Below are 72,089 nucleotides of genomic sequence, written 5' to 3' on the forward strand. Positions count from 1 at the left end.
AATGCATTCACATTTCTCTCATCTTAAAATAACCCAAACAAGGTGTGCACAGTTGGAAATTATTATAGTTATTTCAATACTCAGTGCAAAATTCATACGCAGTTTCATCTTTAAAACTGTTACACGTCCAAAAACATAGAGCTGTTGTAACTATCTGAATCATTGGACAAACTGGGAACCTAGCTACAGATGCAGCATAACCCAAAAAATGATTCTTTTGCTTTAGCAGTGGCAGTTTTGCTCAACAGCTCTACATAATTCATGTTATTATTGATAAAGAACTTTTGATATAATTTACTGTAGAAATGCAGCATTACATCAGCTCTTCCCAGGCTACGAACAGGAGCTTCAGAACAAAACACTACACTTGGACATTGGCGTAAAACTAAGTCACATCACTTAACTATTAGGCCTAACTGCCCCATTAGAATGCAAACAAGTATTAAGACTCAAAAGCAGAACACAGCTGCCAGTCCGTTACTTTAAGTAGGCTGGATATAACACTACTATTTTCTTGAAAAACAGTACGATTTTGTTTTCTAGCACTAAGGTCCTTCACAATTTGCTGAAGTGTTTTGACTAACAGGGTATTAAGGATAAAGCTCATCTGTTAGATAGGGCATATTGGTACAACAGACACAAATACACAGAATAAAATTAAAACCAGTATTCCAAACTTTGCAATATTTTCTGTAGTCTCAAAGCTAAGAGACTGTGGTAAATTGAAGCTTTAGATATTTATACAACCTCTGCCTACAAAATAAGCTCCTACTGATTCTACAAGCACCCTGACATTACGTACTACATATCGTATGGAATTAAAACAAGGACCCAACTGTTAAACATGACAATGGTATTAAAAAGCAGAAAAATTATCATTTATATCAACCTGTTTTCACATTTTCATACTGTAACATGAGATCAACTTTGTAATTTCTTACTCTGTTAATGCCTCTTTAAGCTTAAGATGTTTAACTACTTGGGATAGTCCTGCCTGTAAGACATCTTTATGGTTTGACAGGATTTTATTCACTTGAAAAGTGAAAAGACTGCACAAGGCTTAGTAATGGTCTGAAAGAATTCAAATACAGGAAGATATATTCTGCACAATATAAAAGCACCTGAAGCACTGAAGGATTCTTGAACATTAGAAGAGTTTGGTTCTCTTTCTCTTACATAAAAAGTAAGTGGAGTTGGCTTAAAGGAGCGAAATCCTGGTTTCTGTAGGTTCTCCAAGTAACCATTTAATCTCTTCAGAGAGTTTTCATTTACTTCCTGTTTAAAAAAAGAAAAAGTCAAGAAAAAACAAATTACAAGTTAAGAATTTCGCCATTTTTCATCTAAACCTTTTCAATCTTATATGCAAAATTTTTTTACAAACTGACAGCTGCTCTTAACAAGTAGTGATATTGTTAATTTTCTCAGCATGAATAATTATCTTGCATGGATAAATTGTATGATGTATATATTCACATTCTTGTACATTCTAAAACACCACTTCTAAGGCTTTCAAGCTTAAAGAAATACATTGATTCAAATACAATGCACAGCATTTTGAAGTTATAAAGCAAGTAATATGCATTAGAGATTCATCAGGGAAGATTCGGTACTTTATAACAATTAAGCAGAAAATATGACTAATAAATAATGGATATTTAAGGGAGCTATTCTTGTTAAAAATAAAGAAAGTGCATCTTTTTGTTCTCTGGTAACAACCATAATCCATTCTAATACTACTTTTGTTTCTCTGACAGCAGAAAAACTAGAAAATCTCCATCCCTGACACACAACACATTTACAAAGAAAGCATACTGAGAGATTTTTACCCTCTCTTTGGGATGCTGGCCAAAGAAATCTGGATGTACAGCAAAATAGAAAGGTCTGAGAGCATTGATGGCATCAGCTCCTGACAAACTTCTTGACTGAACGCCCTGTAGCAATATCTTCTCCAGACATAACCTAATAAAGTAATAAAATGTTACTGTATGATGCAACCAATCAAGTGACAAAATGACATAAATTATGTCAGAATGTGACAGAATGGAGTGAACATTCACAGTTGCAAGTATAATAATTTAAAACAGGTATCAGAAGTCTGAGTCCTGGATTTTTCCCCTTGGGACTCATAAAGCTGTATTTATATAGAGCAAACCCAACAGGTTTGAGGGATGGTGGACACTAATGGCTGATTAAAGACAAGTAAATAAGTACAATAACTTTTCGCGCTACTTTCTCAAAGCAGGCTCAAGTTAAAATTCCTCAGTCAAGTAGTTCAAATGATGAAGACTGCCTTTAGTGGTATTTTTTTGTACCTACTACTGAAGCTGCTATTAAAAGCCAACCCCTACTTACTTTTGAACCTTCAAATTAAAAAGCCAAACCCAGTATTTTTCAAGCAGTGCCACAAGAATAGTAAGTTTTACCCAGGAACAATAGTCACAATTCAATCAAAATGAGTTCTGCATTAGACTGAGGTCTACATACTTGTGCCCATTTGAAAAAAGCCTGCTTTCCCAAACATACTTTTTTATAGAAGACATCAAATACAGACAGTGCTCTTTTTGCCCTTTGATCTTCACTGAAATAGAAAAAACAAAGAAATTTCAGGTGAAACAATATTCTTTTCCTACCACTAAGAGCAGAAAGAAAAGTTAAGCTGAAAAAGTTACAGAAGTTTAGAAAGTAAAAAGACTGAATACCTCCAATGATGCATAAATTAAACAAGAGCTCTGCAATGAACATGCTTGTGTAACAGAATACTGAAATGGAAGGAAAACCAAATTCTGAATCAAAGCAATACAATGCTGTTTCACCCCTGTAGTATCATTCAAACTGCAAGCCCCAAACAATATATGGCAGATTGGAGGTAAAGCTGCTTCCAATTCACATAAAACTAGTAACTTCATTGATTGTAGTAAACAAGATTGTTCAAAGAGTTATTTGTTCATCATTCTAGACCTAATAATCATTGTGGACTCACAAACATGTGAGACAGCTTCTTGACTGCTTTCACTAATTCAAAAAACCCAAACAACTAATCCAGAAAGTCCCCAAATTTGTGCTGAGACAATAAGCAGTATTTTTCATGTTGGCAAATGGTAGAGTAAATGACAACAGTTGAGTTGTCAAGCAGATGCAGTGACCCTTACTTTACCTTTTTTTCTGTCAACCTTTCCAGCTCTTCAATTAAAAAAACATGAAAGCAGTTAAAGCTAATGTTTTCTGCCTAAGAGGTGGGCAAATATTGAATCAGTAGGTCTTAAAAGTCAGCTTGCTGAAAACAGATGTTTTAATAGAAAAGTGGGATGGAAAACCAGTAATGTACGAAGACTGATGGAATTTCAAACCATTACAACTAAAACTGCTTTTCATGCACATGAATTAAACGGAAGATTAAAAAAAAGATAAGACCATACTACTGGCAAGAATTTCTACCTTCTTGCTGGCTGCATCTCAAAGGCTAAGACTAATCATCACTACATCCCTTAGTCCTACTTCAAATAGTAAGAGATGAGTAAGTACCACAGTAGTATCAGGTTTTTATGGAGAGCAAAAGCTCTTGGTGGCAAGAACATGCCAGAGTTGCTCAGTGACACAGGGAAAGACCCGCTAATCTGACCTGGCAAGAATGGAAGCACAGCACACTTTGGTCATATGCTTTACCATTTTGCACCCAGAAACACCAAAATAAATTGTCTTGCTGAGAAAGAAATAGCAGAAATTTTGGTGGGATTTTTTTCTTTTTTGTGTGTGTGTGTGTGTGAGAACACGAAGTGGTAAAAACGAAAAAAAATAATCTTTCCAACAAAGTGGAAAAAAAGTAAACCAACCTGCTATCCCTCTGATAGCAGCTTTGACTAAGTTGCCATGCCCATGCAAGAAACCCCCATGTACCTAGACTCAGCTGCTAGGAAGAAGTAAGGAGCTCAGTTCTCCCTTCACCTTATTTGTACACTATTTCCCACACCCACTCTCAAGCTACGTTGCATGCCATTGCTAGTGATCAGGAAAAGTGTTCCAACATACCTGGAAACTATTAATCATACTTCCAAATTTATTAATCATGAACTTCCACCTGGTATTCTACAAGGAAAATGGCCAAGTATGGCTAACTTCAGCTGCCATGTTTTGTATCTAAACAACACTGTCATGCTAGTAGGAAGGCTCAGGATTCCAGCCAGAAGTCTATTTTGAACTTGCTTAAAAGAGAAACGCTCAAAGGCCAAAATTAGCCTGTGTGACAGAAGGAAGAATCCATTCACTGAAGGTGAAAGACAGAACTTGGAGACATCCTTCAAGTGAAGTGACAAAATAAGTGAATTAAAAGGAACTCAGAGAAAGAAAATGCAAGAAGGATGCTTATGGCTTCACTCACAAGGAACAAGGATTTTTCCAAGAGCTTCATTTAGATCTGAAGAGCAGAGGTCACAACCACTTTGAGGATAGCTGTCCCCACTTCATGAAAGATAAGAAACACAACCTCCACTAGAACACATTATGCAATCGTACTCTAGGACTGATTTAATTTATTGATTAAATAATTCCCTTCAGATTTCTTTCTACTTTTTTTTCCACATGTCTCTGAAGTTTAACTTTTTGGCTTACAGCTTTGGCACTGAAAAGCTTTGTTAGATTAAGCTCATTATTACAGATACATCCATTCATTTCTAAACACTGAGCTTTAATAACTCAATAATGCAGTAATATATTGGGTATCAGTCATATTTCGACTACCACTTTCTCATAATTAAGCTATTTTTAAACCCTTGTTTTTTAAGAGCCTTTCTGATGTCTTACTCAAGGACAGGCATATGGCTTTTGGGGATTTTCAACTTTGTTGAAAGCTTCAGGCTGCAAAGAAGAGAAAGCCAAAGAAATAAGCCAAATTGAACAAAAGTACCAAATCAGTTTTACATACATGCAAGTCATAAGCAAACACTTAAACATATGGTAAAGGCAAATTAGGTCAGCAACATCCCATACCTTCTCCTCACGGCTCTCAAGCAGCAAAACATTGCAGCAACTCAACGGTCAATCCAACTTTCAGCCATCCACTACCTCACTTGGGAAAAAAAAAAAAGAAACCCCCCCCAGCTGTTTAGTAATGGACATGAGTATTTCCCCCTATTACTTATCAGTGCATTCTCTAAATCCTAGGTGGTAACTTAAAAGTCACAATGCAAATATTTTGTCTTGAAGTATAGAAACAAAAAAACCAGAAGCTTTCTTTAATCACTAATACATACCAGCCTGTGGAATTCAATGTACCTTTTTACTGTGCTAAGTTCAAAATTTTCAAACAAATTATAATACTTTAAAATTTATATCCCATATTTATATGATTTTACGGGGGCACAATAGAAAACCAATGAGAAATGCACTGTCATGCAACAATGCCTGGAAATCTTTATTAGAAGTTTGCTGACTTTCATAAATATGAATTAGCAATTTTTACCAGCAACTTCTGTAAATTCAACTGTAATTGAGAGCTTTCCAATAGGAGATAAACCACTTTGTGTATCAGAGTGTCAACACATACCTAGTTATTAGGGATTATGAAGGCAGCTCCCTATTGCCAATGTTTTCTCATACATCTTTGTGCACTTTTAATGTGTTCCCCCTAACTGTGCCATTTTAAAGCACCTGGGATGAGTAGTTATCAGAGAAATACCCTCCCTCTTCCAATTCTACATGGTAGTTCCTATGACTGTTTTGGAAGTGCATCTTACTAACACAAATATACTTAACTAATAGCATAAATTGTCTACCAAATATTTTACTAGAGGTGAGTAGGGTGAGAAAAAGATACGATGAGTTAAAACATCCCCAAAATACTTTATAATTGCTGTCTTCTGATTTTCAGCTAGGTGGGAGGACAGTAATAATTTCATATTTAGTGTCCTTAACAACAATCCTAATCATAAACTAACTTCAATACATTAAGAAACTCTCTGGTAATAAAACAGATCTGTCTATAATTTTAGCTTCAGGGATTTGCACAGAAGATGGAAAAAACCCAGCAATCTCATTAACCTGTGATGACACTTTGTATAACGCCACAAAAGTATCGTTGCTTTTTGTTTTAAATGCTCTATTAAGCACTCAGAAATTGTTGCATCCCTTAGTTAACAAAGAGACCCTCCTAGTTTTGAGCCGGCTTCACCTGCACCCCAGCTCATACGAAGATACTAATTATGCTGTGCTCATTTTGCAAAAGCCTTTGAAAACACGACACTACGCACTACTACCTCATCACTCCAACCGAGATAACCTAGTTCAGGTGTTTGCCTACGCCTGACCCTTAAAGGCAGCATGAAGAAAACAGTATGAAACTAATACCAAAAAGACAGCGTTCAGAAAACAAGCTCGGGTGAAACGGATTCACCCGCTGCTTGAAGAAAAGCAAGCTGAAGCGACCCAACACCCCCAGTTTTAACTATTTAAACAGCACTGGCTTTAAAACGCGCTGAAGGGGGGGTTTCCTACAGCCGCTTAACGGCACACCAGCCAGCGACGCCTGCCGCGCCCCCCCCCCCCCCGCCGCTATATTAAAAGACTCGGAAGGAGCCGCCTCACCCGCTCGCCGCAGCTCTCGGTCTGGGCCCGACGCCAAGCACCGTGGGCCGTGCTCAGCGCCCCGGCAGGTGCCTCGGCACCCGGCTACGTGACAACGACGCGCGGCCGCGCCGAGGCCCCGACACCGGAGCGGCCGCGCCAGGCCCGGGCCGACCACCCGCAGGGCTGGCGCTGACCGCGGCCGGCCGTGCGTGCCGCCGCGCACGTACCGCTACGCGCGCTTCGCAGCTGCCCGGCTCCGCCAGGGCGGCAGCGGGCGCAGCCCCTCGCCAGGCCCCCCGCGCCCACCCCGCCGGAGGGGCTGCGGGGAAGCGGCGGAGCCCGGCCTGCTTTTAGCACAGCCCCTGCGCCCCCCGCCACCCACCCCGGCTCGGCCTCGCGTCGTCCTCCGGCCGCCGAAGTTGGCGACGGACGAGGCACCCCCCGAGGAACAGAGCAGTGGGCTGCGCTGCCTCTCCCCTAGCCGGTGCCGGCCCGCACGGCGGGGCCCAGGGACCCCCAGCCCCTCTTACCGCCGCGGCCGGACAGCATCCCCCGGCGCTCGACCCCCATCGCCCGGCGCAGCCGCCCCCGCCGGCGCTAGGCGGGGGAGGGACTGGGGCCGGAGCACTAATTCCCTCCAGAAGGCGGCCCCGCCCCACTGCCCGCCCCGCCCCCGCGGCTCACGTGGCCTCCGCGAGCCCCTCCCACTCCGCACCGCGCAGGCGCAGCCTCAGGGTGGCCGCGGTGTGTGTGTGTGTGTGTGTGTGTGTGTGTGTGTGTGTGTGTGTGTGTGTGTGTGTGTGTGTGTGTGTGTGTGTGTGTGTGTGTGTGTGTGTGTGTGTCTGTGTGTCTGTGTGTCTGTGTGTCTGTGTGTCTGTGTGTGTCTGTGTCTGTGTGTCTGTGTCTGTGTGTGTCTGTGTCTGTGTGTCTGTGTCTGTGTGTCTGTGTCTGTGTGTCTGTGTGTGTGTCCGGGGCGCTAATGGCGGTGTGCGCTGCCGTGGGGCTGGGTGTTGCTTCTGGTCGTAGAGCGTGTCCACAGGGGCTGTGGAGGGGGGGATCCCAGGCACAATAAATCGCCGCTGTTTTTTCGTGCGGGTTCTCCGAATAGTGCGCTTTGCACTATTTGTTCTGCAGAAGGAAAACAGCAGAGGGGCTAAGAACCAACCGTGGGCAGCCCCGAGGGGAAAAGCAAGCGTGATTGCTCTGTGATTAGTAATGCTCGATGCACAAATCCGTTTTTTTTCCAAGGTAGCTGGTATCAAGCAGCAGCTAATGGAGACGTGCAGCCTCAGAGTAAAAAGTCTACTGATCTGGCGAGTTTCAGAACAAAGGGAGTTTTAACTCCAAGGGACTGGAGTTACCTGCATACAGTGCATTGCACTTCCATGCAGAAAAGGTTAAAAAGCAAACTGACAAGGCTTAGGAACTATCTGTAGTTCAGTGAAACTTTAAACCAAGTTGACGCTTTCACAACCCGTGGGGTATTTGTGTGATTTCTATGATGGGAAGCATGGGTTTTGCTTTGATAGAAGCCATCAGTTATGCAAGTACACTGGTTGCATGATTATAAAGATGGAAAAATAAATTTGATTCAACAGAAAGTATGATCTTCATTTCACCTGGGATTTAACTCTGTGAGGAATAAAGTAAATTGTGAGAGCTCAGCAGCAGATGCCACCACCAAACAGAGCCAGAGCACCACTCCTGGCCCCAGTTCAGTGTGTTTTGAATACCTCATGTCCCCTAACAGAAGAATTTTAAGCATCACAAATTGCTGCAAGTGGGCAAGAGCCATTTCCTCTTTGCTCCTTTGTTTCTGCTCTGCACTGTGGTCTGCAGATGGGCAGTTTCTCCAGTCCCATCACACGCAATAGCACAGAGACTCTGAGGCCAACAATGTCAGCACACATTTTTGGTACTACTCATCATACTAGTAATTTTAGAAAATGGTTTTGCAGAAGGGGTTAAGGCTGAAAAATGCAGACCTGGGATCTGCAAAAATAAAAACCCTGTGAAGATTCATCTGAAGACTGAGAAAGGACAAAAATGCAAACTACTGGTTGGTCTTAATGTGCCTGCACTTCACTGAGCTGAGGAGTATGGCATGAAGATTTTGGTAATTAAAAGTTTGATTACTACACCAAGGACATACAAGTTTACTATTCCGCTTCTGTGAGACTCTCACTGACATCTATTAGAATTCTCCCATGAACAGAGCCCAGCCCACAGGCCTTGCTGTCACCTTGGCCCGGGTCTGTAGTTCAAACTGGAAGCTGGCCATGTCCACAGCTGGGAATTTCTGCCCAATTCATTCATGAGCATTTGCCAAATTATGTGCTATGGTGTAGTGAAAAACTGCATAGTCTGACTGATTTCACACGTTCTTAAACCCCTCATGCAGCATATCATAGTCTAGATTCCTGCGGGAGTTACATGATACTAAATTCCCCATGTCTGCTTTGCCATTTGCCTGTCCTCCTGCATACCCAAGCATATTAATTACAGGGATCTGAATGGAATTAAATAATTGAGAGACAAGGCTCACAGATATTGTGGATACTTTATAGAAAAAAAATTTATTAACATCTTAACAATTGAAAAATGACCCCCACAACTGCTCTTTATAAAACACTGTGAAACTATCAAGCTGCTGTTTCCAGCTTCTCACCTCTGTCCCTGATGAGGGTTAAGAAACGCTCAAAACTATCAATGCTTTGAAATAAAACTGTGGTAAGTCTTCCAAACAAAATTATTCTGTTTTAGTTACAAGAACCTGTCCATTCCTAACAGAAGTTAATCTTTCCAAGAGCATACCTTGTAATCAGTGAAAACTGAAGAAAGATTTTCAAATAGGGAACTTTCATGCATCTAACAACATACTGAAGGAGCACAGTGTTGTCTAGACCTAGCTACTGAGAGCAGTACAGGAAAGTTTTCTGCACATTTTTCTCTCTCTCTACAGACAGGTAAACATTTTACCTTCTACATGAAAAACTAAACATATCTTCTGAATGGCAGGGTCTGCAAAATTGCAGTCTCTGTTGTAGTTTATTTTTCAGAGCATATTTTTTCATCTTTCCAGGCTTATTTCCATTCCACACTGGAGTTTTGTCCTGCTTATCACATGGAATTTCTGTCACCAAAACGGTACTGAGAAGGTTGCTTTCTGGCATTTTGATACACATCAACACGAGGAGATCTGTATGGTATTTCAAATGGACTCAGCACAAAAATGCAAAATATGGGACTTAACAGTACAGCAGTTGTTTAAATTGCCTGCTGTTTTATCATGGTGATAGGGAGAACCACTATGTTGACAGAAACACCAGATGCACCAGTTGTAACAAAACATCTCAGCAACATTGTGGGGAGCTTGCTTTCCTTGTTAATATAACAGGGCTGAGACTGCATCCTATCAGCTGAAGATGATATTTGGGAGATGGAGCCAAAACATTGCACAAATTTTGGCAAGTCCAAGTTGAGCTAGAAGGTCAATGATTAACCTCTGTCTGAAAAATAAAGCAATACTTTTTTTTTTTTTTTTCTGGGGATGATCTAAGTGAAAATTCAAGGTGGCTTATAATGGAGAAAATAAAGCTGTCTCTAGAACATCCCAAACTTTGAAGCCATACAGATGACTAAGAGAATTTTGCTTTTCTGCATTTCTTAAACAGTATTAGCCACATCTGGTACTGCTTACAGAAGTGTGGGATTTAGCTGAAGTTTAGAAAGCCTCTGTCTAATTCCAAGGGAGATTAAGCTACAAAGGATTTTACAGAAAGTAATTAGCAAAAATGACTTAATTTCTCACTGCCAGTTAGTCAAAATCTCCCAAAATTGAGCTTGCCACTAATACTGGAGTGGCTGGAGGAACACTGGCTTAGATCCCTCCTCTGAAACCTCATCACTTCTTATCCAGTATTTCAGCTACTGGGAAACAAAAGCAGCAAAGTGCTGCTGAATTTGACCAGGTGGATAGCCTTGCAAATGGCAGAGCCATCCTGGTGGAACCCAACGTCTGCTTGAAGTAGTGCCAACTGTTCTTCAAGAGAAATGTTGATGTAAAGGGCTTTTAGTAGATAAATGCCATCCAATTGTCAATATTGAATCTTCCATTTTTTTTAGAAGGAAAGCAGGTGAGATCCCTACAGAAGAATGATAGCCTGTGAAAACACAAGAGCATTTTTCTGTACAGCTGGCACAGCAGGAAGGCAGTGATCATGGCAGTCATCATATTCAATCCTCTCTCTTCCAGTAGTGACTTCCAGACAGGATGAGCAGTGGTATCAAAAAGTGTCTGGACCTGACCATGAAGCCAGCTGCTGATCAGATTAATCAGATTAATGGCATGAACCTCAAGACTAGAGTGGCAACCCCCCCCAAACAAAAAAACCCCAAACGACTAACAAACCCCTCCATGAAAATCCTCCACAAACATCTCAGTGCTAAGATCATAATGGCTTTCATGATTCAGAGATGCAAGGGACACTTGCAATAAATAATGCTGCTGGAACTGGGAAGAGACTCAGGCTGCCCCAAAAAAGCGAAAGATTTTCCCAGACTGTGAGCTTACGCCACCATCTTGATCTCTCTTATGATGGAACAGTTGTAAAAACCCCAAGAATTTCTATACCCAAGAGAGCAGAAATTTTTAGCACAAAAAGCTCCAAAGATGGAGAGCAGGACCAAAAGAGCTGTGTTATTGGCATGCTTGTGAAGGTTGGTACAGGAGATCTAAACTAACACTACAGAAGTGGGGAGCTCAGACAAGTATGAACTTAGACACAGGTCCCATTGATTTGCTACAGAAGTTTTCTGATACGAAACATTTACTTCTTTTTACAGGCTGTAGATCAGTAGCTGAAGTGTGACTTAAGCAATTAATGCTCCAAATCTCATTCAGGATTTGCAGGTGGAAACAAAAAAAAAAAAAAATTCCCTTAAAACCAACCTCGATTGAAGCCTCCATCTCATCATGCAGTTGTGAGAAACTAAACAAGTGAGCAAAAGCACGACAAAAGCACTTCCCTCTACGAGAACAATCAAAAGAGAAAGCAGGTTTTCCTTTTCAGTGGAAGAATGCATATATACAAATGGGAAGCCATATACAAGTTATTATGAAGACACAACTAAACCTTCAGGTGTGAGCAACTTACGTAGACTCTCAGTTCTGTGAAGGAAGTATCCTAAGGCATGTCTCAAGTGATTTAGAAGTTACTTTATTCTCCAGTGCTTTTTACTGGGGTTTTGGAGTAAGGAAAATAACCTCTAAGGGACACGGAGATGGGACAGTATACTGTGAAGAAGGCAAAAAGAAACTCATACTGCTTTTACAGAACATGAAGCAATGTGAAAAACATCTTACGAACAGTAGATACACTCAGTCAATGCACTTACATATGCTATCACCTGATGGGAGAAGTGGATTTTCTATAAAAGGATAGAGTGTAGCTTTTGAGGCTGCAGTTTCCTCATTATCTAATGATGCCATTACAAAACATCTATGTAAGTCAGTGTGACAGTCTATATAGTCAGGGAAAAAAAAATACTGTTTCTGTGCTACTATCTGCATTATCATCAACATAAATATTTAAAAACATGACTTGGTTTCAAGCCTTGCTGTGAATCAGTAAGGCACAGTCTGAACACAGGGGAAACTGCCTTTATTAATTTCTGTTATTTTCAACAATGATTGATTTAACCATTAAAACCCAAAAGTCTTGACTATTTAATAACTACTGAAACAGCCAGACCTTCCCAGCCCATTTCATATTCTCCTGAAGCCATTTTAGAGCAGATGTAAGCTCCAAGCTGTAAACTTCTTCCATATTAACATTCATTGTCATATGCTTAAGAAAAAGCTTTGGATCAGATACACGAGCAGCCTGGATCAGTCTCTCCACTGCTGCCTGGTAGTCACTGCTATTCTGAACTGTCTGATGTGCACATCTGTAAGTGAATTTTCACAAACACAAAGTTAGGTACCATACAGGCCTTGTGTCACTTGCCTGATGCTTTATACTGGCAACAAGATTACAAAAACATTAATGTCTAAGGTTCACTTCACTTAGAACAGACTATGTCCATTTCTAGGCAAATTTTAGCTGATTATTCTAAATAATTAAAAAGTTAGGAAAAGTGTATTTTAAACATGTTCTACAATAATGAAAGGTAATGGGATTTAATGCTAGTGCAAAGTAGGTCTACAATAGTCACAGCATGTTTCATGAAGAAATGTTTGAGCTGGAAAATTCAGTAAAGGAATGTGAACCATTTTATAAACTGGATATAGCAAGAATTCATGCACATGCTTGAATCCAAAAGGATTACTTATTTTTGATGTGTAATCATGTTTGGAATTAAGGATGTGCCCAAGTCACATGCCTACATTTTTGCAAAAGCAGAACTTACCCTTTAAACAAACAAGCAGAGGTACAATAGCATACACATGAAATTGAGGTAAAAATTTTTTTGTTTATCAAAAGAACAAAATAAAAAGAGATGTATTCTCTGGGAAGGAAGAGGGGGTTCTCAAGTTTGAGATGCCCCTGCTCACATTTCTTAACAAATGTAGCTTTTCTATACAGTATCACGTTTTGATGATGAGCCAGTCAATCTCAGAGAAAAAGGGCTCTTGAAAACTCAAAGTCTGGGTATAATCTAGTGACATTGGTTGGTGGTTTATGGGCAAAAGGAAAAACCAACAAAACATATTTTTATCTGAAGGTATGAAGTCTCACAGAAAGGGGGAAAAACTAAAAAAACCCAAAATATCCACTATAAAGAGAATCAAGTAAAATGGCTTCACCCACTTCCCAAAAAACAGCCAAGAAATTTCAAGAGTTGCTATTTGAAAGGAGTAATATTTTGACAGTGCCATTCTGCTGCACTGCTTAACCACAACACAAAGATCTATATACCAAGATATCAAGCTATCCTGGTTTTGAAAATAAAGTACACTCTTAGTGGGATAGACATACTCAGGGAACACAGGCCAGTATCACTCTGGAACAATTACTTCTCTGCTACACATATGTAAAAACTAGTAACAATAATAACACCACCTCCCCATCCCCTTTACTGTTCTATAGCCAGTTTAGAAACAAGGATTAAAACCAAGTTTAAACCTGAGCATTGCCTTTCCCATACACTGGAAAATAAGCTCTCTCATTAGTTACATGATCATATGGATAAAAACCATCAAAAGGACATAAATGTGACAACAAACCTTTTCAGTATTATTTGAAGAGTCTGACTAGTAGCCATTGGACTTTGAATATCACTGGCATTTGAAACAAGAAATATTTCAATGGCCAACAGCATCTCGACCTCTGATAGGTAAGATGGAATCGTCAGAAGTTTGTGATACAAATGTCCCTGCAGTGGTGGTGGGTAGCAACCCAATGATAAAGCACCTGAGAGTAAATGCAAAAATGCATGGAATTAGGATTACAATACTGAACATAGATCTGTTTTCTTCAGTATGTGGCTAAGAATGTGGACACTCCCCGCCCCCAACCTCATAATGGATTTTACTGTTTGTTTTACCTGTGAAATGGCCTGATTGAGAAGACAGCAAGTAGTATTCACTTATAATATTCACTGTGATAAAATGCTATTTTTATCAATTAATGTTATCAGTGATGATTAAAAACGTCTGTCAGAAATCTGGAGACTCCAAGTGCGTAATAACTCAAGCACAATTTAGGACAGGTCAGACAGAAGCTTTATTAACTATGATCACAGTGAGAAAACGTTTGAAGAGCATCTCCCCCATTACTCCCGTCTTCTGCCAAGTGACTCCAGAGACCTAACCTATGTAGCACTTCAGGAAAAAAAAACAAACCCCAACCAACTGCCATCCACAAAACCCCCAAAGAAAAGGAAAAACAATACTTTCAATGTTAACAATGCTAAGTATCCCAGGAGGGCTGGACTCCTTGAGCAGCCTGCTAACCACCACAATTCCAAGGCAAAATGAAACAGTAAATAATGTGACAATACGGAGAGATGGCTCTTGGTAGACCCTATCAGAGTGGCACACCCAGTATAATCGTAGCACAGAAATGGGGAGTTGAAAACAATCACAGACTTTTAGTGGAAAGGGATTTTCTTTTAGTTAGGATAAATTTGACAGACCTCTCAGATCACAAATAATTTTACCACCACAGCTCTAAAGAGAAGTATAAAGGAATCTGATTTGCCTAGATGACAAAAGTGAAGATGATGCACTTCCTAACAATTTCAAGGTTCACTTTTTTCTTTTTTAAATTCTGAAATGAAATGTAGAAATTTAATTTTATCAGAATTACATTTATTTCATGCCAGGTAGTATGCACTGATTTGCATTTTCAACAGTTATTTCCCAAGAAAAATTTTCGTTACAAATAAATTCCTGATTGTAACACAGAAAGTACCTTTTTCTTATGAAGTATACTCTTGCCCATTTCCCCCCAACATACTGAGCAAAGGATATTGTTTAAGAAGCAACTTACTTTTGTAATAGGTCCTAGCTTTAGACCACAAAGAACTTCTTCCCAAAGCTGTAATTAATTGTCTAAGTAAAAAGAAATCAACAGCTATGTTTTTTGCAAGCATGAAGTCTACTGCAGAAGATGAGACCCCAAGGTTCTTGCTCTCAAAACAGGCACTTATAAGCTTGTTAAAAAGGCAGCTGTACTGAGAAACATCTACAGTATCTGAAATGAAATGGAGATTATGAATTATGTCAAATGCAAATCTAATTGAAGAAACATTTCTCATGAGTACCTAAGTCAAGACTCTTGCTTCTATCTGTAAAATGGAACAAGGTTGAGGTAACCTATGATAATGCTTTACTCATCAAAAGTCTTTTCATAAAGTCCATTCACATTGTGGAAGAGAAGTGCTAAGGTCCAAGTAATAACCTGCTGCCAAGACCAACAGGATCAGATAAAAATATATTCACTTGCCAAGCCTATAAATACAGTCTTCACCTAATCTCAGACTTAAAATTTGCACCAACAGAAACAGCTTTGGTGCTTCAAATTCTGCTTCTCTTACTCTGCATTGTTCACTTCCCCTCATCTGTCCCCTTCCTGGCAGGACTGAGGAGCCTTGCACTCAGCTCATGCCTCAAACACCTAGATCCTTTTAGGATTCTCTGAGTAGACAGCTTTCCAACTAAGCTCTCCTAATATACCTAAAAGCACACACTAGCAATAGCACTGAGACCTGCTCACAGGAATCAGCTCAGGTTTCTTTAGTGGAGCCTTAAGTAACTACACATCTCACCTTGAAGTTCACATCAAAAACTTGTTAGATAAATTGAGCCCAGAATAGCACTCAGTCCTTAACATGGTACGTAAACAAAGCTTAGGCTAGCTAGCCAAGTTATAGAAAAAACAATGCATTCATCGCCTCAATGATATCCCTGTTTTATCTTATTGTATAGACTGTGTATGATCCTTAAAAATTTAGTGGGTCTTTCCTTTTACCTTGTGTAACTAAGACAACTGGAAAAAGTGTTCAGGTGTATAAACTCTGTGTGTGTGCATGTACATGCATTTGTGCGTGTGCAGCAAGAGGTGCAAAATACCATACATATTTTAACTGACACTACACGCTTTGGGAAGAGGGGGAAAGGGGGGTCGTCATCTAAAACTATCTAAAACTGACTTACTTGTCCAACAAATTTTAGCCTGAAAACAAACAGAACAGTACAGAATCATCCGTTGAATTTTTAGCTCTTAACACAGTACCTTTTTCTTTACTTACCAGAATGATTTTGAAAACCTGGTAAGTTCTGCAGAACTTCCAATGCCTGCCTGTATAAACTCTTCCTCAAGTATTTGTGCACTAGTGTACATAACAGATTATGTCGACTGAGGATGTCCATTTTATCACAGGGCCACAACGGTGTATTTGTGATCCACTCTGACTCTGTGGCAAACGATGCAGTGTTAATTCTATGAACTGAAACTGTTGGATGGTGAGACTTTTGGCCATTAAGAATATACTGTAAACTGCAGCAGAAAACAAGTTGCAGAATTTCACAGAAAATGCAGTTCTAGTTGTGTTCCTTATCACTAGAACTTCTCAGATGGATTCTTTGACCCTTTAATTATACATAACCCCTTTTATTAAATATCACAAAATTAAAATGGACTGCCAGTGGCATGTGTGTATATAAGTATCTATATATCTGTGTATGTATATAAAACTGAACAGCAAATTTAGATCATCAATATTACTTTACAGAACACCTTTTACTCCTTTGTATTTCCTATTCTTGTTTATATTTCGTGTTTCATCCCTTTTCAGCAAATCAGAATTCCAAGAAGCCTGTAATTATTCATCATTTAATTGCAGAAATATTGCACTATTGTAAAGCTATTTTACTAAACGGGATCTGTGAGGTGTAAAGGAACACTGCACTGACCCAATCCTAAACATTTTTTGACACTGAATGTCACCTGGCTCAAAGGCAATCTACTTGGGGCAGGGTCACTTTCCAAGCTGCAGCCCTCCCTTACTACAGTAGGCTTTTGAGTAGAATGGTGTTGATGGCAGACTACTGTTACAACTTCTCTGAAAAAGATTTAGTGTTAGTTATAATATTTTTATACATATTAAGAAGAAAACTAAGCAGTTAAGATGGATCACATTTTATTTTTGTTGTCCCAGTATTATTAACTTTAAAAAAAACCCCACAGAACAGCTTACAATTTTTATCTGAAATCTGTCCTAGGAGACTGTTCAAATTTAAGTCAAAATTCAGTTTAAGACAAACTTACCTCTCAATACCCATGTTGCTCCATCCAAACTTCCTGTTTTAAGATAAATTTCTGCAGCTTTATTAACAATTTGGCATCTTGATGCTAACTTCTCTGCACCTATGAGTCCTTTCAAGACTGTAAAATGTATCTGTAGCTCATGCAACTTATCGAGAACCTTCCTTCCCTAGCAGAAGAGGGAGAAGGGAAAGGGGGAGGCTCAGAGGAAGCAATGATATCAGTGGATGCAGTGTATATTTACATGAAATACAGCAGAGTTAATTTGGTGATACAGATTTACAGGCATCAGTTTAGTTATCCAAACGAAAGTCAAAACCTGAACCCGAACAATCAAGCTTCTAGGCTGCAAGACAAAGTTCTGATGGGCTCCCTAGAAGGCTAATGCTCAGAAAGACACAATGAAATGCTTTGATCCAGCTGGACAATTAAGAACTATTAAGATGGTGGGGAGGCAGGTAGAACATCCAACCATTCAACTAAAGAAATACTGTTTAACATATAAAGACTCATGACTTTCTAGATGAAAATCTAGAAATGACTCATTCTTTTTCTTCCAGTCAGGTTCCTATAGTCCAGTATACCTTTATCCACTGGAGTACTTTGTGATAAGAATACATTACACTTATCCCAATCCTTCCAGTGAAAATTCTGTCTGCTTCATTATGTTGTGAATTTTTTGCTACTAAAAAGAAAAACAACACCACATTAAAAAAATGGTACATGCAAATGCAGTTTTAAAGACATTGCACACTTGAGAAACACTATAATTGTGAAAATATTAAACATATTTGCCATTAAAAGTAGTAACGTCCTAAGTCTCAACACGAAAAGTAGGGTAAATAATTACAGTTTATTCAGACACTATTTCACAGTAATTCATCTATGAGATGCTTGGACATGTAATGGCATAATTTAGTAATATCATAATTTGTACAGTAAGCTTTGCGTTTTCTGGGATCATGAAGAAATGCTGGCAATTAAAGAACTGACTAATTACAGGTTTTTCCAACCATGTTACACAACCACTTTGGAAGCACTGCTGGCATTCTACAGCAGTGGTCTCCAAAGCAGGGCATGAGCACAACAATCTGCCTGGGTGTGGGAAGAAAATTTTTGTACCATTAAAAAATAAAAATATTTTAAAAAGTACCATTTTATTTCATATTATCTCTTATTTTTAATTTCTATTTTTGTGTATATTTTGTAACATACTTAATACACTGTGATACAACTGAAAGCTCTGATAGCCATTCTATAATATCAAAGTCTGTGGTCAGAAAGGTCATGTTATGTATCTGGAATAAATATTCATCTTGCTTTAGTAGTTAATACAGATTGAAAAAGATCTGAGACATTAATTATAAAATGCTTTAATCCCAATGACACTTTGGTGAGCCTCAGTTTTCTGGAAACTCCTTAGGAAGAAGGATACAGTTATGTAAATGAAGGAGCATAGGGTGGAAAGGGATGAGAAAACCTGCAAGAACTCTAAGAAAACTAGATGGTGGTGTGTTCCCAGCCCTCACATAAATGCTTGGTTCTTTAGAGAATAATTCTGAAAATCTGTATCAAAAAAAATTAAAAAAAGAAAAAAATACAAACGATACATCTGATGTAACCCTGTTCACTGTATTGCGAAATACACTAATACAGCCTTATTTACAGCTCTAAAGTTTATTTATGCTATTAAGAGTGTGACACTTCACATGACAATACTTAAATACATTTGCCTTTGTCCTCAGAAAACGACATTATTAAAAGCCCACCAATTTTGGTCCTATGAGAAGACCACTAATACTAGTTTCTCTTCTTGATTTCACAAAGCTCAAATACTCTTCATTCAGAACTTCCTTTAAGTGTAAGCACTATGGATTTTACTTCTACTAGAAAATTGCTTCTATTGAGCATTCTGGCTGGTTGTATTTGCTCCTCAAGAAATTCTTAATATTGTAACATATAAAATTAACTAATAATCAGAAAACAGTTTATGAATTTGGTTATTACTTTAAAAACTCTACAAAGAATAGGGATGACCAAAACGTATTTCCTGCATCTTAATTTTACCTGCATCAGCAAAGTCACAAAAAGGAACTTCTGGTTGGTCTGTCTCAGAGTCTTTGGTTAGTATCTCAGCAATACATAAAGACAATTTCTGAAGATCATCAGAATGTTCACAGCCAGTTCTCGCATTAACAAACAAAGCTCCCAGCTTGACCCAATCTTTTTTTAGCTTGCAATGCTGCAAAGGCGGCAAGGGGTAAATATAAGAGCCTGCTTCCAGAACACTGAACAGAGAACATACTGAAATATGAGAGACACACCTGGGATAGACTTAAAGCAGAAAAAAGATGCTGATGAAATGCTACTGCCAAGAACCTCCATGTTCAATATGGCACAGTTACATGTTTCCTATCTAGCACGGACTGGTAATCATGTCTGTCCCTCTGGAAATTAAAATTCTTTTTCCATTTATGTCACAGCCCCAATTGGGGAAGCTCATAACTTATTCATCCATTTACAAACTGTCATTCATCCAGTATTTTACTGTTTTTTGGGGTTTTTTTTCACAATGCATGCCAAGTTGACGGTTATGTTCTGTATGAATTAAGTCTTTTGCTTGTCAGATCATTTCACAATTGTGGTGTTAAAGGAGTAAAAAAAAAATAAATCGGTCCTCGTTGTTCCCTTCTTAAATTTTCATCTCAGGATCTGTGCAGTAAATGTGGTAATGTGTAAACTTGTAATATGTAAAGTATTATAATTGTGCAGTATACGTAATCTGAGCTTGAAAATGAAAGATGCAAGCCCCCAAGAATTTTTAATGACACTGTCTTGTTCTTTAAAATACCTGCTTAGTATTTGCAATTACAGCCTTTCACAATTGTGCCTTTTAAAACTAGATATGAATTCTGTCTAGTAAATCATATATTCAGTATTTGTTTGGTGAGGAATGATGTACTACTTCCAATTACAAACAAAACAAATATAAGGCATAGGAAACAATTGTTTAAAGTTATAAAATCTTTGAATTAGATACAAAACTAAGATAAAAACTGCAAGTATGTAAACTAGAATACCGGCATCACAAAAAAGCCACAGTTTTTCCCCTGCATGTTAATCTTCCCAAACATGGCTTTGCATAAAAATACTTTATTAAAATCTCAAGATAGTTAATAATAAAGCCCACTCATTTAAAATGACGTAGAAATTGCTATTTTTGTAGGTTTTAAAGAAGACATGTTTAAGCATTCCAACAAGCCTGAAGAATGCATGCACTGTACCTGAATTTCAGCCACTGCCAAGTTGAAGTCAAAAACCCAGTTCTTTTCAAAATGTCTTTCCTGAAATCTTCTGTAAGAAAAAAATATTAATACTTAATTTCAACACATCCTCTTGAACAAAACTATTCACTAGCAGGAGGCTATGAGCAATTTACCATATACGAACTAAAAACTGATGTGAATTTTGATCCTACTTACCACACACTATGCAAACTGAACACTGAAAACAGACATTTGCAATCATGCAAAGGAAGCCAGTCTCAGTAGAAAGGTTAACTGAGAAGGTATGAATAAGACTTTCACTCCACTAAGTAAATGCAGAATTGGATTGTACGTATTTCTGACATATAGGTAAAAAAAATTAATTACATGAAAGAAAATGCTATTCATCTTCAAATACCTGGAAGCATGATACTTTATTCTGCTGCCACCACTGAATGAATACACCTACCTGGTGCAACGCTATCATGTAGAGATATATAACCTACATATGAATGAGCTGACACACGTAGCTAAAGCAGCACAGCTTCTCAGTCTTCATAGATACAGGCTGTTTCTCAGTTTGTGCTGAAAACACGCACATACTGAGGCAACCTGGAAGGGGGTCATTCCTCTGTGAATGAAATTCTTGATCCAAAAAGTGATAGAAATTACCTCCAATGTGTGTGGTAAGTTGCATGGTGAGATCCGTGTCTGAAACTATGGCAAAAGTATGAAAAGCACCAAATAATTTCTACAATGCTTTTCACATGAAACAATGATGGCTTGTTTTCACAGAGTAGATGCTGCATATTTGGTTTCCTCTAAGAATCAGAGGTTGCTTTATGAATCTCAAATTTAGTTTCTCAGCTTGTGTGTGAGTGTATGATGCAGATAATGAGAAAAAGACAATCTTGTGCAGGTGATGGGGAGACATCAACATTAACAGTTTTGGAAGAGATTTGGGCTGTGATTTCACATTTTGCCCAGCATCATCCAGCAGTACTTAAAAAATGACCCTCCTCCTTAGGAATGTTGGACAAGTGTTTATGTAGTTGCAGAGAAAATGAAACTAGAAAACTACTTCAGGTTATAATTAATCCTCTTATTGCCTAAAAGGGTTGTTTATTGTAGAAGTAGTGCTTGCTTATGTAGGCCTAAATGATATATTAAACCATGATGTCTCTAATTTGACTGCAGTTATATAAACCTACAGCACAGCTGGAAAAAGATTATACACTGATTATCAGTATGGAAAAAAACTAATCATAACTGTGATCGTAATATAAGTTTTAACTTAATAATCCTTGATCTTTGAAGCACAATAAACTGACAGTACTTTAAAATACAATTACACATGATATGATAGTATTTTCATCCGAAACAATAATTTTGCATTTTCTAATTGCCTTTTAAAGGCATACATGAGTTTATAAAAATAGAACCTAAAGAAGGAACTAGACAGATATAAAGTAGCTCCTTAAAGACATACCTGGCTTTTATGTTCAAAACGGTATTTAGCTCCTGACTGGAAACTCTCAATTGGTGAAGAAACTTAATAATACAGTCAAAATGTGCAGACTCAAGGAACATACCAGCATCAATGAGCTGTAATAGCAAACAGGGGGAAGAAAAGTAGGCATACAAAGAACTGTGATCACTTACATATTTCCAGAGGCAAGTGGCAAATAACAGTGGGAAAAACATGACTGAATCTCAGTCAAAAAATAAGGGAGAAATAGAAGCATGCACCACAAATTCAGCTAGTCATAACATAATTAAAAAAAAAAAAAGTACTGAAATAATATTGAAGTGATATGGCTGAATTTTAAAACAGGCAAAGTTATTTCAGAAATTCCAACAAGTAGCAGCAATACAAGCAAAGTCATACCTTACAAAAGGTACTGATTAACGTAGGCACTGCGTCTCTTATATTCAAAGAAGCCACATGCTCAAAAACTTTCAGAAGAACATCTACAGCTGGCTAATTTAGACAGAAGAGCACAATCAGTTTTGCAACTCTGTTCAGTCAGAAAGCTTAGAGTTTTTATAATTTTTTTAATTGCTCTTTTTACCCTCCCCAAGAGTATCAGAGTAAAATCAGACTTATTATTACAAGTGGCACAGTACTCAAAAAACTAAGAAACGATGGATCAGGGGTTTAAAAAAAATGTATTTTTTTATATTACATATGTATACAATATAAATATTTTTACATATTTGTGTAAGGTCACCTACCAGTGTACTGATTTGTACAGTTACATTCAATATCTGAAATACTTCATGCAACAAACATTTCTTGAGTAGAGAAAGCAGAAGATCATTCAGCACTTGAGAAGCAAAATACACTCCAGGAGTAACTTCTCTGTAATATTTCACAAATATTTGGACTGAAAAAGCAAATTAAATTGATTTAATTTTGGGGTAAACTGATGCTAACTATTCAAACAAGTTATTTCCTTAAATTTTAAATGCAGTGTAACAACCCTTTATTATATAGGATACTATGGGACAGGGATAGGGAGAAAAATGGGTGAAAGAATCCAGTTTGAATACAGTGTTAACCTTGCCAGACCCAGACTGACAATTCTGAAACATCTCATGTCACTGAGTTGAACACCATAAGCCCTTTAAGTTTCAAGAAAGCTCAGTTAATTTGGTGCAGCATGAGAAAAATGCACAAGAGCAGGTTAGATCTGGTAAGTGCATCAAGATAGTAAGGCCTTTCCAGACATGAAGTTTTAGAAAGTGAAGTGCAGTGTCATCAGAGTGGATGGTCTTACAATCTGTTCCAGTCCTAGCTTTGGTAGAGACGTACTGTGTAGCCTGCTGGTACCCAGTGTTATCTGCATTTGCAATGCTCAAGTATTTCAGCATGGAAACATACTATACAGGGTGCGACTGGATCCCATGTTCACATTGTGCTATGCTCTAACAAGCTTTCATAAACTTAGAACTGCTTAGGCCAGACACAAAAGAAACGACAGACCAGACTGAAATTCAGTCCTTTGTGACTGAACTCAAAAGCTCAAATGGATCTGGATCAACTACAGTCTCTAAAATGTGTTAATCATAGTTGTTTGCGTGTAAGGCAATGTGAAAGGACTAAACTAAAGCTGTTCGGGTGCGCTTCATTTCAAGAGCTTAATTTCAAAGTTTCTGGATTTGTAATGTTTTGCCAGGGTGTTCAAAGGCACCTTAACAAAGCTTTGTTCTGTTAAACCTCCCCCCTTCCCCAGTTACTCATTTCTGCTCTCAAGTCTAGTTCCATTTAGGCTAAATTAATTTTCTGTGGATGTAAGATTTATAATGACCTCACAAGATAACTGTGTATCTAAATACCTAGCTTCAATGAGCAAGTGGAACAAGAGAACATGTGGACTGAATATATTCCTTCAAAATCACCATTTCTTACTCTCTGTTGAGAGCCTATTTAGTTTGCTTTAAATAAGCTAATTATTAAAGATATATCAAAAGCTACTACATCATACCTGCACGTTTTAGAAGGCCCGATTCTTTGATAGTAATATATGTTCTAAGTATTGTCATGCAAACCTAAAACAAGGGGGGAAAAAATCCATAGTAAAATGTTACTTCAGTTTATGCCAAACAAAGAACTACTCACAACCATGAGAGCTATATGGAAACAAACTTTACATTGCTTCTGTTTAACCCACACGTGCTGACAAATGGTGTAATAAAGTAATTGAGTCTGTAGGCAAAGGCACTGTTAAAAGGACATAAGGTAGATGAAATGTTTGAAAAAGGAGCTGCTGAGACAAATGCATGTGTGTGCATGTGTGTTTGTATATACCCACAGCAAACAAAAAAATGAATTAGAAAACAGTTACCTTGTAATTAGCATAGATGTGGCATACTGTAAACAGTGAGAGAAAGGGAAGCAAAAAGATGAAAATGGGATAAACAAAAATTACATTAATGTACCAACTAAGAAGTCAAAGAATCATCTAGAAATGAAGCTGGTAACACTGATAGTCACAAAGAATTACTCATAAGGACATAAAAGAAAAAAACTCAGAACTATGTTTCTTACATAGCAAATGAAATATCATCAAAGCAGAACATACTGGCTTGTGGCCAAGACATCTTTCCTTTTTTAAAATCATTAACCCATTCAGATCATCAAGTCAAAGACCGTATATGTAAGTATGTTGAATATAAATAAAGCTTACTGTTTTCATTTTGAAACATCATGTTGTTGAACTATCATCTAAGATATACCTTTCAGAAAATCATCATTAATATATATGAAGTGTCACTTGGCAGTGAGTTAACTCATTTAATCCAAACCTACAATCCCAGGTGGCTGAGGGCATTTCCAAAACAAGCTCTAGCACATGCTTACACTATGTAAATTAGTTTGCTTTCTTTTGCAATGTGTTTTCCTCCTTCTTTAGACTGACTCCCCACAAAAGTGAAGATTGCATCTGGAGCTCTGACTGTTCCAAGTATTAGTGAAATCGCTTGGAAAATCCAGTTGTAGTAATATTTACTCATGGGACATGTTACATTACATTTATAAAAGAAAGTAAATGTGTTATTCATTTACACCTTCTCTAGGAGGCTTCGGTTGATTTAGTTGTTTCAATTTTAAAAGGTGTAATGAAGCTACAGACCATGTAAAAATGTGAGAATCTCTAACAGATTTCAAATTAGAGTACATAAAAGAGACAATTCCTATTTTTAAAAGGTGGTATAGATGACACTATTCTGTCGCCTATCAGTTGATTCCACAACTCATTTACATGACAATTTAATAAAAAGCATAATAAAGGCCCATTTATCTTATACAAGCAGCTGACTACACAGTAAAACACAGTTCTACTGCAGTAACACAAAGGTGCTTAAATCAGAAAAACAAGCATCAGAATTTATGAAGTCCTTCAGCATCCCCCAGTTTGCACTCTTAATGTTTAATAAGGAGTAAAAACCCCATGCTGCAGCATTTTGCTCAGTGAGATCAAAACCAGGATCCTTTTTACAAGAGATTCTGTTTAAGAACCCTGTGGCATCTTTGAGACACACACTCCATGTTAAATGTGGCTGAAACTAACCAACGGGTTAAAAAACTATTTAAAGGCAGTTAGAGACAGTAGTAACAGGACAGTGCAACTTTTAGGTCTCATTTCTTTAGGAAGCCAGATTAAAAAATCAAAACAAAACCAAATCACACAAAAAAATCCCCCAAAACAAAGCCCCCCCCACAACACCCAAAACCCAAACAAAAAAACCCAAAACCACAATAGATGATATACACCTAAGGCCCTGAAGTTGCAAGATGACATTAATGAAGACACGTATCTTCTTATTTTATATCCTGTTTCCAGTTAGAGGTTCAAGAAGTCACAAAAAGTAAACATTTTTGTGTCTGTGAGTCCAAAAAGGTTAGTGAGCAAGGTACACAAAGCTAAAATAAAAGCCAGGAAATACAGTTTGCGTGAAGATGCGTTTTCAAATCACTTATGCAACTGCACAATTATCTATGCTACAGTCTGAAGTGCCATTCAAGCCAAACTGCATTTCCTGTCTTTTCAGTTTATGCCCACTGCCTCTTATGCTTTGACTGGGCCCCACTGACAAGAGTCTGGTTTCATCTTATTTACCTCCCTCGCCCCTATCTGATACTGATACACATCATTAAGATCCTCCCCTTTAAATAATTGTGGAGTACTTAAAACACAGCCTGACTAGCTTGGTTTACTTTGCCTAACACAAAAGAGATTTCACTGTTTGAAATTAAAGACATTTTAAAACCCCAAAAACCAGGTAACTTGTAGAACTTGCTGAGCCCAAGAGTGTGCTGACTTTCAAAACATACGTTTTTATGAATGAAATGACTGCTATGTTGCGTGATCAGCCACAACTGTGAAGAGTGAAATTCTAGTAAGTTATGCCTTAAAACATCAGTTACTTAATGAAAAGGAAGGAGTATCCATTATGGGGAAAGGTACTTCTCTCTGAAAACTCCTGTAACAATCATCGCTGAAAACGCTGTACTAAGGAAGTGGTTCACATAACAGTTCCTAAAGAGATTTATTTCCTCTGCATTTGATGAAGATATTGTTGCTGCTTTACCTGTCTTCCATTTATGTACTTTGGTGCCACCATGAGGTGCTTGGCCTACTATAGTTTTCAAATGGACAATTCTAAAAAGAAACAAAATAAACCCACCCTGAAGTGGACTTTGAGACTACCAGGAAAGTCAAGCTAGGTTTGGTGGGCAGAACAGTAAGTGTGCTGGAGTGCTGTACCACAAGTAAAATAAAATGGAAGAGATTTTTAATAGTTTCAGGCATATAATGCCTTAATGTACCTGTATATAATGAATCATCATAATTCATACAAACTAGCTGAAAATTAATTATATTCTCTATAGCCTTCACGGCTGAGTAAAAGGGAAAATGTGCCATACAGAATTACTGTTAAATGATCTTAGTATTTTTAACCCATCATACAAATTTTCAAAGGGGTTTACAAAGCACTAGAAAAACATCTTTTTGAGATTTAAAAAGGAAAAAACAAAACACTCAGAAAAATAAAACCAAATTACAATGATGTATTTTAAAAACTGACACAGCATATTTAAGGTATCAAGGACATGGGTAAGCTCCATTAGATGCTACTTTTAAAAAAGTATTTATGTCTAACAGGTTCATAACAAGTTATTTTTTTATGTTTTGATTGTGTAATTTTTACTTACTGACACCAATGATAAAACTGTACTTGTATCAATAAGATGGCAGATGAGAAATAAATCTTTAAAGACCTCATCAGGACAAGTTTAGGCATTTGTTTTTGTTTAGTTGTTTTATTACTTCTGAGTGATTTATAGAACCACCTAAGTCTTGGTTTCATACAGCCAAAATCTTACATGCCGGCACAATTAGCTTGTCTTACACAGTTCTAAGTATTAGAGAGTCATAATTTCTTTGTTAAATGATCTGAAAACACACGTACTTTGACCACCTCTGGAAAAATATTTTTGCTTGTAAATATAATGAGAATTATTGCTACATTTTAGGAGATTACAGCATCTTTAAACAAACATGCTGTTGTTTACTTACTTGCAGAAAGTAATATACCATAAATGGTTTCTGACTTTCAGAATACATACAAAGTCTGGGTTTGCCTACAGGTGTCCAATGCTTGGGACAGTAATGCAGAAATGCGTCAAAATCTCCCCATTCTACTACTCTGTATTTGTACAGCCTAATACTTACTCTGTCACTGTTTTCTTAAAATGACTACAAGTTCAAAATTCTATCTATCTTAAAAAAAAAAACACAAAACCCACAAAAAACCCAACCAAACAAAAACCCCACAAGACCAAAAACCAAAACTTCACAAGACTTGAGAGGAAGAATTTCTGAATTTTTGATACATCAATCTCTGAAATTTGTTCCCTTTCTGCATATAAATGAACAAAGGTGATGTTGTTTTGCATTTAAAAAGTGTCCATGCTTACAATCTGTCTTTGTTTCTATGAAGCTCTTTACCTTTTCATCTCCTTGTTCAGGAACATGCCAAAACCAACATTTTGCTCTTTCACAGCCCCGCAAAGTCATGAAATAAAATCTGCAGTATTTACGGGGCAATTCAATCATCTCGAGTATCTGCTGGACTGAATGAGAAGCCTAAAACAAAATGAAATTAAAACAAGCAGAATAAAAGCCACAGACAATATTTTTGTTTGAAAGCAAACATGCAGATTTTCTTGAGAATTTCAAAATAGCTACAAATTACAAACAAAAGCAAAAAATGTGTGATCTACAACTAAACCTTTGAAACAACCCTCATCTGTATACTGTATTTGCAGCATTTCAAAGCAGACCAAGATCAGTCCTTTGTCACGTGTTAGGTAGTGTCTAATACAACAAAAATCTGTCTTGAAGATCACAGAGAGAATGCAAGAACTGCCAAATGAGACAGAGTAGAGAGGATGAAGAAACATGACAAACTCCTGCATGGCTCTGGATAAGAATCTGAGGATTCTGGGGCATCAACTTCCTTCACCATTTTTCAGTGCCCAGCATAAGAGATAACGCAGTCTCTGTCTGAAACGTGATAAACCTTGTCTGCTTTTCAGTTCTACAAAAACAAGCCAAAAAAGCATTATCTGATTTAGCTTAAGCTGGAAATACAAACCTACAAAGCTCAACTGTGAATAGCTGTCCCCTCATTATTGATTTTGTTCTCAGAAATTGTACTTACTCAGTGTTAACATCCTTAGAGGAGCAGAAACATAAACTTACAGAGATTCATAATTTCTGACTAGACACATGGAGGGTTGTCTGAATATCCATAACAAAATTAGTGCCAGATGATCAGAGATCATTAAGGATTTAACAACTCACAATTGCATTTTTTTCCACCTTCCATGTCTCAAAATCTCCAGAATTTTGCAATGGCAGACTTTTTCCTGAAAATCTGTAATCTAAAAATTAGGATGAGGGCAATAAATGGATCATGTAATAAAATAAATCATACTGAAACCACTCTCATTTATCTTTATTTCCCTTATAGTTCATTCAAATCACAGCAATAATTAATGAAAATATGGTTAATACAATCTAAAGCTAGTCATTTGTTAGTTTTCTTAATTAGCCTAAAATCGAGACTTTACACAAACTTCAAGAGTAAACACGTTTAAATTAAAAACTTTGCATCTTTATCCAGGGTTTTAATCTAATTTACAGTGAGAAGGAAATAAACTGAATTAAAATATCCAGAAGTCTTAATCTGAAAAGGAGAAAAAAACACAGCCAAACCCACTTTAGCAGTCATCTTTGCTTTCCCACATCACTAGCCATAAAGTTAAACTACTTTTCCAAAACGGAAACAAAATCTTTCATATTCTGTGTTTTAAGCAGCACAGTAACAAACTTAAGACCAATGTAAGTTACTGGCTTCTTAACTGTAAAACTTGTTTTTAGAACTATTATTGATAACAGATCTCTTTCTCTGAAATATAAATAGTGTTAATGTATGATAAAAGTTCGTATTTTCAACTCCACATCTAAAGAGAAACAAGAGCTTCTGAATGCCTTGCTTTTTAGGGTTTCCATCTGCCCCTTCAAAGAAGAGGCTATTAAAAAAGAAGAGGCTATTCAAAAGCTTAACCCTTTCTGACAAACTATAGTTAGTAAAGAGCATCCAATGATGGTGCATGTTGTACTACAGACTTGCACTAGGCACATAGTTCTTAATCTGCATGTCTTTCTAAAGAGGGAGGCTATCACAGTATAGGAAGGAGAAATATAACATAAAACAAATATCTGAATGTCATGTACTGTCACAGCTGTGTAACTTTGTGCAGTGATGGTGGGCAACTTGGTAAATTCAGGATTGGATTAATTTAGTGACAGCAAAAGACCGAGGACAGAGTCAGTCACTAGCTGCAGAACAAAGCAACTGGGAACTTGATCTTAGAGGTCTTTCCTTCAGATTCTTGCCATCCCCACGGCACAGAGTTTACGACCAGGTCTTTTCAAGTTTGTACTTTCCCTGCCAACTGTACATCCTAGGGTAGGGAAGCAGGCACTAAAGTGAACTAGGCCAATCCTGCCTGCACAGTTCTGAGGGGAAAAAGGTTGTTTTACCCTCTCCTAGCACAGAAACTCTTGCTTTGGCAACAGTTTAAGATGTTTTTAGAAGGAAGATTTAAAAGAACTCTTCATAAGGTGTATACACTTTTAAGGCCAAAGACATGAGCAATTTCAAAGTACTGCAATCTAGAGACATATTTAACAGTTGCTTTTTATAGCATCTATGTTTCTTGCACTTCCTAAAAATATTGTTAGACATAGTGATAAAGTTGTTCTATGAGCTCAGACTGGCAGTATAATTTGAAACTAACCAAGCCAGTGAGCTCAATTCTGGAAATCCATGTTTACAAACATTCATGTTAACCAGTAATTCTAAAAACATTAATTCCCGAAACAGCTGTTGCAAAGAAACAGAATGTAGTATCTATCCATAAGCAATCAATTCCTGTTTTTCTCTATCTTGTATACCAAATAAAACTATGCTTTTATGTAAAGCTTAATGTTAAGAGTTATTCTGTGCAGAGAAAAAGAGAAGGAAACTTTGATTACAGTTCCATTAAATTATTTTTTCTTTGGTGGCAGGCACACTTTTAAGAAGTACCTGTCCCAGGTGTGAAATATTCCAGGTCAAAATTAAGTACTGCTTATTAAATCTAGGATCATTTCCTTGATCCAGACTAGTGAATGTCTTGCAAACATTTGAATTGGCATAAACAGCAAAGTTCTGACCTTTGGCAAGCTGGGCAAATCCCTTAACCAGTCTGCCTACAGATAACAAGCAATCAAGAAAATCTGCTGTCACGTTCCCGGTACCATTCAAGTATCAGAGAACCATAAATACCAACAGAGAATGACTGCTATTTTACCCTACCAAAAAGGATCCTGCTAAAAATCCCAATCCAACCCAAAAAACCTGACTAACCTCTCATGTGAGAGCTTGCATTTCTGCTTTTATGTACAGAAACTAAAATAAACTCCAGCCAGTGCCTTCAGGAATTGAAGAAATTCCTTAAGATTTTATAGGTAAATAAAACACACATAAAAATAAATTCTGGAAGGTTCACCAAAGCAGCATACAATACCATTTGTCTGGGCTTCCATCTCTGTAGTTTCACTGAGGACATTTATTTTCGGGGCAGGCAGTGGCAATCCTGATAGCAATCCACAGTTCACAAGCTCTTGGTATTTACAGTCACTGCTGAGTATTGAAAAACAAAAATCTGTTTAGCTGAATTAAACCGGTGCTTCTCCCATATACTAAAAACCTAAAAAAAGGAGGAATAAGCACATAAAAATCGAGAATTTCTTCAACACTTGACACAACACTTCAAAACTTGATGTAAATTTAAACAGTAGCAGTACCAACAACTTTCCTTTCATTACTCTCATTGCCTGGTCCAATCTGATTATGATCTTGGCTGAGATTATTATGTCTTTAAGTGGAACTATATGAAATTCAATATACAAGGAAAAAAGACACCCATGAACAACTTCTAATTTTTTTTCCACTGTGCTGACAGCAAGACTAAGATGATTTCTGTCACCTCTGAAAAAGCATCTACTTTTCAGCAGCCTGTTATGTAATACCTGTCAAAGTAATCCACAAAGCTTTTGAAATTGCATTTGAAGAGCCAACTGTTTTCTTTCCTAATAACTGGCTCTACTTGGCAGAAGACTTAGGTGATTTCAAAGGCAACTCTGTTTTGCCTTCAAATATTCCCACATATGTACATTTCACATAATTAAACAACTAAAATGTGATGTTTTTCAAAACAAGCTGAAAATACAGCTAGCTAAATGCTTAGTGATCCCTTTCTTATTTGTAAATAAAGCTTCAGAAAAAAATAATCCCCTTTCATGAGATCCTCCTCCCCTTTCTCCTTTAATTAAGAATCTAGGTTCAGTACAAAGGACATTTCAGCCTGCTTACTATTTGGAGACAGAAACTGACTTGCTATCCCATTAGGGCTACCTATCTAATACTTCCCAAAGCCAGGATAAGCAAAATCTTTCCTAAATTGCAGGCTGGTTTTAATAGAGTTTCAAATACAAATGCTACAGCAGAGAAGAATAAATTCCACCTAATAAACCAAAATTATTTTTAGTCTAGTTTTTATACTGTACAAGTCTCCAGAGGAAGTAAAATAGAAAACTAGATCTGCAGATCTAGTTAACCAGAATTTTCAAGTCACCATGACATTTTTTTCTGCTTTGTTGTGATGCCTGACACAACAGGATTTTCACAGCAGCTTACCTTCAGGACAACAATCTCAGCTCTTTTTTTAATCTAGACAAGAAACTACACACAATTTTGTGAGGAACTGTAAACTATATAGCTTTACAATCAACTTCCCTTTTTTAAGTAACAGCATCATTAGAAGTGGAGTCTGCTAAATAAGAATAGTAACTATTATTTTCTTCTAGATGAAACTTTGCAATGGTAACATTTTTTAAATTAAACTAGAGAAAACAGTTTGACTCCAAATGAAAGATTAAAAAAATGCCTCTTCTCTAGCTGCATTGCATTGCAATTAAGGAAGTAATGCAGTATCACTTGCACATATTTTATCCAGCATAGTCTACTTTCCTATAGTATAAAGAACTATTTATGCTATTATGGTAAATTTAAATGGGTATTTTACCAGAAGGAGGAGCCTGGAGCTCTCTAGTGGATTAATGAAAAGATGCAATATTCTCTATTTAACCAAATTCTGGTACACTTCAAATCTGTCACTGAAATGTAACTGGTGCTGGAAAAAAACAATACCCTCTTCTATACCAGCTGAGGTTTCTTGATCATTGTGAAAATGACTCTGAAATACCTGTTATTTCTCTTCTCATTACTTAAGAATTACATCACTTAAGTATACTTTTTCTACAAAGTCTTATTCTGCTTCATTTTTAGGCTGATGTTGAACAAAGTTTCTTAGCCTGACACTTCAAGTTGTACGTACAACAAACACTGTAAGCACAGCTTGAAGCTAGCAGAACAGCAGAGCACATGCTTGACTCCACATGCCACGTTTTTAAGTGCCTTTTTCTACTGCTGTTCAAATATATGTCAGCCTGAATTTGAATGAGATCTTTCAATTTTTTCACCAGTTTAGAGAGTCCTAAGAAGCAGAAAAAAAAGCTGAATGTTTCAACTGGTTTTTTTTGTTTGTTTTGTTTTTAAAGTTCTGATAAGGGCTATTGTGGCTGGAGATGAATCTTATGCTACACTCACATTTGAGATGACAAAGCGAGACACTGGCATAAACTGGATATATTTCATCATTAGCCAGAGGACAAAATAACCTCTATTGTCCTGTCAGGCTACAACTATACTTGTCTTGTACTTTGCACAGTGAAATTGTATTATTTCACATGTGTATTTTCTTCATCACATCGCCACAATAATACAGAAAACCTGAATTAAAATGCTGATGGTGTTTCAGGAAAAACATCACATTTAATTTGTACAGTAACTAGGGAGTATCACAGGTTACATGAAGAACACAGTATATGTACCTTTTTTCAGCTTCACCCTTGTTTTCTTCTTTAACATCAGGCACTCCATCTGCAAACCTGAACTATGAAGATATTTAAAATGTACTTTCAGATACAGCAAAGCACTACGAAGCCTCTTATACTTTACACTACAGATTTCAAACTGTTAGTGATCATTGGAAAGTATGATAATAAGACTCTTGACTGTAAAAACTGTAGTTTGGATGGCAGAGTTACGCTTACACCATCTTTTTAAATGGTGTAAAACTGCCATTATATGGTGCAAATGCTGTGAAAACACTGCCATTATACCTTGTAATCTTTAAAACAGTGATTTTTAATTCGAAAAAAGGTGACACAATTGTCTTCTCTTTGTTCCCACCAGTAGTCCCAGCAATTTTAGGCCCACTGCCCAATTTTAACTGCACCTGACAGATGTGTAGAAACCCACAAAAAATATTCCACCAAGTTTAGTGAAAATGTAAAGTTGCATTGAGGACAAATCTAAGGCTTTTTCTCAGCTGTATACCACAGCATATAGGAAAAAATCCACAAGTATATGGAGAAAAAAAGACAGAACCTAACATATCTGGGTGTGAGAATCTGAAAGGACTGATACAGAACAAAGTCATGGAATCCTGGCTTTGTTTTGTCTGTTATTCATGAAGTAACTTGAACTCAAAAATTTATGATAGCCAAATAATTAGAGATGGACATGCTCTCAATGGATTTCCGAAATTCAGTTTACCAGTTTCCCACATATTTTTAGGGGTTTCTCCATGGTTAATTTTTTGTTCTTCTCACAGTATTGTTAGCTGGAAGAAAACATCACCTGTCCCATGAATCACCCCAAACAGTAGAATAGTTGCAACAAGTGTTCTGCCACTGCACTCTCCTCCTCACATCTGCAAAGCTAGTTTTCTGTCCACATACAGGAATAGATTTTGGGCTGTATTAGTATTTCGTGGCTTAAGTTTGGTAAAGTTTGGGGTTTGGGTAATATTAGTTGTACTTATTTAACTTTGCCAAACACAGCACAGAAAAGGAAGAAAGCATTACAACACTGATTTTACAAAGCCACAACTCTATGAAGTAGCCCCAGCGACTGACCTGGTGGTCCTGCAATAAGTACTACACCTCCAGTAACCTATTCTCTTTAAGAGACCCTTTTACTCTCCCTAAGAGGTCAGGGAACAAAATTCACTTCGTGAACGAGATGTCAGCAGCCCCAGTTTCATTTGCTGAAGGAAATGTTTCTATTCTGCTTTTAAATAACGATTTTTCCAGAGAAACTGATCCCCTACTGTTTGATTACCTTATCCATTACTTACCAGTTTTTAGCCATGTGGCTTTTACAGTTTAATTTATCCAGTTAAAACCATTATCCACTCTTGAACTAGTGGAAAGCAGTAAATGCTACCAGCAGCTAAGTCTGAGTAGCAGCAAGCTGTAAATTCCAATCCATTATACAAGTAGTAAATAGCATAAAACTTCAAGTCTTAAAAGACCTAGACTTACCATCTACAGGAAGGAAGACAGAGAGAGTAGAAAGGTCAGATAAAGTCACTGAGCATGAAAATGGTTTAATGTTCCCTCTGAACTACCAGGTAGTCAATATGATAATGTAATGGCTTTTCTGCCCAAGTGATGAACCACAGAACGATCCTCCTTGGATGTATGATGGCTGTGCAGCTCCGCAGCTTTCCAACAACATGCCATACTTCTGAAGACAGTGTGGTGAGAAGCATTTAACACCAACTTTTAAAACTAGTTATGTAAAAATGTCACATATGCACAGTAGTATTCTTAGGTGTCCTCTGGAACAGTAATTTTCATACAACTGGTAATACAGAGTTGCTGTTATAACTGATATAACTATCTTGTTGTGTTTCAAATTTGAAAATGGGTTATTAGTGACAATGTAAAAACACCAAAGTTCTGTCAAGCAAAACTTACACTGTCAATAGCACAATAACCTCTGAAACACTATATTCTTTTTTTACAGGAAATTAAAAATTTTGTTGATAAACCAGCATCAGTAATTAAAATTATCCAACTACATGAACCATCATTTCCTAAACAACTTAGCAACAGAAAACATGATTTCTCAGTACCTTTTCATCCACGTCAAAACTCTTCAGAAGTTCATCTAATTCTCTTGATTGCCCATCTTCAAGAAAGCCTTCAGTAACACCTGTAACACTCCCAAGAGGACTGCTTCCTCTGGATGAGTTGTGGGTTTTAGTGTCTTTAGCTGAAAATGTATAAATGCGTTCTGTGTTTCCCAAGCTACAAGACAACAAAGCTGCTACTTCCTAAATATGAGAAAGCCTTAATACTAATTAGATTCAAGAAATCCTAGGACTTCCTGAATGTGAGATTTGTAAAATTATTTCACCCTTAAAGCACAAACACTTTCAAATACATATGAAATTGAATCTGTAATTAAAATTCTATCCAAGCTGTAGAACAGGTTTATTTATATAATATTTCAGTATTTTAGAAATAAATTCAGTTAAGCTTCGTTATTAAAACACAGCCAAAAATACATACGGTAATTTCCTAAGCAAATAAAGAATTAGCCTTTGCTGCAGAAGGGTGTAAGTTTATTGCAATGACATGATGAAGCCCTGTGACCAGCAGGTCGAGGGAGGGGATTCTCCCCTCTGCTCTCATGAGACCCCACCTGGAGTACTGTGTGTAATTCTGGGGCACCCAACACAAGGATGTGGAGCTGTTGGAGCAAACCCAGAGGAGGCTACAAAGATGATCAGAGGGCTGGAGCATCTCTGCTATGGAGACAGGCTGAGAGAGATGGGCTTGTTCAGCCTGGAGATGAGAAGGCTCATATATCTCGCATGAGACCTTATATCAGTCTTCCAATACCTAAAGGGGGCCTACAAGAAATCTGGAAGGGGACTTTTTACAGGGACATGTAGTGGCAGGACAAGGGGGAATGGCTTTAAACTGAAAGAGGAGAGATTTACATTAGATATTAGAAAGAAATTCTTTATTGTGACGGTGGTGAGGTACTGGCATAGGCTGCCCAGAGAGGCTGCAGATGCCCCATCCCTAGCAGTGTTCAAGGCCAGGTTGGACAGGCCTTAGAGCAATCTGGCCTAGTGGCAGGTGCCCCTGCCTGTGGCAGGGTGTTGGAATTGGATGATCCTGAAGGTCCCTCCCAACCCAACCCATTCTGTGATTCTATGAACTAAATTCAGAAACTGAGAATTCCTGTAATATAGTAAACACAACGAGAACTCAGTGTCATGAAATTTCAGCACCTTTTGCAGGCACCACAGGAAATGAATAGAAAGTAACTGCAGCTTTCTGAAGCAACTGTTTATGTGCAATGGAAGAGCTCTGCATTGAGAAAAAATTCACTATCTCATTGCATCACATGAATAAATTTCAACTGCACCACACTGTCCAGATACAGGAAGAATCGTATTATTATTGGAAGGGTTTTTATCTTAATAGTCACTGGTCTCTGTATAACCAGCAATACAAGGCACATCTGCTTGAAGACAATGTAAGATTTCCACTTGACAGATGAAGAGTATTGATGTCATCCAGAATACCTTAACTGTAGTAATTGTTGCTCTTCTTAAGACTATGAATCCCCTGAGACAAGAAGCCATGGCCTCACTAAATAACACAAGACATGAAAGCAGTAATACCTATACATTCCTATGTATTTACATATTTCTAAATAAATACATAAATTGTGGGTAACTACCAAAACCAAGCACCTTTATTTTGTTCTGTGCAGGTCTTTTAAAAAAGTCATATATCAAACATAAGCTACTACGTGCACTGTCAAAGAGTATGATGTGATCCTTAATTTCTCAGATCTGCGAAGAAGGACATACTTAAATATTTTTCTTTATTTTAAGCACCACAAAAAGACCCAAAGGCTTTTAGCCTCAAACATCATTAGAACATGAAGCAAAACAACAGTCCAAGAAAATGCAGAAGTTACTGAATAGTACAGGACTTGTTGCCAGGTCTGTTTTCAATCACCTCAGTACTGCAGATACCATGGCACAGGTTCCTCTGGCTCTTTACATGGCCAGAGGCGTAACTGTGTACTTCCTCCCTACTGATTCTCAGGGAACTTGAGTCTGTTTCTTGGTGTCTGAACAATTACACCCACATTACCTTTTATTTTGCTGCCATAAAACTGAAGCCTGAAACTTTCTCTCGCCCAAATAGTTACTATTCACTCCTTTTTCTCCAGGAGGCTACATCTCCCAAACCATTCACTCCTTCTACATGAAAAGTATTCCTTTTTACATGAACACATTAACATAAAAAACAGCACAAGACATACTGTCACAGATACTTTTCAAGCCTGCAACAAAAACATTACGTAATGGCCAAGTATTAAACTAACAGCAAGCTGACAAACTGACACCAGAAAGGGGAACACCAAGAACCTTCAAAACCAGCATCAGCACACTGTGCCTTCTGCAGTGTGTTATTCTCCTGTTCCTTCAACCTATCTAAAGGAAACTTCCACATCAGACATACCTTGCATAGTAGGCCTGTATGCAAGCTGTAGAAAACAAAACAAATCACACTCAGATGCTGCCTACTTGGACTGTTCTGCTTAAAATAGGAAGAAAAAAAATAAACAACTCAGAAGTATCCTTCTCTAAAAAAAAAGCATCCTTAAAAAAATGGACACTGTCAGAAGAATGGGCATAGCATCTGCAAAAAACAAAAAGTACAACTTGGAAAAAAAACCCTATTTTAAAATTCTTTCTGCTAATTAAGAGGAGAGAAGAACAAAGTGAGATTGTGAGTCAGCCTCCAAAGCAGTATCACAGTACTCAGTGTCTTACTGTCAAAAAACCACCAAAACCCAGGACTATCAACACGCAAGTACTAAAGAGAAGCGCATGTTCCCTGTAAGACTCAGGTTTGCACCATTTCAAGGCATCCACTTTATATGCATTAGGAAACAAAACGCTGTTACAATAAAAAGGTATTACTGAAATGACAAATTCTCATTTTATGTGGAAAGCAGAAAGCCCTGGTTTTGCTACTGAACACCTTTGTGGTTACTATCTTCTCTTGACTATGCATTAAGAAATCTTCAAAGACTTACCTTTTAGCACCCAATCACAGGGAATTTCAGTATCATCTGACATTCCAGATTCCTGTATGGTAATGTGTCTGTTTTGGAAAAAAAGTGTACTTAAGATTTCCATCTTGCACAAGGGCAATATTAATCTAACAGGTTACGTAAAATTAAAGTTCTCAGTAATACTTTTAGCTATGGACAGAATCCTTACGTTCAGCACACTTTCATAAGACAGTTCTTCACACTCTCTTTTGGCTTTCTTACAGCCATCCCTACAAATACACACCTAAACAACTTAACTAACACCAAGACATTTCAAATCTCAAAAGTTGTCAGTAAAAGCTCATTACTGCATTTTACCTTTGTCTAAAATACCGAGAAGGGAAATCTCTGTAGAGCAAATTACGGAAATACTGTGCTAATGAGACAATTCATCAGTTTCTACAAAATGTGATTTATGGTAGTATTATATTCAAGACAATTTGCATAACAATGAATCTCAAATAGAGTAACAAACACATTTGTTCATAGAAATATACTTCACCTATTTTAAAGATAAGTTGGAAAATAGGTAAGCATTTCTGCTCAGAAAAGCTCTAAAAATACATAGTAAAATACTACATCTAGAATATATAAAACATCATCATCATCCCTACAGATCTTGGAAGCTTACCCCTGGTAAATGACAAGTGTAATGACAGCAAGCTGCCTAGTAAAATGGAACAATGCAAATTTGCAGCAACCTAGTGGAAATGAAGAAGTTCCCCAGTATGTGTAACATGGAACTATGCAAACATTTAGGCACAAATATTGTGAGATACATTATGAAGCAAAGTTGAGTAAGTTACAGCAAGTTTGCAGAGACAAGAAGGTTATCTATTACAGGCAAGCTCTCTGTAGGCTTACTTCCCCTCTCCCCCGCATTGTATGTAAAATGCAAAGTTTGAGTGATTTTGCCTGTAACAATTTACTTTCTTTTTGTAAAACTGCAGTGCAGACAGTTCCAGAAAGCTGTCATCTTCATAAACACTGCTTAAAACTGAAAATATTTAACAGCATCAAGAAACTGAAATCTTCATATTCAGGTCAAAAGCTGCTTCCAAATCTTTACCAGATTATCCTAATTGTGTAGTGTGAAACAGAAGTTACTTGAATTTTGGAGCTCAGTCACTGTTGTGACCAGTATGTTTTCCTTTTGAAGGACACATGCTCTCATTATCTGAAATTTGGAAGCCAAAAATTATTATCCTTAAATTTTCATAACTAAAAATACTCCTCCATCTTTTAAGGTCACAAACAGTCAAAGATGAAAAGCGCCATTAGCTGAACATGTCTTGGTGTTTAAATTCAAAACTCAAACAAAATGGATCCACACTAATAGTTACGTATCTCCAGTGGCTAATAACTGCCACCAAACAATTGTCAGTGACTGAATCAAGCAGGTACAACCTTCACGCAGTTTCAGTGCTTTGGTTTCTCAATGAAACTTGAACAAAAAACATTACTTCATTATAGGAACTGTCATTTTGACAAGCTGCTAGATCTCAGATTTTTGTAGTGGGAAGAACACTACAAATTAAGGCACCAGGCATTTCCTTTGCAGTTACAACTTAAATGCTATTAAACTCATCAGTAACACTCAACACTCAACACATCCTAAAAATCTTTTTAAGAACCCAGCTATACTGTCAGAATAACTTGCTAGCAGAACTACAGTTCTTACTGCTCTGTACCAATGCCAGATCAAAGTATCAGTACACAAGATGTACTGAAGTCCATCCTCATGTATTTAAGCACTAAAACAGTTTTAACAAAGATCCAGGTTCTTTCTATCATCATCTGCCTGTTCTCATTAATATGAAAAGAAACCGTAACAAAAGCTATGTATTGATAGAGGTAAAGAAAGCATTCAGCAACAGCCACCATGTGCAGCCAGTAAGTGTTTGCATTGCTCTTCTAGAGCAATTACTACCTAGAGTGTAATGGCTAACATTAACCAAATGTTAAAAAAACATGCATATAAAGTAATACTTACACAAGTTAGACATGGTTTACAATAGCACAGTTCTGACTCGCTGTTCTATATGGACAGACTGAAGTATCATTACAAGCTAATATTAAGCTAATGTTGCAACAAAGCAAAACCAAGTATGCATAAAATAAGAAGCCAAACAAGAAAACATACACAATAGCCTAGAATACCTCTAAAGAAAAAAAAAAAAAAAGGTATTAACACAAACAGTATTTTATTTTAAAATATGTAGTATGATGTCAGTGTAACTCTGCCAGCATAATCACTTTGGCAAAGACAGCTCAAGTCCCAGCTGTATCTGGCGAATACTAACAAAAAAACCCATAGCAGTATGAACTGGTCATTATCTGGTATTATTAAGGGATATAAGCTACCTGATAAAACAGTAGTAAGGTTTATTGCCTTATTTTAATATTGTCATACTCAGTTCATTAGTATGTTCCTGACTGTTACCAACTTTGATCAGTCACTGTCTAATGATCTTTGCATTAAATTATGGAATTTAAAAAGCAAAACCAGACAATTCTGCCTGCTTCTTTAGCAAATTAAGGAGAAATTCTAAGAAGTAAGAGGTCTGCATTTTTACTTTCCTTGGCTGGTGGCAAGCAAATTCAGCAGATCCAGGAAGCAAGCTGAAATTTGACTTCAAACAAGTTCAGTTTTCATCTCTCTAAAGGTTGTGATGTTACTCTAACTCAGTGTAGTTACTACTTAAAGGAAATATTTATCCTCCCTACAAAGTACTTACAACATTCAATAAAATTTTCGGTTAGCATCTATACAAATACCAAACTTTACTACCATAACCAAGATGAGAGTGGAAAGGGCTTGGAAGTTCTGATCTTCCATTCTGTGCACTGTCTAGACAGCCAGTTGGAAACCATCTCAGAACAGCCATTATTACCCTGGGGTAATATACAGCAAACACTCATTCTGTTACGTAGTGTATATAGGACATAATATATACACTGTACACAAAATTAATAGTAATTCTAGTAAATTTATTATGCTAGAGCCTAGCTGCTTCTTGAGAAGTTTGATGCTCCTACTGAAGATTTGCCCTGTTCTTCAGAGGCTTATTTTTTCATAAGCTTGATTCTGCAAAAATATTTTATTAACAACTGAAAGTTTTATGTTCTCATGTTTAAAAAAACTGTCCAGTACCTCACAGATGATTTTCTTCTTTTTCTTCTTTTTGCACATGGGTTTAATGAACGGGAAAGGATAAGGAGAGCAAAGAGGAAAATAAATTAATGGTTGCATAATGTTGAAAATAATTAAAACATTATTTAAAATAAGGATAAAGCCACCCAGAAAGTGCACAGGAAGAAAATTAAACCATTCCTCCCAATAAAAAAAACCCTAATCGTCAGAGGAAAATCTTGCATTATTCGTATCTAAGCTCTGTTTTCCTTAGTATGATGAAAAATGTGATCTTAAAACTCATTTATCAAATACAAGTACCAAAGTTTAGAGAGATACGAGTCTACAGAGTTGGTGAGTTCCTCTGTCCCATGAAGGACTACTACCTCTTCTACAAAAGTTTTTCTACTGTAAACTTCTCTTCCCCCTTCAGTGACTTTTATGATCATCTCAACCCCCCAGAAACCTTATTACCTAGTCATTAACATCAGGATCATAAACATCTATAAAATGTAAGCCACATTACAGATTTGAAAAATACTCACGTGTGGGTGTAGGAGAAAAGCAGAGAAGGAGAATGGCAGAATGGAATACTACTGTAGAGACAACCATTTACTCATACAGATCCAGCAAAAGAATAAGCTACACCTAGAAAGCATGCTAATATTCTACCACCTCACAACTAAAAAAATCCTCTCAAAGGGGTATCTGCTATCTCAGATCAAGTCAGATATTTAAAAACACTGAGTTATTAATTAAGAATATTACTTTTCCTAAGTTTTGTTTACACTTCCGTATTTCACTTCACTTGGTCTAAACCAGTTCTTTAGGTCTGTTTTCCTTCAATGCAGATAATCCTAGTTCTTATGAAAAACAAACAATCTGCATTCAGAATATTGTCATACCTCAATCAAATTTTGACATTTCAGTTCAACTAACAAATTGAAAAAATTCTGTAAGGAGGCCTGACCGCTACAACCAAAGTATACTGATATGAGACCTAAGTACTTAGGATTATTGTAGTAAAGAAGAATGATATGCATACCTAAAATTATCATCTACTGAATCTTTATTTTCTGAGGTAACAGGACACTCAGGCTTAAGATCCTGCTTTTCATTTTTAATGGAGATGCTATTGTAGGACTCCTTCACAGAACAATTTTCACAGTCTACAAGTTCAAGCTTCTGTTCATTATTGTATCCAAAAAGGTCAGGGTCATCCTGAATCACATCAATGACAAGAACATCTTCCTTGTAAGCATCAAGAATATCTGGAATATTTTGACTTTGGTGTTCTGAAAGAGTTCCACTTGATTTGCTACCACCATTTATTTCTAATGCAACAGGGTGGTCAACTGCATTCCATGAATGATCAGGAAAACTAGATTTTAGTACACATTCAGTTCCATGGAAATCAGTCATAGGTGACTCTGGCTGTCCGTCAGGAAAAGGATGTGGATATAAAGAAGAATGTTCAGAGAGAGTAGACAAGGTTGAAAGGCTTTTAGGGCCATCATGCTGGAAGTCCTTCCTACTGATCTTATCTTTTTCCTTTGTCGAAGCTGTAGATGTAGCATCACTTGCAATAGCAAGAGGCTGCTGCTCAGAATTTACCAAGAAAGTCTCTTCACCTATCTTCTGCCTTCTTGAAACACTACTGCTGTCAAAAAGCTCTAGCGGACTAAAGGTTTTTCTTTCAAATGAACAGGCAGATTCCAATTTCCTGGATTCAGGTTTGTTTCTGCATAAAGGAATTTTGAATTTTGTCAGGTTTTCAGTGTTTAATACTTTCATTAGCTTTAAATCAGAAAACGTCTCTTTCACTACTGATGTCTTACCACTCAAATTCTTTCTGTGTGTGTCATGTGTAGATGTACCTTTCCGGATTGTCACAGGCAGGTTTCTTTTTGTCACAGTTCCTTTTTTTTTATTTTTTTGCTTTCTTGTAAAATTCAAGGTTGCTTTAACTTCTTGTACATCATCATGGCTAAAAGCCACAGCACTTCTATCTGTATTAATGGGGGATTCCACATTTTCACTGCTCATTCTCAAAGTCTCATCAATACCCATGGGAGACGATCCTGGTGTTTCAAGTGAAGTCAGACATTCAGTATTTGAATCTATTATTTTGCATGTAGATTCTTTGTTAATTTCTTCCAATGACACAGGCAAATCCAACTGTCTCAAATTCCCAGTCACAGCATTGCTTCCTACAGTTTCAACACTGCTTTGATCAGAGGATTCCTTGAAGGTGGCCCTTAAAAGTCTTTTTCCTTCTGAGCTAGGCCCAAGATTTTTATGAACCCATTCAGAAGTCCTGGCACAGGATTCAAAAGGCCAGACATTTTTACCAGTCATAGGTACTGTTCTTTGACAGGTAATCTGATGCAGTTTCTTATTAACTTTGTTCAATTTTTTAGCTGTCTTGCTTTTGTGACTGTTAGAAACACCATGGACCTCATCAGCTAGCACTTTCAGGCTACCTGAGGCAGCAGAATGATGTGCCACACTGTTTGAATTTTCTTCTTTTGCTGTTACTGACAGCTCAGATCTCTTCTTAAAGCCATCTTCAAATGCAAGTGATTTGGTACTGTTCTTTCTCCAGACTGATGTATTTTGTGCTTCATGAGTATTTCTTCCAACATGAAGATTTGACGTATGATCACATGAAGGTGACAGAGTAATTTCTTCATGATTTAGTCCCAAGACTTCAAAGGAACCTGACCTTGCAAGTGCCGCTTCTGCTTGTAACTCATACTCACTGCCATTAGCCATGTCTGTGAATATATTCTGCACTGCTGATTTCTCAGTAATTTTCTTCTTTTTCCTAGGCTTTCTACCAATATTCAGCTTTTTTCCCCTTAAAGACTTACTGTTTTCAATCTGACAGCATGAAAAACACTCTTCTCTGTTTTGAGTTTTTTCTTTATTGAACAATAAACCACCTTTTATGGGTGATCCTTTGTTTTGCATCCTGCTAGTGCTGCAATTCATATCACTCTGTTCTACAGTAACATCAGGAAAAACACACTTTCCTTTACCCTGGGCTATATGGATGAATCCATTCAATTTGTAACTGCTGGTAGTTCCACTAGCTGAAGACTTCACAAATGTATTGATGTAACTACAGGCCTCTAACCTCACAAATGGATTCTTTTCTGTTGCACAGCACAAGCCATTGCAATGGTTTAGGGCTTTTCTGCAATGTTCAGCGTCACATTTTGCAGATACATTTCTCACTTCTTCACCTGTAGTCACGCTAAAACTTTGCAAGCATTTGACTTCATCAGTTCTGGGTTTCCTTGTTTTACACTGCACACCAGACTGTTTTGTTACAGAATGGCATAGAAAGTTCTTGCTTTGGGTCCCATCTAAAGCAGCAACTGCAGGAGATTTACAGTAGTGAGGTTCCTTTTCCTTAGGATCTTCTGATGGGTTTTGATTTGTCTTAAGCTTCTTCACAGCCTGTGTACCAGAACCTTGCTCAATTGCTTTCCATTCTTCCTTCACTGATTAAAAAACGAAGAAGTGTCATTAAAGAGTATGTTAAGGGGAAAAAAATACCCTACTGCAATACTTTTTATAGAGAACAAAAAATGTTCAAGGCTACTAACGAACACAACACTGTATACAGCTAAAACACTTCTGTAAAGTTTTAGTAGTTTATTTTCAATTAGCACTATTAGCAGACTTACAGTAACAAATTATATTTTGTCTTCAGAAACAAATGTAAACAGGACCTTAAGGTGTCATAAAGACATTGGAAGTAGTATATTTAAAACATAGGTGGAAACCAAATTAGAGCAAGTCTGGCAAGAAAATGCAGATGCTATGGGCACACTTGGCTGTACAATCTTTTGTTTACACAGCAGATTCTATCAGGAAAGCTAATACAGAAATACTAAGAATACAGTAATTTATTTTAGATATATAGTCCAACCAAATGCATCAGTCTGTTCATGAAAATTCAGGAACACTGCAGGACTTGCATTTTTATGAAGTACTACTTTCTATTTAAAAATAAAGATGATGTAAAAAACTGTACATACAAAAGTTTCACCTGGAGAACGGACTCAAGAATGTACCAGTAGAATGTTGAGGGTTTTAGATCTTACTTTTCAAAGTAAGAAAGATACAATTGTAGTATGTCTCTTTTTTTTCTTTTAGAATATGGTTTATAGATAAAATATTAATAATAACCTATAGCAAATATTGGTCTTTTGAATGCACCCCCTTTGAAAGTAAAAAGAATGTCTTTCAGACAACTATCCTGAAAAAAATGAGACTTAAAAATTCTTTAAAAATAGTTCCAGTTTGATACAACATTCTCTTAAAACACCAAAACACAATCATTTTTTTTTCTGCATCTTTCAGGGTTTTGCAGAGAATAGCTACTAAAAACCCAAAAGTTCTGAAAACAAAACCTATAAAGGCAAGCACCAAAACAAGACAGCATGATGCACATTCAAAACCAATCAGATAATATACAGATGAATGAAGAATTGACTATTTTCTCTTTTGGCTTTGATGAAACTACGGCCTCCTTTCCTGCATGTACCTGACCTTCTATGTGTAAATGACCACTTCTGAGGGGAAAAAATAAAAATTTCTTACTTGGGGCTTGTAGCTGCCAATGCTGCTTTCACCCCCTGCACCCAGAAAGAGTATCTGGCCTCCTCTCCTTTGTGCTAAAGAACTGCTTTTCTCCTTCAATAAAAACCTTTCCTCTTCCTAAAATTGTCTTCTCCTAAGATTGGTATTCACAGTACTGTAAAGCAGACCCTAGCTTGTATCTCTGCATTCTTGTGCTCAGTTAGTAGCCAACCACTAAGAGCTGCTTTTAAGTAAGAGTTAGGAGTACAGGCCACTCTTTCTTGTGCTCACGTCTTTGTCCCACACAGATACATCTGCAAATGAAATATTATCTCCTGTTTTTTCATTTTTTAATGGGGTCTTACTGCAGCACCAGTCCCTTGTCCCAGGAACCCAGATTCTGCACCTGTACTTCTGCAACAGGGCACAAGTACATATCACTTTCCCCCAGACTGTCTGCTCCTTCCTGAGGGTTTGAGCTCTGCTGCTCTTCTTTCATGCAACGCTTGTGCATCTTGCCACTGGTTAGTAGTTGTTCTTCGCCACCTGAACCCTGTAGCCACTGGGACACCAATGCATTTCTGTCCATCTTCCCCAGACTCACTGCTCCTCTCTTGCACTCTGGATGCTGCATATGCAGTTCCAGCAAGGTACATCTACCCTTCTCTCTCTGTAGTTTTTGTTTCATTAAGGAGGCCCTGCCTTTCTTGCTCAAGCATCTCCTTTCTCCTGTGCCCCTTACTTTCTTGATCCAATTAAAGAATTTGGGGCCTACAAGGATGCTGGGGAGGGACTCTTCCTTAGGGACTGTAATGATAGGACAAGGGGTTCAAACTTAAACGGAGGAAGTTTCAGTTAGATAGGAGGAAGTTCTTTACTGTGAGGGTGGTGAGGTGCTGGTACAGGCTGCCCAAGAAAGTTGTGAATGCTTCATTCCTGGCAGTGTTCAAAGCTAGGTTAGGTGGAGTCTTGGGTAGTATCGTTTAGTGTGAGGTGTCCCTGCCCATGGCAGGGGGGATTGAACTTGATGATCTTCAGGTCCTTTCCAACCCCAACTATTCTATGATTCTATTATACACATCTGACTTTTTGGGCCTGTCTACCTCTTCCTGAACTGCTGGTTCAGACAAGGATTCCTGAGTCTTCTCAAGATATGGGATTTGCATCTTCAGTATCATTATGGAGCTAGTGCTTTTCACTTCAGTACTACATGTACTGTTTCTGGGTTGCAGCACCTCTGGTTCTGGCAAACAGGAAAGTCCATGTCCCTCTATGCTCTTGATTTCCTCCTCTGAGGATGTGATTTGTAATTTTATTTCCATAAAGGAATACTTGCCTTTTTCTCCCGAAATCCCTGAACTCTCCTGGAATGCTGAGTGGTTTAGTTCTTCTGAGTTCTGTTCTTTCCTTTCAATCACTGCCAAGAACTCATTTTGCAAAGTAGTTTCTGAGAAAAATTGCTGCTGACCTTGTACTGTCCTTCTCCTTCCAGTCTTTTCATAGCATGTGACCGCAGCCACAGGTGCTGCCTGCCAATCTTCACGTATAGCAGTGTCTGAAATTGGCAGCTCTAGACCCTTGCTGATTCTGGAAATCCTCCTGCATTGTATCCGCTTGTTTTTTTTACCTGTGAGTCTCTGGCTACTCTCACCTTGCTCCTGCATGGGTGCAGGAGCAGCAAACTGCTCGCACAGAATGCTAGAGAGCATGGCAGGTTGCAGACAGCAAGGTAAGGGCTGCTCAGGTTTCCTCTCAGGTGCCAGGTCATGACTCTGCTTGACTACCAACATGTTCCCTGCCTCACATCCTACCTCCGCACCCACAGAGCTTGGGCCGGTGACTATCTCATCAGCCAACTTCACATCGCTGCCAGTTACCACCTTCCCTGACCTCAACTGCGGCATCCTAAGTGCCTAGAGTCAGCAACAAAATCCACTCACCAGCGCACCTTTACCAGCAGCACCTCCGCTAGCCCGGCACCTAACGCAGGCAGAGGCCCAAGCAGGAGGGGAGCACAACCTCGGTAAGGCCTCAGAGGGCACGGCCTGACAGTAAACAAGCTCAGGCCTCCTGAGGAAAACAAGCCCACGACCACCAACGACCGATCGCCCGCCACCGCCCCGCAGCGCGCAGCAGCCCCTCACCGCGCAGAGGGGACTAGGAAGCAGCCCCACACCTTCCCCGCCCCAAGGGTCGCGCCGCGGCCCCCCATGCCTCGCAGCCCCCCGCAGAAGCCGCCTGCACCACCCCGCGCCACGCCGCCGCTCCCCTCGCTCCGGCCCTCGTCCGCCGATCCGTCCCTCGGCGCGTCGTCTCAGCGCCGCCTGCCCGCCCGCGCCACTCGGAAGGAGAGGGGGGTGCCCGCTGCGGGGGTTAATGGCGGTGCGGCCGGAGGGGGCGCGGAGCGAGAGGTGTCCGAGGGCGTCGGCGTGAGGAGGCCTCGAGGGGGAGGTGCCGAGATGGGGAGGACGGGTGACCCGGCTTGGGGAAGGAAGGCCATGCGCGGTCCGGTGTGCCAACACTTACTGAGGAGGCCGTGCGGGTCCTCTTGCGGGGTCAGGGGCGCTGCCTTTACGGGGAAAGCTCCTCTCCAGAGCCGGCCGCGTATGGGGTTGGCAGACGCTGCTCCTCTGGGCTGCAGAGCGGTGGTTTCCCAGCTGCAGCTGGGGAGTCGTCGTGCTTCTCACTTGGTTCCTGAGGCCCCGTGCGCAGTGGCCACAGGGCGAGAGGCTACCAGGCCTGGCCACAGCCGTGGGCCCAGAGGATGGCCCGATTTGGCAGGGGCCTGTGTGGAACTGCCAAAACCTGTGGAGTGCCAAATGGTGGTCAGCTCACTCAGAGCCGCAGTCGGGTAGAACACACTACCTCCCCCCTCTCCCCCCCCCCCCCCCCCCCCCCGGGCGACTGCTCGGCTGTCCAGTTTCTTCGCGTGTTTTATCCACCTCAGGTAAGCAGTATCACCTCATTTGCCCAGAGCACTAAAGGGGCTCTCTGATACTAAGGGGTGATATACTTGTTTCCATAGCTGTGGCCTGTGTAAACTTCGTATTTCAAATAAAGCAGTTTCTGAGGACTGCAGTTAGGAAAAAAGGTAGCTCAACTAGACAGAAAACAACCAAAGCTGGTGTTTGAGCTTCAAATGTGGTGATAGTTTCAACACAAAGGTAGGGCACCAAAGTTTCAGGACCATCCCCTGCATGATAATGTGAACACATACAAGTAAGCTTACAAAATCCATGTTGTAGAAAGATTGAATCTAAATGGTGAGTGCTATGAAAATCATAAAGAATTCAACTTAATAAGGTGATACTTTAATGCCAGCAATGCAGTCAGCAGAATCACAGGTGGTTGGCAAATGACTGCGTCCCTTTCTGTTCACAAGTGGTCCTCGAGGGAATGAAGTGCCTTACTCAGATTGATGGCAGCCTGATTTGTTGCTTGGAGGTGTTCACATTTCATGCACCCTAGTTTGAGACCCATGCACAGAAATAAAGCTTTTTTTGTCACTACTTTCTAGAAGTGCAGTATTGGTGATGTAAAAGAGTAGCTGAAGAGTAAAGGCATATTCTACCAAATGACATTGGCTTATTATGTGACTTCAGCTCATGTTTCATACTCACTTCACCTCTGTTTCTCCACCTATAGGTAGAGCTAATACATCGCTGTCCAAATAAACACAGAAAGCAGTGGATGTTTGGCAAAAGCTGTCCATAGATGAGGAACAACAGGCAGGCTGGGAAGCCAGTAACTTCCTTTTGCTTATCATCTTCTTAGGTTGAACATACATGCTTAAGTACAACAAAAAAGTCACTGAGTGGCTAACTAAAGCTAAGCACAGCAGAAAATACAGATTTCTTTGGTAGTTTCTACCCCAGGTCAGTAATGTGCTTTAGGTCCTTCAGACAGAAAGGGCCAAATAAAAGGGCGTTAACTGCACAGCATGTATCATTGTCAATGTTCTGCAAAGCTGTATTTAACAGAAAACATTCAGCTCTGGCAAAATTTAACCTTCTCCAGTTCAAATATAATGTTCTTCAGTGTGTAACATGGTCTTTTGGTACCAAGCCAGGAAATGAATGCTAATTAAAGATATCCATAAAAGTCCTTAGAAAGGATATTTTGAAACACCTGTGGATTATGTTGAAAACATTGCAATACTGCTAAAAAGAGGTAGTATAAACATTGTCTTTTAAAGTGGATCAATTTAACCGTCTTTTAAAAATACTTGAAAGAAGAGACATTTTTTAAAGAAACTCTGTGTCAAGTGTTTATTAAAACTGTAGGCTATTAAGGTGGAAAGAACTTTAAAAAATCATATAAACAGCTTAAGGGAGAAAAAGTTATTTTCACATTCCAACAACATTTGAATTAGTAGTACTACATGGAAATTTTTAAACTTTATTTTGAAATTGTTTGGAAATACAGATAAATACTTATTTCTCTTGAGTTTTGTAAGTCCTGTATTTCAATGCCATATCTAAACTTTATATTCATATTTTGCTGATCTGTTGCTTTGTTTCACTGGTTTCTTGTTCATCCTAGACATATAACACAGTAAGAGAAAGATGGGGTACGAAGTGTCTGAAATTAAAAAGGGATCTTGGTGCCTAAACCCATTTTTTTTTTTTCCAGAATAGCCAGTACACTCAGAGATGGCTGGCATTTTCCAAGAGGGTAAAAGGAACTCATAGGAATACATTTATGTAAAGTCCATGAGTTTATTTCTTCTCTCAAAGGAGTGTCCCCAACTAATGTAGTTTACATTACTAGTGTTGAGAAATTGTGGCTGCAGATCTAACAATGATACATTTGGGTAACCTTCCAAAGGTTTTTGAAGGATTGAAATTCAGAAACATATAAACCAGCTACATACGTGAGCAAAGCATACAAATTTTTTTTCTGGGGTGTATTTTAGACTTTGCTAGTATATTCACATAGGAATCAAGTGTTCTTTTTTTAGCTAGGAAACTGAAAACAGTTAACTTGAATTGGGTTTTTTTGTGAGGCAATGTGAAAAATGTCCCCCTGGACCACTTCTTTTGCTCTGCTTACATCTGCATGCTTGGCTGAGGGATAGATTTGTTATCTAACAAACCTTAATGGAAAGAGTTTGGCTGTGCTGTAATAACTGAGTCTGAGCTCTGAAGAATACACATAGTCTGTTATATTCTTAAAGCACACCAAATTAATCCCTTAAGTAATAAAACTGAAACAAAACCAGGAGAGTTTTAGTCCAGTATGTCTAAGAAATTATTTTTTTATAAATCCAAGGATTTATTTATTAACTGTTGTGAACTATTGGTTTTGCAAAGGTAGCACCTAAAGATAGTACACATAATGAATTTTAAGTAACTTCTTTACCCCCTGCCTTCCATTCAAACACCATACACAGGTGTTTTGGAAATAGGTGTATTGCTAATCTGTTGAACTAAGGAGTTTTGTCTCAAGCCATTCATACATATCTCTCTAAAACTGCTTTTGCTTTCCATTCCCAGGCACTTAATGAGGGAGCCACCTTTGAAATGGCATCTGATGAGAATCATGCTGTCTGCCCTTGTTAGGCTTGATGTACAATGTACACATTCAACTCATGTCCTTGGTAGCTGAACTGTATGGGTGTTGATCCAGTTTATGTGAACTGGCTATTTTGTCTGCTTGTCTACCTTGACACAATGAACTCTTGTTAGTAAGAGCCGATATGGTATTGAGAGCAGAGGTACCTCAGTGGAAATAAGTGATCTGTTTTGTGAAATAGCTGAGTGATTAGATGACATTTCATCATGATGGTAGAGTAGCTGAATCCAGTGAGTAGCTAGATATTTCAGTCTTTATTTTGGTGTCCGTTTTTATTATAGAGCTGTACAGGGTATATTAAAGTAACTTCATTTTCCACCAGTTTAAAATGAGATGTTGGAGGAAAAAGGACAGCTGGTGTATGTCATAATGAACCATCTGGCATTTCTTGGTAGATCCTCTGATTCCTAATTTACTACTGAATTGTGACATCGTAAAAATCAAGATTATTGATTGCGTGGAAGCAGTGTTTCCCTCTGGCACATTTTGTGCTCCTTTTTTATTTTCTGTCAAAGAATAGGAAGGATAAGGACCTCTCACACTGAGCTTGAAAGCTTAAAAGTCATCTCTACCATTTGCCATTTTTTGGTAATCAGTCTGCTTGACAGTTATTCTGGAAGACCAGCTTGCCAGATGATCATGTTTGATCTGAACGTTACCGAAAGTGGTACTAATCAGTTTTAAGGTTCCACAAGGGAAATCTTGTGTTCAGTTCTTTTTTTGTTTTAATTCCTTTCATTTATGGCTCTTTTTTAAACTTCCACTGCTACTAGTTGAAGAAATAAACTAACTAGCTGGAATGTCAAATTCAAAAAACACAGATGCAATAGAGGATTAACAAGTCAGTTTGGAGACTACACATTCAGTCTCAATTTGTTTTAAAATTCTCTAAATAAAGCATATCTTTGCTTTAACTAGATAGTACTTAACCATGTATCTACCACTAAATGTGTCTTTAGAATCAACTTCTTTTAGTGGCTGGATGAAAAGGCTGTTGGACTTGGGAGGAAAGCATCTGCACACCAGCAAGTACATGACACCTCCATCTTGCTCCCAAAAAGGATTATGAAATGTGATTTCTAAATGAGAAACTTAGAAAAGAAAGGGAAAGAGGAAATGGAAGTTGAGTAAGTCGGAGCTAGAAAAGGCATAGGATTAGAAACAGTTGTGGTGGGGTAAAGGTATAGACAGAATGTAATAAAACAAGGAAAACAGTGCTAAACAGAAATTAGGAAGAAAAAAATCGTCAGATTGCTTCAGAAAATTGCCCTTAAAAAAGGAAAGGAGAGGTGAAGACAAAATGCAGTAATGGGAAACTTCTCTGTGGTTCAGACTGACTGAAGAAAACAGTGGAAGATTGTCTTCAGCAGTGCTCCTGGGAAGAGTAAAGAGAGCCTTAGACTTTGAATGGTGGCAGTGATCAATCGCAAACTGGAATCCCAGTCTGAATCCTTATGAATTGGTCATTGAACAATGACTGCTCCTAGGTTTGGTTTCTTGAGCTATGGTCATCCATTAAGGCATTACATTTCTGTCTGCTTAGTAGTGTCAAGGTGGCTGACATACAAAGTGTGGAGCCTCAGAATAACTTGTGGCTTTTCTTTTGGGTGATTCACCCTTAAGCATCAGATCACTCCACATCCCCCAATATATTGTATAGTTTACACATATAGTTTTGAATGTAAGGAGTGTATTTGCAGTTACTGTATGTTCTCAAAACTGAAATGTGAGATTTTTAGAGCTTCATATCTAGGAAATGGCTGCTGCTTACAGAGTTGCATCCAGCATAAATGCTTCAGTTAATATAAACGTTGCTTGCATATGTTCATACTTTGATTAGCTGAGTGGCTGGGTCATAACCTCAGTGTTATCTCAGCTATTTGTATTCTGTGTATGAGAAGATAGGTTCATTTAAAATCTACATACCCCCTTCCTGTATGCGTTGCTTCTTAACCAGCATTTGAGGATGAATAATGTCTTTTTTTGTTTCTTCACCTAGATAAATATTTATCTAACCAGCAAGAGGGTTGTTGATATGTTTGTAATGGCCCAGGTTCCATACTATGTTAACTGCAAGTGTCCACTATTCTGCTTGGCTGTCATCCGGTGGGTCAGACTGAGCACTTAAGTAATTATGGAAAGTGTTATTGTCCCACAAACAGCAACTTTGTGACTGCAGAGAGCTGATCAGAATGTCCTGTATCTGTCAGGTGTAGGCAAATATGTAATTACTGAAGAAATTGGATGTTTCACTGTTAAAGGAATTATTTGCTGGACTGCCCTTCAGCCTTGCTGCTTTCTAGAGCAATTCCTTTGAGTAAATAAAGAAAAACTCCTTTAATGATGTAATAGTTACAACAGCTCTGAACCCCTATTATGAGTCATAATTGCAGTGTAGGTTTTCTGCATAATATTACTATTACTACTACTATTACTTCTGTATTGGTAGAATCCTAAAGTGAGTAATCATACTCCTGGGGCCCAGGCCGTTCAACTGAGGACAGTTGAATGAGTCATATCAAGTGCTAGTTTCATGAAGGTTTTCTGAGTAGAGACTGTACATGGATGGTTTAAAGACTTTTATTCATTATGATAATTAAAACAGTAGTTTCACTGCTTATTTGTCATGTTGCTCTACATATGAATTGGAGTTCTTTGCATTATTCGCATTGTGATGATCAGATGAGAAGAGAGGTTAGACATTTGCATGGCGTGAGGTGCAGAAATCAGAAAGTGTAGGTCTTCTCTGATGTTACTATATCTATGCAGAAGTACCTTCCTTGCCTCCCTTTCAAAGGCTTACTCACCTGTAATAAGGCTGGCAGTGAGTAATACTTGTCAATTAATAGCATTGTTGTTGTCACTGTTCAACAGACAAGTCAGCACAGCAAGGCAGTCTATTTCCTTCTTGGCTGCAGTGATGGTGTTGCACTCACAGTGTGCCTGCTTATGTCAGTCGTTCCTTCCTGGCCTCTAAGTATCAAATATTGGGCTATTTTGTCTAAGCTTGACAGTGATGGGATAGCAGTCACAGAGCTGTTAAGTTCCTGCATTTTTCATGAAGGTGAACATCCACATAGGTGAGAAATCTTCCATGGAAAGAAAGGCTAACCCTTTATTAAACATCAGAGAAACCACAGGAAAGAGAAACATCAGAAGTGTCAGGTACCAGGTCTTGTCCTACTGCTTACAGAGCTGCTGATTATAAGCTCTTGAACAGGGTTTCAGGCAGGACTTGCTGTCAGGGGACATGTTGCTTCCGAGAAGACTTGCTGGAAGGGGAAGAGCTTCCATGGGAATTACATTTGCTGGCAGAGGTTCCTATTCTGTTTTGAACCTTGAAAAGAGTCAGGTAGTAATTTGTATTCATTTTGCATGCTCAACAGTCTGAAAAGAGATAAGCGAAATCAGTCAGTTGCCTCATGTGGGCTAAGAATGATGCCTTCAGGGATTCAGGTGATCAGGGCTATGCAAATGCTGAACTGAAACCTCTGCCTGTGGTGCAGGATACACTTGGTGCCTTGTCTTTTCCCCACCATCCCATAACAAATGTTAATGTAAATATATTTCATCTTCAGGTAGTGGTTTGTCGCATAAGTCTACACTGTGGCCTTCGTGGGGGGTGTTATTTTGTTGTTCCTGGCCATTGAGGACATAAAAGATGTAACCAAAGACAAGTAAGTATTTCTAATCAGGAATTGGCTTGGATGTTTTTAACTAACATCTTTCCTTTGGTGTAGTTACAGACTTCTGTGAATACAGTATGTTCCCTTAGTTTGTAGTCTGCGGTTATTAAAACAGAAAGATGAGTTAACAAATTGCTGCCTCATTAAAAAAGTCTGGCACTGCATACAGCAGTTATTTTTGATACTGCTTTTTCACAGACCTGTTTTCTGATGCCCTCATCCTCCTCTTCTCTTTGTCTAAATAATTGTTTTCTGTGAAGTGAGATGGGAAGGAGGTTATTGTAAATAGTTCAGGGGCTGCACCAAGTCCTTATGTTCACTTTGGAATTTGTTGGTGCAGCAGGATGTGCCACACTGCTGAGAGGCTGCACATGGGGTGACGTAGAGCTCTGTGATGGGTTTTTTGGTATTGCTTCACTCCAGAGAAATGGCAATGAATAGCCTGATCTCTTAGTATAAAACCCATGCCCTTTGGCCCTCAGCAGTCCTGAGCAGTGGATGCTAGGCAGAGACTGTAATTCCGCTTGGATTCAACTAGACATTATTATTAGGACAAAAGCCAACACAAGTGTAGCTAAAATGTAACAATGAGGTAGGACCCTCCAGCACCAGCTTCTGGCAGGCACAGCCCTCTGCTGCTAGCCTGGGGGCTCCTGTGGAGCACTAGCCTGGTGCTTTGATGCCTTAGCTGATGGTTTAGCTGTCTTCATTTTGAATGATTACCTGTGTTCCCGACATTTGACCACATTTTCTCTCAGTAAAGTGATATAAGGATTTAAAGATGGCCTGAAAGCTGTTTGAAATCAATGGCCAGCCAACAGTTCCTCTGACACCTATGTCTTCCTCTTTTATGTGCAAGTAGATGCTAAGGTTATAACTCAGTGTGAATGAAAACTTGTATTCATACAACAAATCCTTCCATGTCAGAACCATTACATTTGAACCCTCACCTGGGTGTTGTGTTTGTTGATCTGACTTCAACCAGCACATTCTGGCCCTATGAACTGGAGTTTGTACTCCGCCACCATGGCTAGACTTCATGAACGTAGAAACCTTTGTGTTTTGGGAGAAGTAGGAGAACCAGGAGACTTTGAAGAGAGAAATACTGGCATGCCCTGTGAAGAGACTGCCATTTCTTTTTCCTCCACCGCTTGCTGCTCCACCAGGCATGAAGGCTTCAAGCTATATAATATGAATTAGTACATAGCCTGTGTGAAACAAAGGCAAAGTAAAACACCATGCCTCATTAGTCAGGTTGAGATTCAGAGATACTGTACTGAAAAGGAATTACATGCACTGGAGTATCATTCACTAGAATGCACAATGGGTACATTTTTATTATCACGTCTCATACAACCCCTCACTGATGTCATGCTTTTGGGGAGACTTGCCGTTTAAACTGTACACTTTTGGGTGTCTTTGCCTTGTAGAGTGAGGCACCAGCTTGTGGAGCCTGCAAGTTGCTGCTGTGCCCTGTACATGTGAGATAACAGCAGTAACGTTTGCAGGGGGAAATTGAACAAAGAATTTTATCATATATGGCCTTTAAATATTGACTAATTGATTTAGCACTTGCAAAATATTTGGGGCTTGTGGATTTATCTAGTAAAGCTGCAAATAGCTACTGCTAGCAGTCTCCAGCTGGATTTGGAGAACACTGTTGGTCACAGTGACCTTCCCTCCTGTTCAATTTATGTTATTAAAAGTAGTTGGAAAAACGAATTAGCCAGGACCGTCATTCAGATTATTCAAACTATAGCAATCTTCATGTTAAAACGTACCTTTTGTGAAATGAAAACCATTTTTATTAGGAGGAAACTAAACTATGTTGAATTAAAGTACCAGAGGTTGTTACAGTGAGGTATTTATATAGATTTATACACTCAGTTTTCCCTGGTTTTTATAAAATTCTCATGATAAAAATTGTTTTCCAGAATCATAAAATGCTTTAGGAGAAATATAGGTGGTAGACTGGTTTGTTCAGGAATGAATGGCTGCTGTCCTTGCAAATACCATCATGGGGCAAATGACAGCAGTGCAGTGAATTTGCAAAACTGTAGACAGATAGTGGTGAAAACCTCGTAATATTTTTATGCATTAATAACTGTAAACAGGAAGTATTTATTTGAGAAAAAACCATAATGAATGGCCCTTTCTTCATTGTAATTTATTGTGCTATTCTCAGTGAATAAAAACTTAGTTCTCGCTGAAAGTCTGAACGCGGAAGTGGATTTACCTGTGCTTGTCTACCAAGATTACCAAAAAGAGTTTCTTTAACAAACTAGATGAATTTGCTCTCCTGAGTGCATCTGATATCTAAATTTCTGGTATATTTTTTTCACAATGAACTACTTTATGGCACTCACAACTGGTTAACTGATAACGAATAGTGTCTACAACTCTGTCAGGGGTTCCCAGGCGTCTTCTCCATATCTTTTACTCAGTGTGATGTTTATACCTTAAGATACTATCATTTAGTTCAACTCACTCTCACCTATATCTTAATATGGGATCCTTAGCTCTTGGAGGTTTTGTTTTGCTTTTAAAGGAGATCCAAGAATTAAGATTTTGCCAAAAAAGCACACCCCCAAACCTCAGGAGTAGCACTGATTGATAGAGTAGTTCCTTCTGCAGGCAAAAAGTATGGACATTTTTCAGTAATACCTCTGTGCCTGGCAAAATCTTGGAGCAGATTCTCCTGGAAGGCATGCTAAGGCAGATGAAAAACAACAAAGTGGTTGGTGGCAGCCAGCATGGCTTCACTAAGGGGAAATCCTGCCTGACCAATTTGGTGGCCTTTTATGATGGGGCTATGGAACTGATGGACAGGGGTAGAGCAGCTGGTGTCATCTACCTGGACTTGTGCAAAGTATTTGACACTGTCCCACATGACATCCTTATCTTGTAATTGGAGAGACATCAATTTGATGGATGGACCACTCGGTGGATAAAGAACTGGCTGGATGGCTGCACACAAAGAGTTGTGGTCAATGGCTCAATGTCCAGCTGGAGACCAGTAATGAGTGGTGTCCTCAGGGATCGGTGTTGGGACCGGTCTTGTTCAACATCTTTCTCGGTGACATGGACAGTGGAATTGAATGTGCCCTCAGCAAGTTTGCTGATGACACCAAGCTGTGTGGTTCAGTTGATATGCTGGAGGGAAGGGATGCCATCCAGAGGGACCTTGATACGCTTGTGAGGTGGCAGATGAGCCTTATGAACTTTAACCATGCCAAGTGCAAGGTCCTACACCTGGGTCGGAGCAATCCCAGGCACAGCTACAGGTTGGGCAGAGAAGAGATTCAGAGCAGCCTGTGGAGAAGGACTTGGGGGTGTTGGTCGATGAGAAACTTAACATGACCTGGCTTCAGTGTGCACTTGCAGCCAAGAAAGCCAACCGTATCCTGGGCTGCATCAAAAGGAGCGTGACCAGCAGGTCGAAGGAGGTGATCCTGCCCCTCTACTCTGCTCTTGTGAGACCTCACCTGGAGCATTGTGTGCAGTTCTGGTGTCCTCAACATAAAAAGGACATGGAACTGCTGGAACAAGTCCAGAGGAGGGCCACGAGGATGATCAGGGGACTGGAGCATCTCCTGTATGAAGCCAGGCTGAGAAAGTTGGGGCTGTTCAGCCTGGAGAAGAGAAGGCTGCGTGGAGACCTCATAGCAGCCTTCCAGTATCTGAAGGGGGCCTATAAAAATGCTGGGGAGGGACTCTTCATTGGGGACTGTAGTGATAGGACAAGGGGTAATGGGTTAAAACTTAAACAAGGGAAGTTTAGATTGGATATAAGGAGGAAGTTCTTTACTGTGAGGGTGGTGAGGCACTGGAATGGGTTGCCCAGGGAAGTTGTGAATGTTCCATCCCTGGCAGTGTTCAAGGCCAGGTTGGACGTAGCCTTGGGTGGGATGGTTTAGTGTGAGGTGTCCCTGCCCGTGGAAGGGGGGGGTTGGAACTTTATGATCTTGAGGTCCTTTCCAACCCTAACTATTCTATGATTCTGTCTTTCTGGCCCTGCCTGTGCCACACAATGCAGTGGGGTGAGGAAGAACCAGTTGAGGTATTTCCTGCAGCAGCAGTATGTCTGTTGCAGCATGTTGCCCATACAACTAACCAGAAATTTTGGTATGCCTTCTGAGGGTGAAACCTTCCTGAGTTCCATCAAAGGTTCAGAGAAACTTTTCTGAGCAGAAAAAGTTTTGAAAGGAAAAAGAGAGTTTGCCAGAATTTTCCAGCTGGTTCTTGCTCTTAGCATGGGGAGGATACTTGGTGTTTTTCATAGCTAATAAAGGTATTTATATCCTGCTTTATAATGAAGCTTAGTTTTGATTGTGGAAATGTGAGTAATTCTGCCACAGATTTAATGCTGGCAAAATAATAGTCAGTGCTATGTTCTCTAGCTTACATCTCTCACCTAGAAGCACCTTCTTCTGATTTAACCCTTGCCTTTTCTGTGTCACTTTTGAATGTCCGAAATCAGTCTCCTCAGAAGGGTTGAACACACAAAACCATTGCTCAGTCCAAGAGGCCCTGCCTCAGGTTCATGGCTTCATCTTGGCATCGCTAGCCTTTATCAGTCCCTTGAAAATGTCTGCCCATGAAGTTAGCTTGCAGAGATTAAAAGCTATTTATCAAAATGACTTCTTGGATAGAACCTTAAAATGCAGACTTTCTGCAGGCCGTTCCGTGATTTTTGCCAAGTTCTGCAAGCTGCAGTTCCTTAAGTAACAATCTGATTAATTTGCAGTGATTAATCACTTCCTCTTTGCTGCAAAGACTGGCGAAGAACCAGAGAGGTGGAAATTTTCAGGGCATCTTCATGTTTAGGAAGCTGAGTGATGACAGATGCTGGTGCTGGAGAGAGTTGTCCAAAGAGTGTGTGTTCCCAGCAGATGGTGCTGCGCTGGTACCCATGAGCGAGGGATGCACCTAGAACTGGTCCTTGTCCTCATACCAGCTCTTGTCCAGCACCTTCTGATGTGCAACTTGAGATGCAACGTTTATTGAGGGAAAGGGTTCCTGAAGACACTGCAGATTGCCATTATGCAATGTGAAAGTGGTCTGTTTACCTGTATGCATTAGTGCTGCACAATCTGAATCTCTCCTTGCCATGTTTTGTTATGTTGTATTAATCTTTAGTTCATTTGCACTATTGGTTTTGTATTGTTTTGCCTCAACGTTTGCATAATTTGCATAAAAATGCAGCATACTTCTGGGGCTAGAGATAATGTTCATGTTCACCCTCATTCTGTTAGTCCTCTTAGATGGCCAGGGCAATGCTCCTTCTCCATTCTTAATTGAGGAATTATTGAGCCTTTTGGCTCTACTTTTATGGAGTGATTTGTAAATATGAAAAGCACTTAGCAGTTAGGTAAGAAAACCTGCAAATTTTATGTTACTGAAATCACATTTTTTGCTATTGTGTTTGCAAGCTCTTTACTCTGGAATTGACACTAAAAAATGTGAGTTTCTCAAACAGAAAGACATTGGTAGCAGTCAGAAATGGACATGGAGAATCAGTTGCCAGTGGCCCATGGAGTGACAAATAAGGGATCAAGGTTCCTGAGCAATGGGGAGGGAACCCCAAAAGTGACCTCATGGCCAATAAGGCCATCCTTAACAATAATCACTTCTTGTAGAATTTGTCTAATCATCTGAGCAGACAAACTTTTTAGCGCAGCCTTTGTATTTGGTATATTTTGTGCCTCATCTAAACACATTTCATAGTGCTTAAATTCTGTATTTTAAGTATGTGGGAGGAATACAAAGTATATGCAAAATGCTATGAATTACTCTGTGCTTTGAAATACCACCTACTTTTTAAAGACCGTATTACAAAGGTCATAGCAACAATATATTAGAACCCTTAGCATTATATATTAGGAAATTTTTAACACTGCAGTCAAAAGACCTGATTATCAATGTTGGGTGTAATAAGTAGAAAGCATATAAGAAATCTTGACAAGCAACAAAACAAAGCAGCTCAATCTTGTTTCCCTTGCAAGGCCACGGTGTTTTCATCAGATTGGCTGTGCAGATATTGCAGGGCTTGCAGTAATTTCTTCCTTGCCTTTGTGATTATCACTAAGCAACTGGCCCCTCACTGTTTCTCTGCTCAGAACTGGTTTAGAGAGATTTGCATCATTTTGAACTTTGCCTTTTTTAGAATGGTATCACAAATTAATGGACTAAAAGGAAGATCCCTTGAATGAATGACATTTCTTTGGTGAAGAATTGTGGATTACATTATCTTCTCCAGCCCTATATGGAGAGAATATAACAAATATCTCTGCAGCCCCCATAGCATCCTGCTGCTGGTGAAATCTTACAGTTTTGGAAAGGGTGAATTTTGGAGGTACCTACACAAAATATATCGAGCGTATGAGCTTGCATAAAATGTCCTAATAAAGCAGCTGAGTAAATCATGCACTGTCAGTGCAATTCAGATAGTTTGCTACATTGCCGTACAAGACAGAAGATATTTCTATACAGAGATCCGATTTCTATAATCTGTTTCCCCTCTGAAGATGAAATCTACTGCAAAAAGTCTTTCTCTACTGCTTCTTGTAGGTAATGTCCTGGGAGAGGGGAGATCTCTGTCATCACAGAGGTTGAACTGGGCTACTCCATAACTGGAACATTGGCCCACTCCCAACATGTGTTGCAGATTCTGGAATATCCCACATCAGCTACAGGAGAAATGATTTTTAGAGATATGTCTAGATTTTCATTCTAAACACTGGACATAAAAAGGAGTTGTGGTTTAAACCAATCCACACAGCCCGTCCACTCACTCCCTCCCTTCTTTCCCTCCCTCTACTCCCGGTGGGATGGAGAGGAGAATCCAAAAGAATGCAACTCCCATGGGTTGAGATAAGAACAGTTTAGTAACTAAGGTATAACACAAATCACTGCTGCTATCAGCAATAATAATAATGCTAAAGGAAATAACAAGGGGAAAGAATACAACACCTCAACACCAGCCGACCAATAACTCGCCCCACTCCCCCCAGCCGAGCACCAACCGATACCTCGTCCAACCCTGCAGTTCCTAACCCTTCTGGGTAACTCCCAGTTACATCCTGGGCATGACGTGCTGTGGTATGGAATACCTCTTTGGTCAGTTTGGGTCAGGTGTCCTGTCTCTGCTTCCTCCCGGCCTCCCCTCCTCCCTGGCAGAGCATGAGGCTCAGAAAGTCCTTGGCCAGACCAAACATTTGAGCAGCAACTAAAAACATCAGCATTATCAGCACTGTTCCCAGGCCAAAAAATCAAAACACAGCACTGCACCAGCTACTAAGAAGGAGAAAAATAACTGCTACTGCTGAACCCAGGACAGGAGTGTAACAAGAAGTATATGTCTGTAGAGTAGCTCTATCCCATGCTCACTGAATCTGCTTAGGAAGAGTGGTGTTTTTTTTCCAGAGATGTGAAGCTCTTATAAACTGCATCACAGATTGTATAGGTAGGATATCATCTGAGTGAAGCCTTTTGTTATCCTCAATTTAGTATCAACAAAGAAAGACAAAAGAGGATGCCCTGGAGATTTTCCAGTGCAGTCTTCATCCCTTTTTATTCCACCATGAAATGAAGAGACGTCCCTGAAGGTACCACACATTTCTGATACAGGAAGCATTGAGATGCTTTGTAGTAAAGCAGCAAGATGCAAAAAATTATGTGCAACCCGGTCATTAGGAAATTACATACACACAGTGTTTATAAAGAGCCTGTTGCTGACGTGAGTTACTTGGTTAGTTCCTGGGTGAAGCTGACTGCCTTCAGTGTCAAGTATCTTTGGGGAACAAAGGAAAATCAAATTACTTCTGAATGTCATGGAAATACCAGTTGGTATTTCCATTATATTCACCAGTGTAGTGAAAGTCTGTATTTTTAATTCAGGTTTTAATTCCATTAATGATCAGGATTTTTGGCTTATCCTTATAGCGAACTTTCATAATAAGTAGTAGGAAATTATCTGAGGAACACTTGATACAGATGATTATGGCAAGTTTATTGATGTTTCAAAATTCAACCCCTATGATTAAAGTTACAGAGAGCATGATGACACAGTTGTGCTTCTCTTCTAAATTACTTCTTCTAAATTATCTGTCTTTCATTAATGGCTAGTATTACAACTTCTGGTATTGGATGTTTAATTTGAAGAAACCTCATTTTTCCATGTGGGCAAGAGCAATTCTGCTCTCTCCACTGAGACTGTATGGAAGGGGGCAGACTGTCTTATGAAGATGATATGAAAAATCCCATTTCTGGACTACAGACATAATAGGAAATGCCATTCCCACACTTCACAGAAACACCAGGGAAAGTGTGCTCCTGCCCCAGACAACCAAACTTAATCGTAAGGCTAGCAATTTATTGCAGCTTATAATATGATTTTTTTCCCCTTGGCACTTGCTCAGAATAGCCAGGTCTCTCCCTTTTCCCTCTTGCCATTCCCTGCGCATGGCATACGCAGTGGACTAAGGTAGCTCTTCTCATGCCAGGAGTTGTTGAACTTCCCTTGAACTTCCCCTTACAGCAGCGCAGCAAGCCACCATTTATTTTTAATTGCTCCCCACCACGCAGGCCAATTAAGGATGAAGCCAGCAGGGCAAGGATCACTGGCAAAGCCTTTGAAGGGAGCAGACCCAGCATTTGCTTCGGGGAAAGGCTGCCATTCACACATTTGTGCAAGAATGCAAACAATTGGGCTTACTCAGTGGGATCAAGTGCTATCTAGTTCAGCCTGAAACACTTTCTAGTGCAGATGGCAGTGAGAGTGGCAGCGCCACTGAATATTATCCCCAGGGTTAGAAACTTTCCAAATGAGATTTACATTCGTGACCCTCCCTGTTTCAGCAGGAAACACCTGCTAAAGCAGCTTTAGGAAATGCCTCTCGTTAGCAGCTTCTGTTTGAGCTCAGGTTTTCATAGCCATTGGAGTTCAGCAGAGTTAAGAACTTGATCTTTTGATAATATGAAAGGGAAAATGTTAGAGGATGGTCGGTACAGGCTCAATTTTTGGCTCGTTTTTCCTGCTACCTTAATTATTCCTTTAAAACCCTTGTTTGACACGTTTATTTCCCTGTATTTTTAACCTTCTGGAAAAGAGGGTGCCTGGTCATTTCCAGGAAATCCTGGATGGAGGGTTTGCTGGGTAGGTGGGAAGTAGCAATCAAATATTTTAGGTGCTTTGGGAAAGAAGTGAGTCTGCAGATTTGGTCAGGAATGTTGTGAGCAGTCTGTGCTTTTGTGCTTCTATGGGAGAGAGCTGGAGTTCATGTCCACTTGCACTCAGAAACGGGAAATGTCAGGGTACGTATGATCAAAAAGTACTGAGGAAAGTAGGAAACCAAAATGGGGGAAAACTAGTTTTATCCTGGGAAAAGTTTTACACTGAGTCCTGAGTCACTCCAGGATGGCTTGCTGTGCCTAGAATGGGCATGTACAAACCTTGGCCATGGCTCACATTATCGGCATCATGTCTCCTCAGTGTTAGGGACACACAAGCACTGGGCTCAGGAGAGGTTTGGCATCTCCTGATGTCTGAACACGCATCCTGCAGGTAAATTTCAGTCAAAATGAGTCCAGATTCTGGCTTTGTTTTTCTTCCATGAACTGCAGGAGGAGCCTGCTGGTGTTTCCATGAGCTAGTCCCCCAGGAGAGCCTCCAGTTACACACTGGTGGGGATGGTGAAAGCAGCTGATGCAGCCAGTCTTTCTGGTTAATGACACTGTCCTTCCCTGCTGTTTACCTGCACATCTCCGTGATGCCAATTCCACAGTTTTCAACCTTTTTGTTTTAAATATTTAATTTATAAGTCTCTCCAGGTTTTTGCAGTGGAGAGGGTAACTCTAGATGAGAAATCTTAACATTTTATGAATCACTTAAGCGTTCTGGCCACAGCTCATACCTGTACACAGGGTCTTTTCCAGACAAAGATATTCTCAAAAATACTCATTACACCTCTTACCTGGGCATTTGTTCAGTCATCTGCCTGGGGAAGCCCTGTGTGTCTAAAAGGACTGATGCTGGGTCTTAAACACTATTCTTTATGCAGCAGCAATGGAAAATGGTGCAGCTGAATCAAGACTGCAATTCCATCACGTGTAGGCAGGTTTACTTTCATATGTATGCCATGTAGCCTGATTTCACACATATAGAAAAAGGATGCTCTCTAGCTCTAAATCAGATTTCCCCAGCAGAAGCTCCTCCAAACAACTGTGATGCAGAAGGCCAGTGTGGCTTGGGTTATTCCCAGGGGTTCCCCACCTCCCCAGGCCCCTGCAGTTCATCAGTCCTCTCTGGGCGCAGTGACTGCAGCCCAGCAGGAAAGAGGATTGTCCTAAGACACACTGAGCCCTAGGAATGCCTGCTTCCCGCACTGCTGAGCTCTCACTGATGCAGCTCCGCAAAGAAACAGTGATGATGCAGATGACAGGAGGACTGGCACGCCTCTAGGGCTAGGGAAAGAATGGAGCTTCTGGGGTTACTTTTGTTCTGATCCTGGTTTATCTCTTCCTGTATGACTGCTTTTTAACATTTCCCTGCATGTAGGCTTCTGGGGATGCTGTGGCTTTCTGTGCCATCTGAAGTCATTGTGAGGATCAGTTACTGATGGCTGTTAATGCAAGCTAGGTATTAAAGTTACTAAGTTTTTTTGGGGTGGTTTTTGTTACATTAAATGTATTCCAGCAGTAATGTCAAATTGTAATTAAATTTCATCATTTATGACACCAAGAAAAGCACTGTTATTTTACAAGATGTTCACATCTCTGTCGAGTGTAATTTTGTCCTCATTTTTAAGAAGCTAATCATTCCATACAGAATATGTATAAAATGAATTGCTGCATTTGTGTTTTGGTTTTTGGTTTTGGTTTCCTCTTTGGTTTTGTTTTTTTCCTTTAGATACTTGTATCTTTACCATTATAGAGAGGGAAATTCTCAGTCTTTTTGGGAAAGAAATAAAGCTTCTTAAAACCATGTAAATAATAACTGAAAAGAGACTTATTTGTGCTTTCCTGATAATGGAATAACATGGTGTCTGTGTATATTTTAATCTGGCTTTCAGTGATTGCAGAGCACAGTGATATAACAGTCTTTAGATTTTAGAGCCTGGATTCAGCAGTAGATGCAAAATTGTTTTCAATATGGTAGAGAACTGTAGCGAGGGAAGAGACAAAGCTGTTCAGTGTTAGACAAGGGTTTATCTCTCTGATTGCCAGTAGTGTATGTTTTGTAAGTTAGGATATGTATTTATATGGCTGTTACAGAAATATATGTGTGTGTGTTTAGAATGCAGCTTTCCAAAAGCAAGCCAGATATGCACTCCTGTGTGTAGTTAAGCACTTTCCTCTGATGCTTATATCACAAAAGCTCAACAATTGTCTTACAGCCCCCCCCAATATTATGATTGTTTGCCTTGTTTTCTTGTGATTGATAAATTCTTGGTGCATCAATACATCGAAAGCAAGTTTATATACAAAAACAGGAGCCTCTCATATCAGAGGAAAACAAAAACATTAGATAAAAGGAAACTGCTTATATTCATGAGCACCTATCAGCATTTAATAAGACAGCATCCAATTCAGACCAACAGCCATATCCTGCCTTGTATCAACTGTGTTATCTGGGACTGGGGATTTCACTTGTTATATTTGCTTCCCATGTTTTTGCAGTCAGAAAGTCTTTGAACGAAAACTTTTATTCTGGTTTCTTACTGAGATGAGAATCACATTTCAGTCATCAGAGAGCGGCTGGATCTGCAGTTACTGCAGTAGTTTGAGTATATTTAGTAAGAGGAATAAAGCTTGTGCCTGCGGTCTAGAAAGTGCTCTGCTGCTTCTCCATGGTGTGAATATGTCTTAGGGATGCTGCAATGCGAAAACAGAGGGTCAGCCTACCATGACTATCCATGCTGCTAGAGTAGCATGTGGAAAACACACCAGGCATTGGAGGCATTAGGTATTGCACCCACAGCGACTGAGACACTGCTGCCTGGGGAGCAAGATGGTCACAGGAATACAGGGGAGTCTGCAGGGAGAGAGGATGACCAAGCTGCAGGAAAGTAGTAATCAGACTTTGAAAACAAGTGATGGGAAGAAAAGATGGCTTTATCTGGAATTGTGAGGTGAGACCCGAGGACCTGGATTCAGTATTTGCTTTGGCTTAGGCCCCCTTTTTCATAGTGGGTAAAACATCTTCAACATGTCTGCTGTTTTCAAAAGAGACCTTTGCCCTACCTGGGCACAAATATTTGTCTTTCAGTTCTCATCTGATTTCAGTATATGGGCAACACCCACTATTCAAGAAATGTATGTTTTCTGTTGCTGGGGGGATTGCTTTTCTTTCCCCTGTTGACATCAATCACAGGAGCAAACACCTTCCTGACCCCATGCTTGGGTTGTGAAGCTGCAAAACCAGCACTGCAAAGGAGCTAGCACTAACCTAAAGTTACAAGTGTGCTCTCAAAAATCAGCATGCCCCAACTGTTAGCAAAAATGACTTTTTTACCAAGATGATGGTGCATTTTATTCTCCTCGTGCAGCCTGCTGTCTATCTTATTAGCCCAAATTTGCATTTGATGGAACTGCATGCCACGGATTTTGTCACCAATTATCATGCTTTTTAAGGGAGGATGTTTGTGATTTGGGCTGAAATATGCTAATTACTGAAAACCACCGACACATGAAGAACTCAGTATTTCAGCCTACTTCCCACACCACTGAGAGCGGTGAATGTGAAATACCACCTGTCAGGCACTCACAGCAGACACACTATATATTCTGTGGTGTCCTATGGAGTAAGAGAGATGTAAAAGATAAACATGCTGGAGGGTGCGATGCTATTGTTTGCCTCTGTGATGTGAGCACGGAGCAGCCTGGCATCGTGGCGTGGCAGGAATTCCTCAGCTGACCATGAAAGGCAGCATCGCATGCCTTTCAGCATGAGCTTGGCAATGCCTCCCATACCTAAAGGGAGAGAGTTTGCACAGGGATTTCTTTGTTTCTTTAAAAACCCATGCTTGCAAACCAGCAACTTACACACAAGGACAACACCAAGGATTATTCTGAAAGTGCTTTAAAAAGATTGCAGATGGGGACTGCTGATTGTTCAGAGCAATGCAAAGCTGTTGCTACCCATTCATTTCATTCATCCTAAATGCCCAGTCACAGTTTAATTCCTAGATGTACTGTATGCCCTTTCGTATATAATCAGCCTAATTTGTCTTCAGCTGCAGGCAAGTGAACCAAGATTCATTAAGTTAAGCAAGATAAGCAAAAACATTATTTGCTCACAGATGGGTAAGCCAGCCGATATCTTAAGATAAATGAAGGGAATTTTGTTTTCTTTTCTTAGCTACTGTAAGGAGTCCTGTGGACAGAAGAATGACAAAACAAACTCTCTCCCTGCATGTTTTTAATTAGTTAAACAGGAAAAGACTAATAGATCTCATCCTGGAATCTGGAATCCTAATTTGCAATGTTGGACGTTGTTTTGACTTCAACTGGCACTTCTAACACATACTTTTCACTAGAGGTTTTCAGAAAGACCGCATGTAATATTAGATGAGAGGTACTTAATTAATGTAGGAAAGTGCCAACAAACTATCAGCCAGCACTGACTTGTCTTGGATTTGAAATAAAAGGTATTTGCTCTGTGCTGCCTGCCTAGCAATTACCATTAAATGTGTGTGGATTTAAGCCAATTCTTAGTGAAAAAGGGGCCAGCTCACAACAAATGTCACCCATGTTGTCTTGGGCTGCACTGATAGTGTGGTGAATGAATCAAACAAAATCAAATGTTAAATCTGGCTGACCCCGGGGCATCTGGGGGGAGGCAGAGATCAGCTGCAACTGCCTTCATCCTTGTGCTCTGAGGGCGCAAGGCTATAGCTAAATCTGTCTGTCACACCTGTCTCCCAGATAGCTAAAAGAGTTGCAAAATAGCTGCAATAGAACATCACCTTATCAAAAGAGAGCATACACAGATGAAAGTGATGAAAATTTAAACCCTTTTAATCCCAGGGACCTTACTGAATAGTAGCAGGACTTGCTACTAAGAGAACTGTACAACAGCTTTTGAGATATATTCTTCCTCCTGACTACATGCAGGTGAAAGCAGGCAGGGACTGGAGAAAAGTACACTTTCCAGGCTCTGGTATTTTCTTGGTAGAGGAGCAGAGTTCAGGACAAGTTGCAAGTGTCTCAGCCCTGTATCTCAGTGTTGCATCCTCACAAGGTCAAAGAAAAAATGAGCTCAAACAACTCTTGCTGCTTATCTCTGTCTCCCCAGGAGAAATGCAGGAAAGTGGAGGAACAAGGGAGGACGTGTCCCATTCTGCACTGTGGCACTGTGAGGGTAGTGACTCCCTCTAACTTGGGCTGTGGGAGAAAGCAGCACAGTTTGCTTGACAGCCAGTGGAGAAGGAAACTTCGCAGTGAGGAGGTTACTTTAGGGAAGAGGAGACTAGATCTCCCGAAGACTATATATGGAACCCAAAGACTGTAAAATCTGAGGAAATTCTGCTAGCCCTTGGTGAAAGTATTTTGATCGATGGAGGGCAGGGTGATTGCTTTGGGACTGGTTAGAAACCATGGACCTGGATCCCCCTTTTCTGTCTCCCACTCCTGATTGTCATGAATGGCCATTATGAAGGTCCACTCCCTGATTTCTCACCTATGTGAGTCCAACGGGCAGCAGGGAGCAGGTTGGCAGCTCCCATGAGCTTCAACATATAGCAGAGGTAAAATATCTAGTAATTGCCTGGCCTAAGGTTTCATGTCATCATCATCACCTTCCTCCTGTTTGAATAGTTTCTGCATGGCAACTTAGGGTAAGGATTTTCTCTGCCACTGTCCTACTGTATTTCCCCTGTCCCTTCCCAGTCTCCACCTGCCTTGGCCAATCTCTAGGAGAGACACTTTGTGCATATGTATTTTTCTGACAAGAGCACACTGCAGAATGGATTTTAAACCTCCATGGGTCCAGGTGTCTGCATCCCCTGCTGGCGGATAAAGCCTCTTCCCCTGCAGTAATTCATGCAATGGTTTTGGTCTGGCTGTTCTGAAGCACCACTGCCTCTTTTTTACGCTTTTCTTTTGTCTGAGTCTGTTTCTGTGATAACCATTGAAGTTTTCTGGTGAGCCACATCAGTGGCCCCAAAAAAGAGCAAAGCAAACTGAGTTTCTCTTTTGGGATTCAAAAGGGGTCTCCTAGCTCCTTTCAAGTCATTCATACTGCTCTTGTGTAGGTACCCTCTGAAATCCTGAGGTCTCATCAGCAGGGAAGTGTCCCAGGAAGAACAGTGGGTGCTTAGCACTTCACTTTCTCCCATCTGTTTCTCATGGATAAAATGGTGACTGAGTCCACCTTGTATGTAGTCCATGGGAATTGTCTGGGCTGATCCAGGGAGGATGAGTAGGTCAAAGTGTCTGCTTGGAAAATAAATTCTGTTTAGAGGACTTGTTATTTCTTTAGGTTAGTTAGGCATAGCAGCCAAATTAAGGTTTTCCTCATACTCTTGAGAGCAGAAGTGAGGAACAAGGGATGATCATATTTTGCACTGGCTGCTCATTGGGCACCTTCAGTCTCACAGCCCTCAGCTTTTCTGTGGTAGTGGTGCGCAGCAAGCCTTTCTCTTCTCAACCAATTTCAGATGCACTGAGGGAGCAATCTTTGGTACCCACTTGCAGCACTGGTTGCCTCCCAGTACCCTCCTCTGTCTCCTCGCCATTTGGATGGGCAAACTGCTGTTCCTGCTGTTATTAACTTTTGGGTTTTTTTCTAAAAAGCAGTCAAACTTGTAATATACCGAATGAATTTTTCAGCTACCTGGTTGTGTGTGTAATTGAAGGAAGTGGTTAATTTTTGAGCACAGTGGGCTATTCACAGCACTAAAATTAGTTTTGCTTTTGTTAGACCAGAGATCCATTTGCTGCTAACACAGTCAAGGTACAAATCAGTGTTTATGTGAGAGATCAAAATGCATTGATCGACCAAAACCTTCTGTGGCACTGAACACTGGGCAGTGATCTAACTAGTGGTAAAACAAGTAACCTATCACAGCATTGGAATTACATGCACGTAGTGGGAAATTCTCTTCTTTTTTTTGTTCACAAAAGGACTTGATCAAATGCCATTATTCAGGGAGTAGCTGAAATGTCTGCAGGCCTTTGCTCTGTAATCTGAAAAGCCCTTTGCTTTTTACTATCGTAGGCTTTGGCAGCTACAATAAAATGCAAAATGATGGCTGTGCTTGTATCGATTATCATCCTAATTCTGCTTCCAGTGAAGTCCATCACAAACCTGCCGCAGCCTCCA

At 39.3% G+C, this 72,089-nt stretch overlaps 2 protein-coding genes across 3 annotated transcripts in view; both read right to left on the reverse strand.

Moving 5' to 3' along the window:
* TCAIM (T cell activation inhibitor, mitochondrial) overlaps nucleotides 1–7,179 on the reverse strand; it is a 19,461-nt gene extending 12,282 nt beyond the window's left edge. The window contains exons 1-4 of one of the 2 annotated variants that reach the window (XM_065666181.1): nucleotides 7,089–7,179; nucleotides 4,984–5,062; nucleotides 1,827–1,959; nucleotides 1,122–1,275 (exon numbers count right to left, since the gene is read on the reverse strand). In XM_065666181.1, coding sequence (XP_065522253.1) covers nucleotides 1,122–1,275; nucleotides 1,827–1,959; nucleotides 4,984–5,015 — 319 coding nt within the window. In that variant the 5' untranslated portion in view covers nucleotides 5,016–5,062; nucleotides 7,089–7,179. Of the gene's footprint in view, nucleotides 1–1,121; nucleotides 1,276–1,826; nucleotides 1,960–2,523; nucleotides 2,579–4,983; nucleotides 5,063–7,088 lie in introns of those variants that run through there. The other variant, XM_065666183.1, reaches the window with a different exon arrangement.
* A 4,485-nt stretch (nucleotides 7,180–11,664) lies between these two features.
* TOPAZ1 (testis and ovary specific TOPAZ 1) lies at nucleotides 11,665–48,440 on the reverse strand. Its single transcript, XM_065666184.1, is given in 24 exon segments — nucleotides 11,665–12,507; nucleotides 13,787–13,973; nucleotides 15,054–15,257; nucleotides 16,315–16,479; nucleotides 17,334–17,499; nucleotides 17,915–18,015; nucleotides 19,398–19,572; nucleotides 20,615–20,681; nucleotides 22,086–22,201; nucleotides 22,485–22,577; nucleotides 22,832–22,983; nucleotides 24,085–24,148; nucleotides 28,111–28,248; nucleotides 28,969–29,048; nucleotides 31,242–31,357; nucleotides 33,670–33,731; nucleotides 35,763–35,902; nucleotides 38,762–38,829; nucleotides 41,934–41,960; nucleotides 42,958–45,421; nucleotides 46,450–46,452; nucleotides 46,947–47,228; nucleotides 47,231–47,276; nucleotides 47,585–48,440. Coding segments are annotated over 24 exon segments (5,955 nt in total). The 5' UTR covers nucleotides 48,410–48,440; the 3' UTR covers nucleotides 11,665–12,293.
* Between the last annotated feature and the right edge of the window lie 23,649 nt (nucleotides 48,441–72,089).

The sequence above is a fragment of the Lathamus discolor genome, chromosome 2, assembly GCF_037157495.1.
Source record: "Lathamus discolor isolate bLatDis1 chromosome 2, bLatDis1.hap1, whole genome shotgun sequence".
NCBI lineage: Eukaryota > Metazoa > Chordata > Aves > Psittaciformes > Psittacidae > Lathamus > Lathamus discolor.